A 72089-nucleotide genomic window follows, 5' to 3' on the forward strand; every position below is an offset into this window, starting at 1 on the left:
AACTCTGCTACCAGATTGTAGCAATTCAAAAGTTACATCGAATGAGCCTATCAGCGTATTCCTGGCTATTGTAGTTTAGGAGATATTGTCAGATTTAGCCATTTTGGGGGGTATGAAAATTTATGAAAAGTTCAATTCCACCAAGATTTCTCTATGTTCCCGAGGGCCTACAGTTACAACTCTGCTACCAGATTGTAGCAATTCAAAAGTTACATCGAATGAGCCTATCGGCGTATTCCTGGCTATTGTAGTTTAGGAGATATTGGCAGATTTAGCCATTTTGGGGGGTATGAAAATTTATGAAAAGTTCAATTCCACCAAGATTTCTCTATGTTCCCGAGGGCCTACAGTTACCACTCTGCTACCAGATTGTAGCAATTCAAAAGTTACATCGAATGAGCCTATCGGCGTATTCCTGGCTATTGTAGTTTAGGAGATATTGGCAGATTTAGCCATTTTGGGGAGTATGAAAATTTATGAAAAGTTCAATTCCACCAAGATTTCTCTATGTTCCCGAGGGCCGACAGTTACAACTCTGCTACCGGATTGTAGCAATTCAAAAGTTACATCGAATGAGCCTATCGGCGTATTCCTGGCTATCGTAGTTTAGGAGATATTGGCAGATTTAGCCATTTTGAGGGGTATGAAAATTTATGAAAAGTTCAATTCCACCAAGATTTCTCTATGTTCCCGAGGGCCTACAGTTACAACTCTACTACCAGATTGTAGCAATTTAAAAGTTACATCGAATGAGCCTATCGGCGTATTCCTGGCTATTGTAGTTTAGGAGATATTGGCAGATTTAGCCATTTTCGGGGGTATGAAAATTTATGAAAAGTTCAATTCCACCTAGATTTCTCTATGTTCCCGAGGGCCTACAGTTACAACTCTGCTACCAGATTGTAGCAATTCAAAAGTTACATCGAATGAGCCTATCGGCGTATTCCTGGCTATTGTAGTTTAGGAGATATTGGCAGATTTAGCCATTTTGGGGGGTATGAAAATTTATGAAAAGTTCAATTCCACCAAGATTTCTCTATGTTCCCGAGGGCCTACAGTTACAACTCTGCTACCAGATCGTAGCAATTCAAAAGTTACATCGAATGAGCCTATCGGCGTCTTCCTGGCTATTGTAGTTTAGGAGATATTGGCAGATTTAGCCATTTTGAGGGGTATGAAAATTTATGAAAAGTTCAATTCCACCAAGATTTCTCTATGTTCCCGAGGGCCTACAGTTACAACTCTGCTACCAGATTGTAGCAATTCAAAAGTTACATCGAATGAGCCTATCAGCGTATTTCTGGCTATTGTAGTTTAGTAAATATTGTCAGATTTAGCCATTTTGGGGGGTATGAAAATTTATGAAAAGTTCAATTCCACCAAGACTTCTCTATGTTCCCGAGGGCCTACAGTTACAACTCTGCTACCAGATTGTAGCAATTCAAAAGTTACATCGAATGAGCCTATCGGTGTATTTCTGGCTCTTGTAGTTTAGGAGATATTGGCAGATTTAGCCATTTTGGGGGGTATGAAAATTTATGAAAAGTTCAATTCCACCAAGATTTCTCTATGTTCCCGAGGGCCTACAGTTACAACTCTACTACCAGATTGTAGCAATTTAAAAGTTACATCGAATGAGCCTATCGGCGTATTCCTGGCTATTGTAGTTGAGGAGATATTGGCAGATTTAGCCATTTTGGGGGGTATGAAAATTTATGAAAAGTTCAATTCCACCAAGATTTCTCTATGTTCCCGAGGGCCTACAGTTACAACTCTGCTACCAGATTGTAGCAATTCAAAAGTTACATCGAATGAGCCTATCGGCGTATTCCTGGCTATTGTAGTTTAGGAGATATTGGCAGATTTAGCCATTTTGAGGGGTATGAAAATTTATGAAAAGTTCAATTCCACAAAGATTTCTCTATGTTCCCGAGGGCCTACAGTTACAACTCTGCTACCAGATTGTAGCAATTCAAAAGTTACATCGAATGAGCCTATCGGCGTATTCCTGGCTATCGTAGTTTAGGAGATATTATCAGATTTAACCATTTTGGGGGGTATGAAAATTTATGAAAAGTTCAATTCCACCAAGATTTCTCTATGTTCCCGAGGGCCTACAGTTACAACTCTGCTACCAGATTGTAGCAATTCAAAAGTTACTTCGAATGAGCCTATCGGCGTATTCCTGGCTATTGTAGTTTAGAAGATATTGGCAGATTTAGCCATTTTAGGGGGTATGAAAATTTATGAAAAGTTCAATTCCACCAAGATTTCTCTATGTTCCCGAGGGCCTACAGTTACAACTCTGCTACCAGATTGTAGCAATTCAAAAGTTACATCGAATGAGCCTATCGGCGTATTCCTGGCTATTGTAGTTTAGGAGATATTGGCAGATTTAGCCATTTTGGGGGGTATGAAAATTTATGAAAAGTTCAATTCCACCAAGATTTCTCTATGTTCCCGAGGGCCTACAGTTACAACTCTGCTACCAGATTGTAGCAATTCAAAAGTTACATCGAATGAGCCTATCGGCGTATTCCTGGCTATTGTAGTTTAGGAGATATTGGCAGATTTAGCCATTTTGGGGGGTATGAAAATTTATAAAAAGTTCAATTCCACCAAGATTTCTCTATGTTCCCGAGGGCCTACAGTTACCACTCTGCTACCAGATTGTAGCAATTCAAAAGTTACATCGAATGAGCCTATCGGCGTATTCCTGGCTATTGTAGTTTAGGAGATATTGGCAGATTTAGCCATTTTGGGGGGTATGAAAATTTATGAAAAGTTCAATTCCACCAAGATTTCTCTATGTTCCCGAGGGCCGACAGTTACAACTCTGCTACCGGATTGTAGCAATTCAAAAGTTTCATCGAATGAGCCTATCGGCGTATTCCTGGCTATCGTAGTTTAGGAGATATTGGCAGATTTAGCCATTTTGAGGGGTATGAAAATTTATGAAAAGTTCAATTCCACCAAGATTTCTCTATGTTCCCGAGGGCCTACAGTTACAACTCTGCTACCAGATTGTAGCAATTCAAAAGTTACATCGAATGAGCCTATCGGCGTATTCCTGGCTATTGTAGTTTAGGAGATATTGGCAGATTTAGCCATTTTGGGGGGTATGAAAATTTATGAAAAGTTCAATTCCACCAAGATTTCTCTATGTTCCCGAGGGCCTACAGTTACCACTCTGCTACCAGATTGTAGCAATTCAAAAGCTACATCGAATGAGCCTATCGGCGTATTCCTGGCTATTGTAGTTTAGGAGATATTGGCAGATTTAGCCATTTTGGGGGGTATGAAAATTTATGAAAAGTTCAATTCCACCAAGATTTCTCTATGTTCCCGAGGGCCGACAGTTACAACTCTGCTACCGGATTGTAGCAATTCAAAAGTTACATCGAATGAGCCTATCGGCGTATTCCTGGCTATCGTAGTTTAGGAGATATTGGCAGATTTAGCCATTTTGAGGGGTATGAAAATTTATGAAAAGTTCAATTCCACCAAGATTTCTCTATGTTCCCGAGGGCCTACAGTTACAACTCTACTACCAGATTGTAGCAATTTAAAAGTTACATCGAATGAGCCTATCGGCGTATTCCTGGCTATTGTAGTTTAGGAGATATTGGCAGATTTAGCCATTTTAGGGGGTATGAAAATTTATGAAAAGTTCAATTCCACCAAGATTTCTCTATGTTCCCGAGGGCCGACAGTTACAACTCTGCTACCGGATTGTAGCAATTCAAAAGTTACATCGAATGAGCCTATCGGCGTATTCCTGGCTATTGTAGTTTAGGAGATATTGGCAGATTTAGCCATTTTGGGGGGTATGAAAATTTATGAAAAGTTCAATTCCACCAAGATTTCTCTATGTTCCCGAGGGCCTACAGTTACAACTCTACTACCAGATTGTAGCAATTTAAAAGTTACATCGAATGAGCCTATCGGCGTATTCCTGGCTATTGTAGTTTAGGAGATATTGGCAGATTTAGCCATTTTCGGGGGTATGAAAATTTATGAAAAGTTCAATTCCACCAAGATTTCTCTATGTTCCCGAGGGCCGACAGTTACCACTCTGCTACCAGATTGTAGCAATTCAAAAGTTACATCGAATGAGCCTATCGGCGTATTCCTGGCTATTGTAGTTTAGGAGATATTGGCAGATTTAGCCATTTTGGGGGGTATGAAAATTTATGAAAAGTTCAATTCCACCAAGATTTCTCTATGTTCCCGAGGGCCGACAGTTACAACTCTGCTACCGGATTGTAGCAATTCAAAAGTTACATCGAATGAGCCTATCGGCGTATTCCTGGCTATCGTAGTTTAGGAGATATTGGAAGATTTAGCCATTTTGTGGGTATGAAAATTTATGAAAAGTTCAATTCCACCAAGATTTCTCTATGTTCCCGAGGGCCTACAGTTACAACTCTGCTACCAGATTGTAGCAATTCAAAAGTTACATCGAATGAGCCTATCGGCGTATTCCTGGCTATTGTAGTTTAGGAGATATTGGCAGATTTAGCCATTTTGGGGGGTATGAAAATTTATGAAAAGTTCAATTCCACCAAGATTTCTCTATGTTCCCGAGGGCCTACAGTTACAACTCTGCTAGCAGATTGTAGCAATTCAAAAGTTACATAGAATGAGCCTATCGGCGTATTCCTGGCTATCGTAGTTTAGGAGATATTGGCAGATTTAGCCATTTTGGGGGGTATGAAAATTTATGAAAAGTTCAATTCCACCAAGATTTCTCTATGTTCCCGAGGGCCTACAGTTACAACTCTTCTACCAGATTGTAGCAATTCAAAAGTTACATCGAATGAGCCTATCGGCGTATTCCTGGCTATTGTAGTTTAGGAGATATTGGCAGATTTAGCCATTTTGGGGGGTATGAAAATTTATGAAAAGTTCAATTCCACCAAGATTTCTCTATGTTCCCGAGTGCCTACAGTTACAATTCTGCTACCAGATTGTAGCAATTCAAAAGTTACATCGAATGAGCCTATCGGCGTATTCCTGGCTATTGTAGTTTAGGAGATATTGGCAGATTTAGCCATTTTGGGGGGTATGAAAATTTATGAAAAGTTCAATTCCACCAAGATTTCTCTATGTTCCCGAGGGCCTACAGTTACAACTCTGCTACCAGATTGTAGCAATTCAAAAGTTACATCGAATGAGCCTATCGGCGTATTCCTGGCTATTGTAGTTTAGGAGATATTAGCAGATTTAGCCATTTTGGGGGGTATGAAAATTTATGAATAGTTCAATTCCAACAAGATTTCTCTATGTTTCCGAGGGCCTACAGTTACAACTCTGCTACCAGATTGTAGCAATTCAAAAGTTACATCGAATGAGCCTATCGGCGTATTCCTGGCTATTGTAGTTTAGGAGATATTATCAGATTTAGCCATTTTGGGGGGTATGAAAATTTATGAAAAGTTCAATTCCACCAAGATTTCTCTATGTTCCCGAGGGCCTACAGTTACAACTCTGCTACCAGATTGTAGCAATTCAAAAATTACATCGAATGAGTCTATCGGCGTATTCCTGGCGATTGTAGTTTAGGAGATATTGGCAGATTTAGCCATTTTGGGGGGTATGAAAATTAATGAAAAGTTCAATTCCACCAAGATTTCTCTATGTTCACGAGGGCCTACAGTTACAACTCTGCTACCAGATTGTAGCAATTCAAAAGTTACATCGAATGAGCCTATCGGCGTATTCCTGGCTATTGTAGTTTAGGAGATATTGGCAGATTTAGCCATTTTAGGGGGTATGAAAATTTATGAAAAGTTCAATTCCACCAAGATTTCTCGATGTTCCCGAGGGCCTACAGTTACAACTCTGCTATCAGATTGTAGCAATTCAAAAGTTACATCGAATGAGCCTATCGGCGTATTCCTGGCTATTGTAGTTTAGGAGATATTGGCAGATTTAGCCATTTTGGGGGGTATGAAAATTTATGAAAAGTTCAATTCCACCAAGATTTCTCTATGTTCCCGAGGGCCTACAGTTACAACTCTGCTAGCAGATTGTAGCAATTCAAAAGTTACATCGAATTAGCCTATCGGCGTATTCCTGGCTATTGTAATTTAGGAGATATTGACAGATTTAGCCATTTTGGGGGGTATGAAAATTTATGAAAAGTTCAATTCCACCAAGATTTCTCTATGTTCTGAGGGCCTACAGTTACAACTCTGCTACCAGATTGTAGCAATTCAAAAGTTACATCGAATGAGCCTATCGGCGTATTCCTGGCTATTGTAGTTTAGGAGATATTGGCAGATTTAGCCATTTTGGGGGGTATGAAAATTTATGAAAAGTTCAATTCCACCAAAATTTCTCTATGTTCCCGAGGGCCTACAGTTACAACTCTGCTACCAGATTGTAGCAATTCAAAAGTTACATCGAATGAGCCTATCGGCGTATTCCTGGCTATTGTAGTTTAGGAGATATTGGCAGATTTAGCCATTTTAGGGGGTATGAAAATTTATGAAAAGTTCAATTCCACCAAGATTTCTCTATGTTCCCGAGGGCCTACAGTTACAACTCTGCTACCAGATTGTAGCAATTCAAAAGTTACATCGAATGAGCCTATCGGCGTATTCCTGGCTATTGTAGTTTAGGAGATATTGGCAGATTTAGCCATTTTGGGGGGTATGAAAATTTATGAAAAGTTCAATTCCACCAAGATTTCTCTATGTTTCCGAGGACCTACAGTTACAACTCTGCTACCAGATTGTAGCAATTCAAAAGTTACATCGAATGAGCCTATCGGCGTATTCCTGGCTATTGTAGTTCAGGAGATATTGGCAGATTTAGCCATTTTGGGGGGTATGAAAATTTATGAAAAGTTCAATTCCACCAAGATTTCTCTATGTTCCCGAGGGCCTACAGTTACAACTCTGCTACCAGATTGTAGCGATTCAAAAGTTACATCGAATGAGCCTATCGGCGTATTCCTGGCTATTGTAGTTTAGGAGATATTGGCAGATTTAGCCATTTTGGGGGGTATGAAAATTTATGAAAAGTTCAATTCCACCAAGATTTCTCTATGTTGCCGAGGGCCTACAGTTACAACTCTGCTCCCAGATTGTAGCAATTCAAAAGTTACATCGAATGAGCCTATCGGCGTATTCCTGGCTATTGTAGTTTAGGAGATATTGGCAGATTTAGCCATTTTGGGGGGTATGAAAATTAATGAAAAGTTCAATTTCACCAAGATTTCTCTATGTTCCCGAGGGCCTACAGTTACAACTCTGCTACCAGATTGTAGCAATTCAAAAGTTACATCGAATGAGCCTATCGGCGTATTCCTGGCTATTGTAGTTTAGGAGATATTGGCAGATTTAGCCATTTTGGGGGGTATGAAAATTTATGAAAAGTTCAATTCCACCAAGATTTCTCTATGTTGCCGAGGGCCTACAGTTACAACTCTGCTCCCAGATTGTAGCAATTCAAAAGTTACATCGAATGAGCCTATCGGCGTATTCCTGGCTATTGTAGTTTAGGAGATATTGGCAGATTTAGCCATTTTGGGGGGTATGAAAATTTATGAAAAGTTCAATTCCACCAAGATTTCTCTATGTTCCCGAGGGCCTACAGTTACAACTCTGCTACCAGATTGTAGCAATTCAAAAGTTACATCAAATCAGCCTATCGGCGTATTCCTGGCTATTGTAGTTTAGGAGATATTGGCAGATTTAGCCATTTTGGGCGGTATGAAAATTTATGAAAAGTTCAATTCCACCAAGATTTCTCTATGTTGCCGAGGGCCTACAGTTAAAACTCTGCTACCAGATTGTAGCAATTCAAAAGTTACATCGAATGAGCCTATCGGTGTATTTCTGGCTATTGTAGTTTAGGAGATATTGGCAGATTTAGCCATTTTGGGGGGTATGAAAATTTATGAAAAGTTCAATTCCACCAAGATTTCTCTATGTTCCCGAGGGCCTACAGTTACAACTCTACTACCAGATTGTAGCAATTTAAAAGTTACATCGAATGAGCCTATCGGCGTATTCCTGGCTATTGTAGTTTAGGAGATATTGGCAGATTTAGCCATTTTGGGGGGTATGAAAATTTATGAAAAGTTCAATTCCACCAAGATTTCTCTATGTTCCCGAGGGCCTACAGTTACAACTCTGCTACCAGATTGTAGCAATTCGAAAGTTACATCGAATGAGCCTATCGGCGTATTCCTGGCTATTGTAGTTTAGGAGATATTGGCAGATTTAGCCATTTTGGGGGGTATGAAAATTTATGAAAAGTTCAATTCCACCAAGATTTCTCTATGTTCCCGAGGGCCTACAGTTACAACTCTGCTACCAGATTGTAGCAATTCAAAAGTTACATCGAATGAGCCTATCGGCGTATTCCTGGCTATCGTAGTTTAGGAGATATTATCAGATTTAACCATTTTGGGGGGTATGAAAATTTATGAAAAGTTCAATTCCACCAAGATTTCTCTATGTTCCCGAGGGCCTACAGTTACAACTCTGCTACCAGATTGTAGCAATTCAAAAGTTACATCGAATGAGCCTATCGGCGTATTCCTGGCTATTGTAGTTTGGAAGATATTGGCAGATTTAGCCATTTTAGGGGGTATGAAAATTTATGAAAAGTTCAATTCCACCAAGATTTCTCTATGTTCCCGAGGGCCTACAGTTACAACTCTGCTACCAGATTGTAGCAATTCAAAAGTTACATCGAATGAGCCTATCGGTGTATTTCTGGCTATTGTAGTTTAGGAGATATTGGCAGATTTAGCCATTTTGGGGGGTATGAAAATTTATGAAAAGTTCAATTCCACCAAGATTTCTCTATGTTCCCGAGGGCCTACAGTTACAACTCTGCTACCAGATTGTAGCAATTCAAAAGTTACATCGAATGAGCCTATCGGCGTATTCCTGGCTATCGTAGTTTAGGAGATATTATCAGATTTAACCATTTTGGGGGGTATGAAAATTTATTAAAAGTTCAATTCCACCAAGATTTCTCTATGTTCCCGAGGGCCTACAGTTACAACTCTGCTACCAGATTGTAGCAATTCAAAAGTTACATCGAATGAGCCTATCGGCGTATTCCTGGCTATTGTAGTTTAGAAGATATTGGCAGATTTAGCCATTTTAGGGGGTATGAAAATTTATGAAAAGTTCAATTCCACCAAGATTTCTCTATGTTCCCGAGGGCCTACAGTTACAACTCTACTACCAGATTGTAGCAATTTAAAAGTTACATCGAATGAGCCTATCGGCGTATTCCTGGCTATTGTAGTTTAGGAGATATTGGCAGATTTAGCCATTTTCGGGGGTATGAAAATTTATGAAAAGTTCAATTCCACCAAGATTTCTCTATGTTCCCGAGGGCCTACAGTTACAACTCTGCTACCAGATTGTAGCAATTCAAAAGTTACATCGAATGAGCCTATCGGCGTATTCCTGGCTATTGTAGTTTAGGAGATATTGGCAGATTTAGCCATTTTGGGGGGTATGAAAATTTATGAAAAGTTCAATTCCACCAAGATTTCTCTATGTTCCCGAGGGCCTACAGTTACAACTCTGCTACCAGATTGTAGCAATTCAAAAGTTACATCGAATGAGCCTATCGGCGTCTTCCTGGCTATTGTAGTTTAGGAGATATTGGCAGATTTAGCCATTTTGAGGGGTATGAAAATTTATGAAAAGTTCAATTCCACCAAGATTTCTCTATGTTCCCGAGGGCCTACAGTTACAACTCTGCTACCAGATTGTAGCAATTCAAAAGTTACATCGAATGAGCCTATCAGCGTATTCCTGGCTATTGTAGTTTAGGAGATATTGTCAGATTTAGCCATTTTGGGGGGTATGAAAATTTATGAAAAGTTCAATTCCACCAAGATTTCTCTATGTTCCCGAGGGCCTACAGTTACAACTCTGCTACCAGATTGTAGCAATTCAAAAGTTACATCGAATGAGCCTATCGGCGTATTCCTGGCTATTGTAGTTTAGGAGATATTGGCAGATTTAGCCATTTTGGGGGGTATGAAAATTTATGAAAAGTTCAATTCCACCAAGATTTCTCTATGTTCCCGAGGGCCTACAGTTACCACTCTGCTACCAGATTGTAGCAATTCAAAAGTTACATCGAATGAGCCTATCGGCGTATTCCTGGCTATTGTAGTTTAGGAGATATTGGCAGATTTAGCCATTTTGGGGAGTATGAAAATTTATGAAAAGTTCAATTCCACCAAGATTTCTCTATGTTCCCGAGGGCCGACAGTTACAACTCTGCTACCGGATTGTAGCAATTCAAAAGTTACATCGAATGAGCCTATCGGCGTATTCCTGGCTATCGTAGTTTAGGAGATATTGGCAGATTTAGCCATTTTGAGGGGTATGAAAATTTATGAAAAGTTCAATTCCACCAAGATTTCTCTATGTTCCCGAGGGCCTACAGTTACAACTCTACTACCAGATTGTAGCAATTTAAAAGTTACATCGAATGAGCCTATCGGCGTATTCCTGGCTATTGTAGTTTAGGAGATATTGGCAGATTTAGCCATTTTCGGGGGTATGAAAATTTATGAAAAGTTCAATTCCACCTAGATTTCTCTATGTTCCCGAGGGCCTACAGTTACAACTCTGCTACCAGATTGTAGCAATTCAAAAGTTACATCGAATGAGCCTATCGGCGTATTCCTGGCTATTGTAGTTTAGGAGATATTGGCAGATTTAGCCATTTTGGGGGGTATGAAAATTTATGAAAAGTTCAATTCCACCAAGATTTCTCTATGTTCCCGAGGGCCTACAGTTACAACTCTGCTACCAGATCGTAGCAATTCAAAAGTTACATCGAATGAGCCTATCGGCGTCTTCCTGGCTATTGTAGTTTAGGAGATATTGGCAGATTTAGCCATTTTGAGGGGTATGAAAATTTATGAAAAGTTCAATTCCACCAAGATTTCTCTATGTTCCCGAGGGCCTACAGTTACAACTCTGCTACCAGATTGTAGCAATTCAAAAGTTACATCGAATGAGCCTATCAGCGTATTTCTGGCTATTGTAGTTTAGTAAATATTGTCAGATTTAGCCATTTTGGGGGGTATGAAAATTTATGAAAAGTTCAATTCCACCAAGATTTCTCTATGTTCCCGAGGGCCTACAGTTACAACTCTGCTACCAGATTGTAGCAATTCAAAAGTTACATCGAATGAGCCTATCGGCGTATTCCTGGCTATTGTAGTTTAGGAGATATTGGCAGATTTAGCCATTTTGGGGGGTATGAAAATTTATGAAAAGTTCAATTCCACCAAGACTTCTCTATGTTCCCGAGGGCCTACAGTTACAACTCTGCTACCAGATTGTAGCAATTCAAAAGTTACATCGAATGAGCCTATCGGTGTATTTCTGGCTCTTGTAGTTTAGGAGATATTGGCAGATTTAGCCATTTTGGGGGGTATGAAAATTTATGAAAAGTTCAATTCCACCAAGATTTCTCTATGTTCCCGAGGGCCTACAGTTACAACTCTACTACCAGATTGTAGCAATTTAAAAGTTACATCGAATGAGCCTATCGGCGTATTCCTGGCTATTGTAGTTGAGGAGATATTGGCAGATTTAGCCATTTTGGGGGGTATGAAAATTTATGAAAAGTTCAATTCCACCAAGATTTCTCTATGTTCCCGAGGGCCTACAGTTACAACTCTGCTACCAGATTGTAGCAATTCAAAAGTTACATCGAATGAGCCTATCGGCGTATTCCTGGCTATTGTAGTTTAGGAGATATTGGCAGATTTAGCCATTTTGAGGGGTATGAAAATTTATGAAAAGTTCAATTCCACAAAGATTTCTCTATGTTCCCGAGGGCCTACAGTTACAACTCTGCTACCAGATTGTAGCAATTCAAAAGTTACATCGAATGAGCCTATCGGCGTATTCCTGGCTATCGTAGTTTAGGAGATATTATCAGATTTAACCATTTTGGGGGGTATGAAAATTTATGAAAAGTTCAATTCCACCAAGATTTCTCTATGTTCCCGAGGGCCTACAGTTACAACTCTGCTACCAGATTGTAGCAATTCAAAAGTTACTTCGAATGAGCCTATCGGCGTATTCCTGGCTATTGTAGTTTAGAAGATATTGGCAGATTTAGCCATTTTAGGGGGTATGAAAATTTATGAAAAGTTCAATTCCACCAAGATTTCTCTATGTTCCCGAGGGCCTACAGTTACAACTCTGCTACCAGATTGTAGCAATTCAAAAGTTACATCGAATGAGCCTATCGGCGTATTCCTGGCTATTGTAGTTTAGGAGATATTGGCAGATTTAGCCATTTTGGGGGGTATGAAAATTTATGAAAAGTTCAATTCCACCAAGATTTCTCTATGTTCCCGAGGGCCTACAGTTACAACTCTGCTACCAGATTGTAGCAATTCAAAAGTTACATCGAATGAGCCTATCGGCGTATTCCTGGCTATTGTAGTTTAGGAGATATTGGCAGATTTAGCCATTTTGGGGGGTATGAAAATTTATAAAAAGTTCAATTCCACCAAGATTTCTCTATGTTCCCGAGGGCCCACAGTTACCACTCTGCTACCAGATTGTAGCAATTCAAAAGTTACATCGAATGAGCCTATCGGCGTATTCCTGGCTATTGTAGTTTAGGAGATATTGGCAGATTTAGCCATTTTGGGGGGTATGAAAATTTATGAAAAGTTCAATTCCACCAAGATTTCTCTATGTTCCCGAGGGCCGACAGTTACAACTCTGCTACCGGATTGTAGCAATTCAAAAGTTTCATCGAATGAGCCTATCGGCGTATTCCTGGCTATCGTAGTTTAGGAGATATTGGCAGATTTAGCCATTTTGAGGGGTATGAAAATTTATGAAAAGTTCAATTCCACCAAGATTTCTCTATGTTCCCGAGGGCCTACAGTTACAACTCTGCTACCAGATTGTAGCAATTCAAAAGTTACATCGAATGAGCCTATCGGCGTATTCCTGGCTATTGTAGTTTAGGAGATATTGGCAGATTGAGCCATTTTGGGGGGTATGAAAATTTATGAAAAGTTCAATTCCACCAAGATTTCTCTATGTTCCCGAGGGCCTACAGTTACCACTCTGCTACCAGATTGTAGCAATTCAAAAGCTACATCGAATGAGCCTATCGGCGTATTCCTGGCTATTGTAGTTTAGGAGATATTGGCAGATTTAGCCATTTTGGGGGGTATGAAAATTTATGAAAAGTTCAATTCCACCAAGATTTCTCTATGTTCCCGAGGGCCGACAGTTACAACTCTGCTACCGGATTGTAGCAATTCAAAAGTTACATCGAATGAGCCTATCGGCGTATTCCTGGCTATCGTAGTTTAGGAGATATTGGCAGATTTAGCCATTTTGAGGGGTATGAAAATTTATGAAAAGTTCAATTCCACCAAGATTTCTCTATGTTCCCGAGGGCCTACAGTTACAACTCTACTACCAGATTGTAGCAATTTAAAAGTTACATCGAATGAGCCTATCGGCGTATTCCTGGCTATTGTAGTTTAGGAGATATTGGCAGATTTAGCCATTTTAGGGGGTATGAAAATTTATGAAAAGTTCAATTCCACCAAGATTTCTCTATGTTCCCGAGGGCCGACAGTTACAACTCTGCTACCGGATTGTAGCAATTCAAAAGTTACATCGAATGAGCCTATCGGCGTATTCCTGGCTATTGTAGTTTAGGAGATATTGGCAGATTTAGCCATTTTGGGGGGTATGAAAATTTATGAAAAGTTCAATTCCACCAAGATTTCTCTATGTTCCCGAGGGCCTACAGTTACAACTCTACTACCAGATTGTAGCAATTTAAAAGTTACATCGAATGAGCCTATCGGCGTATTCCTGGCTATTGTAGTTTAGGAGATATTGGCAGATTTAGCCATTTTCGGGGGTATGAAAATTTATGAAAAGTTCAATTCCACCAAGATTTCTCTATGTTCCCGAGGGCCGACAGTTACCACTCTGCTACCAGATTGTAGCAATTCAAAAGTTACATCGAATGAGCCTATCGGCGTATTCCTGGCTATTGTAGTTTAGGAGATATTGGCAGATTTAGCCATTTTGGGGGGTATGAAAATTTATGAAAAGTTCAATTCCACCAAGATTTCTCTATGTTCCCGAGGGCCGACAGTTACAACTCTGCTACCGGATTGTAGCAATTCAAAAGTTACATCGAATGAGCCTATCGGCGTATTCCTGGCTATTGTAGTTTAGGAGATATTGGAAGATTTAGCCATTTTGTGGGTATGAAAATTTATGAAAAGTTCAATTCCACCAAGATTTCTCTATGTTCCCGAGGGCCTACAGTTACAACTCTGCTACCAGATTGTAGCAATTCAAAAGTTACATCGAATGAGCCTATCGGCGTATTCCTGGCTATTGTAGTTTAGGAGATATTGGCAGATTTAGCCATTTTGGGGGGTATGAAAATTTATGAAAAGTTCAATTCCACCAAGATTTCTCTATGTTCCCGAGGGCCTACAGTTACAACTCTGCTAGCAGATTGTAGCAATTCAAAAGTTACATAGAATGAGCCTATCGGCGTATTCCTGGCTATCGTAGTTTAGGAGATATTGGCAGATTTAGCCATTTTGGGGGGTATGAAAATTTATGAAAAGTTCAATTCCACCAAGATTTCTCTATGTTCCCGAGGGCCTACAGTTACAACTCTTCTACCAGATTGTAGCAATTCAAAAGTTACATCGAATGAGCCTATCGGCGTATTCCTGGCTATTGTAGTTTAGGAGATATTGGCAGATTTAGCCATTTTGGGGGGTATGAAAATTTATGAAAAGTTCAATTCCACCAAGATTTCTCTATGTTCCCGAGTGCCTACAGTTACAACTCTGCTACCAGATTGTAGCAATTCAAAAGTTACATCGAATGAGCCTATCGGCGTATTCCTGGCTATTGTAGTTTAGGAGATATTGGCAGATTTAGCCATTTTGGGGGGTATGAAAATTTATGAAAAGTTCAATTCCACCAAGATTTCTCTATGTTCCCGAGGGCCTACAGTTACAACTCTGCTACCAGATTGTAGCAATTCAAAAGTTACATCGAATGAGCCTATCGGCGTATTCCTGGCTATTGTAGTTTAGGAGATATTGGCAGATTTAGCCATTTTGGGGGGTATGAAAATTTATGAAAAGTTCAATTCCACCAAGATTTCTCTATGTTCCCGAGGGCCTACAGTTACAACTCTGCTACCAGATTGTAGCAATTCAAAAGTTACATCGAATGAGCCTATCGGCGTATTCCTGGCTATTGTAGTTTAGGAGATATTGGCAGATTTAGCCATTTTGGGGGGTATGAAAATTTATGAAAAGTTCAATTCCACCAAGATTTCTCTATGTTCCCGAGGGCCGACAGTTACAACTCTGCTACCGGATTGTAGCAATTCAAAAGTTACATCGAATGAGCCTATCGGCGTATTCCTGGCTATCGTAGTTTAGGAGATATTGGCAGATTTAGCCATTTTGAGGGGTATGAAAATTTATGAAAAGTTCAATTCCACCAAGATTTCTCTATGTTCCCGAGGGCCTACAGTTACAACTCTACTACCAGATTGTAGCAATTTAAAAGTTACATCGAATGAGCCTATCGGCGTATTCCTGGCTATTGTAGTTTAGGAGATATTGGCAGATTTAGCCATTTTAGGGGGTATGAAAATTTATGAAAAGTTCAATTCCACCAAGATTTCTCTATGTTCCCGAGGGCCGACAGTTACAACTCTGCTACCGGATTGTAGCAATTCAAAAGTTACATCGAATGAGCCTATCGGCGTATTCCTGGCTATTGTAGTTTAGGAGATATTGGCAGATTTAGCCATTTTGGGGGGTATGAAAATTTATGAAAAGTTCAATTCCACCAAGATTTCTCTATGTTCCCGAGGGCCTACAGTTACAACTCTACTACCAGATTGTAGCAATTTAAAAGTTACATCGAATGAGCCTATCGGCGTATTCCTGGCTATTGTAGTTTAGGAGATATTGGCAGATTTAGCCATTTTCGGGGGTATGAAAATTTATGAAAAGTTCAATTCCACCAAGATTTCTCTATGTTCCCGAGGGCCGACAGTTACCACTCTGCTACCAGATTGTAGCAATTCAAAAGTTACATCGAATGAGCCTATCGGCGTATTCCTGGCTATTGTAGTTTAGGAGATATTGGCAGATTTAGCCATTTTGGGGGGTATGAAAATTTATGAAAAGTTCAATTCCACCAAGATTTCTCTATGTTCCCGAGGGCCGACAGTTACAACTCTGCTACCGGATTGTAGCAATTCAAAAGTTACATCGAATGAGCCTATCGGCGTATTCCTGGCTATTGTAGTTTAGGAGATATTGGAAGATTTAGCCATTTTGTGGGTATGAAAATTTATGAAAAGTTCAATTCCACCAAGATTTCTCTATGTTCCCGAGGGCCTACAGTTACAACTCTGCTACCAGATTGTAGCAATTCAAAAGTTACATCGAATGAGCCTATCGGCGTATTCCTGGCTATTGTAGTTTAGGAGATATTGGCAGATTTAGCCATTTTGGGGGGTATGAAAATTTATGAAAAGTTCAATTCCACCAAGATTTCTCTATGTTCCCGAGGGCCTACAGTTACAACTCTGCTAGCAGATTGTAGCAATTCAAAAGTTACATAGAATGAGCCTATCGGCGTATTCCTGGCTATCGTAGTTTAGGAGATATTGGCAGATTTAGCCATTTTGGGGGGTATGAAAATTTATGAAAAGTTCAATTCCGCCAAGATTTCTCTATGTTCCCGAGGGCCTACAGTTACAACTCTTCTACCAGATTGTAGCAATTCAAAAGTTACATCGAATGAGCCTATCGGCGTATTCCTGGCTATTGTAGTTTAGGAGATATTGGCAGATTTAGCCATTTTGGGGGGTATGAAAATTTATGAAAAGTTCAATTCCACCAAGATTTCTCTATGTTCCCGAGTGCCTACAGTTACAACTCTGCTACCAGATTGTAGCAATTCAAAAGTTACATCGAATGAGCCTATCGGCGTATTCCTGGCTATTGTAGTTTAGGAGATATTGGCAGATTTAGCCATTTTGGGGGGTATGAAAATTTATGAAAAGTTCAATTCCACCAAGATTTCTCTATGTTCCCGAGGGCCTACAGTTACAACTCTGCTACCAGATTGTAGCAATTCAAAAGTTACATCGAATGAGCCTATCGGCGTATTCCTGGCTATTGTAGTTTAGGAGATATTAGCAGATTTAGCCATTTTGGGGGGTATGAAAATTTATGAATAGTTCAATTCCAACAAGATTTCTCTATGTTTCCGAGGGCCTACAGTTACAACTCTGCTACCAGATTGTAGCAATTCAAAAGTTACATCGAATGAGCCTATCGGCGTATTCCTGGCTATTGTAGTTTAGGAGATATTATCAGATTTAGCCATTTTGGGGGGTATGAAAATTTATGAAAAGTTCAATTCCACCAAGATTTCTCTATGTTCCCGAGGGCCTACAGTTACAACTCTGCTACCAGATTGTAGCAATTCAAAAATTACATCGAATGAGTCTATCGGCGTATTCCTGGCGATTGTAGTTTAGGAGATATTGGCAGATTTAGCCATTTTGGGGGGTATGAAAATTAATGAAAAGTTCAATTCCACCAAGATTTCTCTATGTTCACGAGGGCCTACAGTTACAACTCTGCTACCAGATTGTAGCAATTCAAAAGTTACATCGAATGAGCCTATCGGCGTATTCCTGGCTATTGTAGTTTAGGAGATATTGGCAGATTTAGCCATTTTAGGGGGTATGAAAATTTATGAAAAGTTCAATTCCACCAAGATTTCTCGATGTTCCCGAGGGCCTACAGTTACAACTCTGCTATCAGATTGTAGCAATTCAAAAGTTACATCGAATGAGCCTATCGGCGTATTCCTGGCTATTGTAGTTTAGGAGATATTGGCAGATTTAGCCATTTTGGGGGGTATGAAAATTTATGAAAAGTTCAATTCCACCAAGATTTCTCTATGTTCCCGAGGGCCTACAGTTACAACTCTGCTAGCAGATTGTAGCAATTCAAAAGTTACATCGAATTAGCCTATCGGCGTATTCCTGGCTATTGTAATTTAGGAGATATTGACAGATTTAGCCATTTTGGGGGGTATGAAAATTTATGAAAAGTTCAATTCCACCAAGATTTCTCTATGTTCTGAGGGCCTACAGTTACAACTCTGCTACCAGATTGTAGCAATTCAAAAGTTACATCGAATGAGCCTATCGGCGTATTCCTGGCTATTGTAGTTTAGGAGATATTGGCAGATTTAGCCATTTTGGGGGGTATGAAAATTTATGAAAAGTTCAATTCCACCAAAATTTCTCTATGTTCCCGAGGGCCTACAGTTACAACTCTGCTACCAGATTGTAGCAATTCAAAAGTTACATCGAATGAGCCTATCGGCGTATTCCTGGCTATTGTAGTTTAGGAGATATTGGCAGATTTAGCCATTTTAGGGGGTATGAAAATTTATGAAAAGTTCAATTCCACCAAGATTTCTCTATGTTCCCGAGGGCCTACAGTTACAACTCTGCTACCAGATTGTAGCAATTCAAAAGTTACATCGAATGAGCCTATCGGCGTATTCCTGGCTATTGTAGTTTAGGAGATATTGGCAGATTTAGCCATTTTGGGGGGTATGAAAATTTATGAAAAGTTCAATTCCACCAAGATTTCTCTATGTTTCCGAGGACCTACAGTTACAACTCTGCTACCAGATTGTAGCAATTCAAAAGTTACATCGAATGAGCCTATCGGCGTATTCCTGGCTATTGTAGTTCAGGAGATATTGGCAGATTTAGCCATTTTGGGGGGTATGAAAATTTATGAAAAGTTCAATTCCACCAAGATTTCTCTATGTTCCCGAGGGCCTACAGTTACAACTCTGCTACCAGATTGTAGCGATTCAAAAGTTACATCGAATGAGCCTATCGGCGTATTCCTGGCTATTGTAGTTTAGGAGATATTGGCAGATTTAGCCATTTTGGGGGGTATGAAAATTTATGAAAAGTTCAATTCCACCAAGATTTCTCTATGTTGCCGAGGGCCTACAGTTACAACTCTGCTCCCAGATTGTAGCAATTCAAAAGTTACATCGAATGAGCCTATCGGCGTATTCCTGGCTATTGTAGTTTAGGAGATATTGGCAGATTTAGCCATTTTGGGGGGTATGAAAATTAATGAAAAGTTCAATTTCACCAAGATTTCTCTATGTTCCCGAGGGCCTACAGTTACAACTCTGCTACCAGATTGTAGCAATTCAAAAGTTACATCGAATGAGCCTATCGGCGTATTCCTGGCTATTGTAGTTTAGGAGATATTGGCAGATTTAGCCATTTTGGGGGGTATGAAAATTTATGAAAAGTTCAATTCCACCAAGATTTCTCTATGTTCCCGAGGGCCTACAGTTACAACTCTGCTCCCAGATTGTAGCAATTCAAAAGTTACATCGAATGAGCCTATCGGCGTATTCCTGGCTATTGTAGTTTAGGAGATATTGGCAGATTTAGCCATTTTGGGGGGTATGAAAATTTATGAAAAGTTCAATTCCACCAAGATTTCTCTATGTTCCCGAGGGCCTACAGTTACAACTCTGCTACCAGATTGTAGCAATTCAAAAGTTACATCAAATCAGCCTATCGGCGTATTCCTGGCTATTGTAGTTTAGGAGATATTGGCAGATTTAGCCATTTTGGGCGGTATGAAAATTTATGAAAAGTTCAATTCCACCAAGATTTCTCTATGTTGCCGAGGGCCTACAGTTAAAACTCTGCTACCAGATTGTAGCAATTCAAAAGTTACATCGAATGAGCCTATCGGTGATGTGTATCGTGATTGGACATTATTATTACTTGATTACAATTACTGAATTGTGTTGCACTGCGTCGAGTAAACGACGGTAGTCATTCGTTTTCTGTTGCCCTGTACGTCAGGACCTTCTGTTATGTTCGCATGAATAAAGTCTCAAGTTAATACATTACATGGCGTTGTCGGCAGGACCTATCTAAAAGAAAGGCCACACAAATTATCATAGATGGCTACGAGAGGAAAACAAATGGAGGAACTGCTCGAACACTTGATTGGAGAATCAGAGAAACGCGAAAAACAAAGGGAAGTTGAGTTGAAGAGATTGGAAGATCACCACAAAGAGGTGTTGCAGCGCATGGAAGCTGATCACAAAGATGTCATTGCATCTCTTTTGGGGCAACTGAAGCTTAACTCGGAACGTTCGGAGAAAACTTCCAGTCACGTGTCTCCAAATAAACCACCAAGACTTGAGGCAGATATAGACATAAAAGACTTTCGAGGGTGGGAGCAATTATGGGCGGATTATGCAACAGTTATGAGACTAACGAGTTTACCGAACGGCGAACAAGTATCCCACCTTAAAGGATTCTTTTCCCCTAAATTACTGGACACACTTATCCTCGTGATTTATCCACAATACTCCGAGCAAACCGATCTGACGGTCAAAGATATTCTAGAACGAATCTATAAATACTTGAGAGATCAGCGGAATGTTGCTCTTGATAGAGTGGAGTTTGAAGAACGCAAACAACGAGCTGGCGAAAGCTTCGACTCATTTTATATGGATCTGAGGAAGATTGCCAATAATTCCGAACTTTGCAAGCATTGTTTTGAAACGCGTTTGACAACACGCATTATTTCAGGCGTCATATCAGGAGAAGTGAGGAAACGTCTGATGCAAACCAAATCCTTTCCCAGTTTGAAGGAAGCTGTGGACATATGTCGTAGTATGGAATCGGCATCCATAGGTGACCAAGCCTTGGCGACTGCAAGTTCAGAATGGAATGGGCATACTGTGAGCAAAGTCATAAGGAGCAAGAAACCAGCGAGCAAAGAGGCGAACACATGTCGGAATTGTGGGTTACCTCATGCAGAAGCCGCTAGATGCCCAGCAGAAGAGGCAATATGCTTCTCTTGTAGAAAGAGTGGACATTTCTCTCGAATGTGCCAAGCAACAAACTTGCCGAAGAATATGGTGATAACATGCTACAATCTATCGGGGCGTGTCGTTGGAAGAGCACCACCATCGGTATTTATTACTGTGTATGATGTTCGAGATCGTAATTTGGGACGGCATGCCGTGTTGCCTGACAGTGGAGCGGGAATTTCAATCGCGTGCGAAGAGTGGATCATGTCGATCGGATTGAAACGTGCTGATTATTCCAAGCCGCCTTGCGACGCTGTCCTCGCTGCAAATTTACAACCGATGAAATGCGTAGGATATGTTGTTTTGAAGATGGAATACGGCGGTAGAAAGGTGACTCTCGAAGTTCTCATCTGTAATGATTGCGAAGGAGCGATGCTTGCGTGGTATGTTTGCAAGGAGCTGGGAATTCTTCCGGCAAATTATCCGTCTCCATTACCTATTGCGAAACAAGTAGTTACCGATAAACGAGACATGTTACGTGAGGTTATCGGTGATATACCTACAGAACCGGACATGGCTGAGATCTGTCGAATCGAGCAACGTATATTCCAGCATTTTGAAGACGTTTTTTCAAACGATGTCAAGCTGTCGCCTATGACGGGTGCTGATATGAAGATACATGTCAAAGAACATTTTGAAGCCTATGCCATACACGCTGCACGGGCGGTTCCGTTTCCTCAAAGGGAAGATGCGAAAAAACTAATCGACGAGATGATAGTCAAGGGTATTATAGAACCGGTCACCTCGCCCACAGAGTGGTGCCATCCGATGGTACTGGTGCAGAAACCCGGTGGAGGTATACGTTTATGTGTTGACTTGACCAAATTGAATAAGTTCGTGAAACGTCCGGGATACCCTTTGGTGACAGCAAAGGAAGCTGTCGCGCAGATACCGAACAACACGAAGTACATGAGCACGTTTGATGCAACACACGGATACTGGCAGCTCCCGCTAGAGAAGGACTCTCAATTGCTCACTACGTTCATGACTCCTTGGGGAAAATTCAAATTTCTGCGCGCACCAATGGGCTTAGTTTCAACGGGAGATGAATACTGTCGCAGAGGGGACGAAGCACTGAGAGGGCTCCAGGATGTCGCAAAAGTCGTTGACGATATCCTCGTTCATTCCGAAGACTTCAAGTCACACGTCCATCGAGTATGGAGTTTGCTGCAGCGGTGTCGTGAAAATAAAATAACGCTGAACCGTAAAAAGACAAGATTCGCAAAAAGCGAAGTCAAATTTGTTGGATTCATTATATCCAAGGACGGAATATCTGTAGATCCTGATAAAGTGAAGGCGATTACAGAATTTCCTGCTCCGACCAACATCACAGAATTACGTAGCTTCATGGGAATGGTGAATCAATTGGGGGAATTTTCGACGGAGATAAGCACAGTGGCAGAGCCTCTTCGCTGTCTACTCAAAACGAAAAATGAATTCATCTGGTCAAGCATACAGGCCGACGCATTTCGGAAGACGAAAGCAGCATTGACTAATACACCTGTATTAGCAACATTCGATCCGAAGTTGCCCGCGAGTTTGCAAACAGATGCATCCAGGACAAGAGGTCTTGGATACGCTCTATTACAGTTGCATGGTGACACATGGAGACTGGTTCAATGCGGCTCCCGGTTTCTAAGTGAGACAGAATCGCGATATGCAATGGTAGAGCTGGAACTTCTTGCAGTTGTATGGGCAGCACGCAAATGCAAACTATTTCTGACAGGATTGCAGCATTTCGAAGTGGTTGTCGACCATCAGCCGCTAGTTTCCATTCTAAATGCTCAAACGTTGGATTCCATCGAGAACCCACGACTTCAGCGACTGAAAGAGAAGTTATCTGCATTTGTATTTACTACGTCATGGAGGAAAGGAAAACTTCATGCCATTCCTGATGCATTGTCAAGAGCGCCAGTGCAAGACCCAACAAGAGAGGATCAAGCAGCGGAAAGAGACGACGCCGCTTGCATGGCATGCCATCTCACCATCAAGAGCCAAATTTTCAGAAGCGAGCAAGCGGGTGGATCGTTGAACGCACTAGAAGACCCGGTCTTATCGCGCATGAGACAAGTTGCACTCACTGACAATAATTATCAGTCATTAATCGAGATTATTCGAAAGGGGTTCCCTGCTAAATGCGAAAACGCACCTACTACCGTGCAGCCGTATTGGAAGATTCGGAATGATCTAAGTATAGACGATGGGTTGGTTCTATACAATGCACGAATTGTAGTCCCGTGTGGATTTAAAGGAGAAGCGCTGGCACGATTGCATGATGCTCATCAAGGCATAGTCAGAATGAAGAGGAGGGCGAGACAAACTCTGTACTGGCCAGGGATGAGCACTGACATAGAGAATGTGGTACAGTCATGTGGGAGATGCCAGGAATATCTGCCAAGTTTACCAAAAGAGCCAATGGAGATTGAGCTATCTCCTAGCAGAGTTTTCGAAGATGTCTCAACCGATCTCTTTTCATATTGCGGAAAGAAATACCTCGTGTACACCGATAGGTACTCCGGGTGGCCGAGCATCTGTGAATGGGACAAGGATCCAACCTCTCGTCAGGTAATCAGAGTAATTCGCAAATTCTTTTCCGACACAGGTGTTCCAGTGCGTTTACGAAGCGACGGAGGACCGCAATTCTCTTCGAATGACTTCAGAAAATTCATGGACCGATGGGGTGTTAATCATGTTGTATCGACGCCGCATTACGCGCAATCAAATGGTCTTGCGGAGGCTGCCGTTAAGTCCATGAAATATCTTTTGGCTAAAACGTCGCCCAATGGGGATATTTTTTCAGATTCATTTCAGCGAGGTTTGCTAGAGTGGAGAAACACGCCAAGAGTGGACGGACGTTCTCCGGCACAAATTCTTTTTGGACGCCCACTTCGGACCTGTTTACCGGCACATCACAAGCTGTTTGCACCATTGTGGCATAAACTAGCTCGAGATTGTGATTCCAAAGCAGCGGCTATGAGGACGTACAATGAGGATCATTATAACAGAGATGCACATCCGTTGTCGCCATTCAAAATAGGAACTTCCGTTCGAACTCAAAACCCGATCACCAAACGTTGGCATCATCGCGGTATCATTGTTGCCATTGGTAAGTTTCGGGATTACTTGGTTAAACTGAGCAGCGGGCGGATATGGTGGCGAAATCGACGATTTCTGAGAATAGATCACGTTTCGCTAACCACAGAGGAGGGAGAGAAGTGGGAGATGGATGCTAACCACAATCAACCACGTCGAAGTTCGCGCAATCGGCGATGCCCTGAACGTTATATCCCGGGGTGAATGTACAGTACGCTTCGGATGAAAGAGGGGAGATGATGTGTATCGTGATTGGACATTATTATTACTTGATTACAATTACTGAATTGTGTTGCACTGCGTCGAGTAAACGACGGTAGTCATTCGTTTTCTGTTGCCCTGTACGTCAGGACCTTCTGTTATGTTCGCATGAATAAAGTCTCAAGTTAATACATTACAATCGGTGTATTTCTGGCTATTGTAGTTTAGGAGATATTGGCAGATTTAGCCATTTTGGGGGGTATGAAAATTTATGAAAAGTTCAATTCCACCAAGATTTCTCTATGTTCCCGAGGGCCTACAGTTACAACTCTACTACCAGATTGTAGCAATTTAAAAGTTACATCGAATGAGCCTATCGGCGTATTCCTGGCTATTGTAGTTTAGGAGATATTGGCAGATTTAGCCATTTTGGGGGGTATGAAAATTTATGAAAAGTTCAATTCCACCAAGATTTCTCTATGTTCCCGAGGGCCTACAGTTACAACTCTGCTACCAGATTGTAGCAATTCGAAAGTTACATCGAATGAGCCTATCGGCGTATTCCTGGCTATCGTAGTTTAGGAGATATTGGCAGATTTAGCCATTTTGGGGGGTATGAAAATTTATGAAAAGTTCAATTCCACCAAGATTTCTCTATGTTCCCGAGGGCCTACAGTTACAACTCTGCTACCAGATTGTAGCAATTCAAAAGTTACATCGAATGAGCCTATCGGCGTATTCCTGGCTATCGTAGTTTAGGAGATATTATCAGATTTAACCATTTTGGGGGGTATGAAAATTTATGAAAAGTTCAATTCCACCAAGATTTCTCTATGTTCCCGAGGGCCTACAGTTACAACTCTGCTACCAGATTGTAGCAATTCAAAAGTTACATCGAATGAGCCTATCGGCGTATTCCTGGCTATTGTAGTTTGGAAGATATTGGCAGATTTAGCCATTTTAGGGGGTATGAAAATTTATGAAAAGTTCAATTCCACCAAGATTTCTCTATGTTCCCGAGGGCCTACAGTTACAACTCTGCTACCAGATTGTAGCAATTCAAAAGTTACATCGAATGAGCCTATCGGTGTATTTCTGGCTATTGTAGTTTAGGAGATATTGGCAGATTTAGCCATTTTGGGGGGTATGAAAATTTATGAAAAGTTCAATTCCACCAAGATTTCTCTATGTTCCCGAGGGCCTACAGTTACAACTCTACTACCAGATTGTAGCAATTTAAAAGTTACATCGAATGAGCCTATCGGCGTATTCCTGGCTATTGTAGTTTAGGAGATATTGGCAGATTTAGCCATTTTGGGGGGTATGAAAATTTATGAAAAGTTCAATTCCACCAAGATTTCTCTATGTTCCCGAGGGCCTACAGTTACAACTCTGCTACCAGATTGTAGCAATTCAAAAGTTACATCAAATGAGCCTATCGGCGTATTCCTGGCTATTGTAGTTTAGGAGATATTGGCAGATTTAGCCATTTTGGGGGGTATGAAAATTTATGAAAAGTTCAATTCCACAAAGATTTCTCTATGTTCCCGAGGGCCTACAGTTACAACTCTGCTACCAGATTGTAGCAATTCAAAAGTTACATCGAATGAGCCTATCGGCGTATTCCTGGCTATCGTAGTTTAGGAGATATTATCAGATTTAACCATTTTGGGGGGTATGAAAATTTATTAAAAGTTCAATTCCACCAAGATTTCTCTATGTTCCCGAGGGCCTACAGTTACAACTCTGCTACCAGATTGTAGCAATTCAAAAGTTACATCGAATGAGCCTATCGGCGTATTCCTGGCTATTGTAGTTTAGAAGATATTGGCAGATTTAGCCATTTTAGGGGGTATGAAAATTTATGAAAAGTTCAATTCCACCAAGATTTCTCTATGTTCCCGAGGGCCTACAGTTACAACTCTGCTACCAGATTGTAGCAATTCAAAAGTTACATCGAATGAGCCTATCGGCGTATTCCTGGCTATTGTAGTTTAGGAGATATTGGCAGATTTAGCCATTTTGGGGGGTATGAAAATTTATGAAAAGTTCAATTCCACCAAGATTTCTCCATGTTCCCGAGGGCCTACAGTTACAACTCTGCTACCAGATTGTAGCAATTCAAAAGTTACATCGAATGAGCCTATCGGCGTATTCCTGGCTATTGTAGTTTAGGAGATATTGGCAGATTTAGCCATTTTGGGGGGTATGAAAATTTATGAAAAGTTCAATTCCACCAAGATTTCTCTATGTTCCCGAGGGCCTACAGTTACAACTCTGCTACCAGATTGTAGCAATTCAAAAATTACATCGAATGAGTCTATCGGCGTATTCCTGGCGATTGTAGTTTAGGAGATATTGGCAGATTTAGCCATTTTGGGGGGTATGAAAATTAATGAAAAGTTCAATTCCACCAAGATTTCTCTATGTTCACGAGGGCCTACAGTTACAACTCTGCTACCAGATTGTAGCAATTCAAAAGTTACATCGAATGAGCTTATCGGCGTATTCCTGGCTATTGTAGTTTAGGAGATATTGGCAGATTTAGCCATTTTAGGGGGTATGAAAATTTATGAAAAGTTCAATTCCACCAAGATTTCTCGATGTTCCCGAGGGCCTACAGTTACAACTCTGCTATCAGATTGTAGCAATTCAAAAGTTACATCGAATGAGCCTATCGGCGTATTCCTGGCTATTGTAGTTTAGGAGATATTGGCAGATTTAGCCATTTTGGGGGGTATGAAAATTTATGAAAAGTTCAATTCCACCAAGATTTCTCTATGTTCCCGAGGGCCTACAGTTACAACTCTGCTACCAGATTGTAGCAATTCAAAAGTTACATCGAATGAGCCTATCGGCGTATTCCTGGCTATTGTAGTTTAGGAGATATTGGCAGATTTAGCCATTTTGGGGGGTATGAAAATTTATGAAAAGTTCAATTCCACCAAGATTTCTCTATGTTTCCGAGGACCTACAGTTACAACTCTGCTACCAGATTGTAGCAATTCAAAAGTTACATCGAATGAGCCTATCGGCGTATTCCTGGCTATTGTAGTTCAGGAGATATTGGCAGATTTAGCCATTTTGGGGGGTATGAAAATTTATGAAAAGTTCAATTCCACCAAGATTTCTCTATGTTCCCGAGGGCCTACAGTTACAACTCTGCTACCAGATTGTAGCAATTCAAAAGTTACATCGAATGAGCCTATCGGCGTATTCCTGGCTATTGTAGTTTAGGAGATATTGGCAGATTTAGCCATTTTGGGGGGTATGAAAATTTATGAAAAGTTCAATTCCACCAAGATTTCTCTATGTTGCCGAGGGCCTACAGTTACAACTCTGCTCCCAGATTGTAGCAATTCAAAAGTTACATCGAATGAGCCTATCGGCGTATTCCTGGCTATTGTAGTTTAGGAGATATTGGCAGATTTAGCCATTTTGGGGGGTATGAAAATTAATGAAAAGTTCAATTCCACCAAGATTTCTCTATGTTCCCGAGGGCCTACAGTTACAACTCTGCTACCAGATTGTAGCAATTCAAAAGTTACATCGAATGAGCCTATCGGCGTATTCCTGGCTATTGTAGTTTAGGAGATATTGGCAGATTTAGCCATTTTGGGGGGTATGAAAATTTATGAAAAGTTCAATTCCACCAAGATTTCTCTATGTTGCCGAGGGCCTACAGTTACAACTCTGCTCCCAGATTGTAGCAATTCAAAAGTTACATCGAATGAGCCTATCGGCGTATTCCTGGCTATTGTAGTTTAGGAGATATTGGCAGATTTAGCCATTTTGGGGGGTATGAAAATTTATGAAAAGTTCAATTCCACCAAGATTTCTCTATGTTCCCGAGGGCCTACAGTTACAACTCTGCTACCAGATTGTAGCAATTCAAAAGTTACATCGAATCAGCCTATCGGCGTATTCCTGGCTATTGTAGTTTAGGAGATATTGGCAGATTTAGCCATTTTGGGCGGTATGAAAATTTATGAAAAGTTCAATTCCACCAAGATTTCTCTATGTTGCCGAGGGCCTACAGTTAAAACTCTGCTACCAGATTGTAGCAATTCAAAAGTTACATCGAATGAGCCTATCGGTGTATTTCTGGCTATTGTAGTTTAGGAGATATTGGCAGATTTAGCCATTTTGGGGGGTATGAAAATTTATGAAAAGTTCAATTCCACCAAGATTTCTCTATGTTCCCGAGGGCCTACAGTTACAACTCTACTACCAGATTGTAGCAATTTAAAAGTTACATCGAATGAGCCTATCGGCGTATTCCTGGCTATTGTAGTTTAGGAGATATTGGCAGATTTAGCCATTTTGGGGGGTATGAAAATTTATGAAAAGTTCAATTCCACCAAGATTTCTCTATGTTCCCGAGGGCCTACAGTTACAACTCTGCTACCAGATTGTAGCAATTCGAAAGTTACATCGAATGAGCCTATCGGCGTATTCCTGGCTATTGTAGTTTAGGAGATATTGGCAGATTTAGCCATTTTGGGGGGTATGAAAATTTATGAAAAGTTCAATTCCACCAAGATTTCTCTATGTTCCCGAGGGCCTACAGTTACAACTCTACTACCAGATTGTAGCAATTTAAAAGTTACATCGAATGAGCCTATCGGCGTATTCCTGGCTATTGTAGTTTAGGAGATATTGGCAGATTTAGCCATTTTGGGGGGTATGAAAATTTATGAAAAGTTCAATTCCACAAAGATTTCTCTATGTTCCCGAGGGCCTACAGTTACAACTCTGCTACCAGATTGTAGCAATTCAAAAGTTACATCGAATGAGCCTATCGGCGTATTCCTGGCTATCGTAGTTTAGGAGATATTATCAGATTTAACCATTTTGGGGGGTATGAAAATTTATTAAAAGTTCAATTCCACCAAGATTTCTCTATGTTCCCGAGGGCCTACAGTTACAACTCTGCTACCAGATTGTAGCAATTCAAAAGTTACATCGAATGAGCCTATCGGCGTATTCCTGGCTATTGTAGTTTAGAAGATATTGGCAGATTTAGCCATTTTAGGGGGTATGAAAATTTATGAAAAGTTCAATTCCACCAAGATTTCTCTATGTTCCCGAGGGCCTACAGTTACAACTCTGCTACCAGATTGTAGCAATTCAAAAGTTACATCGAATGAGCCTATCGGCGTATTCCTGGCTATTGTAGTTTAGGAGATATTGGCAGATTTAGCCATTTTGGGGGGTATGAAAATTTATGAAAAGTTCAATTCCACCAAGATTTCTCCATGTTCCCGAGGGCCTACAGTTACAACTCTGCTACCAGATTGTAGCAATTCAAAAGTTACATCGAATGAGCCTATCGGCGTATTCCTGGCTATTGTAGTTTAGGAGATATTGGCAGATTTAGCCATTTTGGGGGGTATGAAAATTTATGAAAAGTTCAATTCCACCAAGATTTCTCTATGTTCCCGAGGGCCTACAGTTACAACTCTGCTACCAGATTGTAGCAATTCAAAAATTACATCGAATGAGTCTATCGGCGTATTCCTGGCGATTGTAGTTTAGGAGATATTGGCAGATTTAGCCATTTTGGGGGGTATGAAAATTAATGAAAAGTTCAATTCCACCAAGATTTCTCTATGTTCACGAGGGCCTACAGTTACAACTCTGCTACCAGATTGTAGCAATTCAAAAGTTACATCGAATGAGCTTATCGGCGTATTCCTGGCTATTGTAGTTTAGGAGATATTGGCAGATTTAGCCATTTTAGGGTGTATGAAAATTTATGAAAAGTTCAATTCCACCAAGATTTCTCGATGTTCCCGAGGGCCTACAGTTACAACTCTGCTATCAGATTGTAGCAATTCAAAAGTTACATCGAATGAGCCTATCGGCGTATTCCTGGCTATTGTAGTTTAGGAGATATTGGCAGATTTAGCCATTTTGGGGGGTATGAAAATTTATGAAAAGTTCAATTCCACCAAGATTTCTCTATGTTCCCGAGGGCCTACAGTTACAACTCTGCTAGCAGATTGTAGCAATTCAAAAGTTACATCGAATTAGCCTATCGGCGTATTCCTGGCTATTGTAATTTAGGAGATATTGACAGATTTAGCCATTTTGGGGGGTATGAAAATTTATGAAAAGTTCAATTCCACCAAGATTTCTCTATGTTCCCGAGGGCCTACAGTTACAACTCTGCTACCAGATTGTAGCAATTCAAAAGTTACATCGAATGAGCCTATCGGCGTATTCCTGGCTATTGTAGTTTAGGAGATATTGGCAGATTTAGCCATTTTGGGGGGTATGAAAATTTATGAAAAGTTCAATTCCACCAAAATTTCTCTATGTTCCCGAGGGCCTACAGTTACAACTCTGCTACCAGATTGTAGCAATTCAAAAGTTACATCGAATGAGCCTATCGGCGTATTCCTGGCTATTGTAGTTTAGGAGATATTGGCAGATTTAGCCATTTTAGGGGGTATGAAAATTTATGAAAAGTTCAATTCCACCAAGATTTCTCTATGTTCCCGAGGGCCTACAGTTACAACTCTGCTACCAGATTGTAGCAATTCAAAAGTTACATCGAATGAGCCTATCGGCGTATTCCTGGCTATTGTAGTTTAGGAGATATTGGCAGATTTAGCCATTTTGGGGGGTATGAAAATTTATGAAAAGTTCAATTCCACCAAGATTTCTCTATGTTTCCGAGGACCTACAGTTACAACTCTGCTACCAGATTGTAGCAATTCAAAAGTTACATCGAATGAGCCTATCGGCGTATTCCTGGCTATTGTAGTTCAGGAGATATTGGCAGATTTAGCCATTTTGGGGGGTATGAAAATTTATGAAAAGTTCAATTCCACCAAGATTTCTCTATGTTCCCGAGGGCCTACAGTTACAACTCTGCTACCAGATTGTAGCAATTCAAAAGTTACATCGAATGAGCCTATCGGCGTATTCCTGGCTATTGTAGTTTAGGAGATATTGGCAGATTTAGCCATTTTGGGGGGTATGAAAATTTATGAAAAGTTCAATTCCACCAAGATTTCTCTATGTTGCCGAGGGCCTACAGTTACAACTCTGCTCCCAGATTGTAGCAATTCAAAAGTTACATCGAATGAGCCTATCGGCGTATTCCTGGCTATTGTAGTTTAGGAGATATTGGCAGATTTAGCCATTTTGGGGGGTATGAAAATTAATGAAAAGTTCAATTCCACCAAGATTTCTCTATGTTCCCGAGGGCCTACAGTTACAACTCTGCTACCAGATTGTAGCAATTCAAAAGTTACATCGAATGAGCCTATCGGCGTATTCCTGGCTATTGTAGTTTAGGAGATATTGGCAGATTTAGCCATTTTGGGGGGTATGAAAATTTATGAAAAGTTCAATTCCACCAAGATTTCTCTATGTTGCCGAGGGCCTACAGTTACAACTCTGCTCCCAGATTGTAGCAATTCAAAAGTTACATCGAATGAGCCTATCGGCGTATTCCTGGCTATTGTAGTTTAGGAGATATTGGCAGATTTAGCCATTTTGGGGGGTATGAAAATTTATGAAAAGTTCAATTCCACCAAGATTTCTCTATGTTCCCGAGGGCCTACAGTTACAACTCTGCTACCAGATTGTAGCAATTCAAAAGTTACATCGAATCAGCCTATCGGCGTATTCCTGGCTATTGTAGTTTAGGAGATATTGGCAGATTTAGCCATTTTGGGCGGTATGAAAATTTATGAAAAGTTCAATTCCACCAAGATTTCTCTATGTTGCCGAGGGCCTACAGTTACAACTCTGCTACCAGATTGTAGCAATTCAAAAGTTACATCGAATGAGCCTATCGGTGTATTTCTGGCTATTGTAGTTTAGGAGATATTGGCAGATTTAGCCATTTTGGGGGGTATGAAAATTTATGAAAAGTTCAATTCCACCAAGATTTCTCTATGTTCCCGAGGGCCTACAGTTACAACTCTACTACCAGATTGTAGCAATTTAAAAGTTACATCGAATGAGCCTATCGGCGTATTCCTGGCTATTGTAGTTTAGGAGATATTGGCAGATTTAGCCATTTTGGGGGGTATGAAAATTTATGAAAAGTTCAATTCCACCAAGATTTCTCTATGTTCCCGAGGGCCTACAGTTACAACTCTGCTACCAGATTGTAGCAATTCGAAAGTTACATCGAATGAGCCTATCGGCGTATTCCTGGCTATTGTAGTTTAGGAGATATTGGCAGATTTAGCCATTTTGGGGGGTATGAAAATTTATGAAAAGTTCAATTCCACCAAGATTTCTCTATGTTCCCGAGGGCCTACAGTTACAACTCTGCTACCAGATTGTAGCAATTCAAAAGTTACATCGAATGAGCCTATCGGCGTATTCCTGGCTATCGTAGTTTAGGAGATATTATCAGATTTAACCATTTTGGGGGGTATGAAAATTTATGAAAAGTTCAATTCCACCAAGATTTCTCTATGTTCCCGAGGGCCTACAGTTACAACTCTGCTACCAGATTGTAGCAATTCAAAAGTTACATCGAATGAGCCTATCGGCGTATTCCTGGCTATTGTAGTTTGGAAGATATTGGCAGATTTAGTTATTTTAGGGGGTATGAAAATTTATGAAAAGTTCAATTCCACCAAGATTTCTCTATGTTCCCGAGGGCCTACAGTTACAACTCTGCTACCAGATTGTAGCAATTCAAAAGTTACATCGAATGAGCCTATCGGTGTATTTCTGGCTATTGTAGTTTAGGAGATATTGGCAGATTTAGCCATTTTGGGGGGTATGAAAATTTATGAAAAGTTCAATTCCACCAAGATTTCTCTATGTTCCCGAGGGCCTACAGTTACAACTCTCCTACCAGATTGTAGCAATTTAAAAGTTACATCGAATGAGCCTATCGGCGTATTCCTGGCTATTGTAGTTTAGGAGATATTGGCAGATTTAGCCATTTTGGGGGGTATGAAAATTTATGAAAAGTTCAATTCCACCAAGATTTCTCTATGTTCCCGAGGGCCTACAGTTACAACTCTGCTACCAGATTGTAGCAATTCAAAAGTTACATCGAATGAGCCTATCGGCGTATTCCTGGCTATTGTAGTTTAGGAGATATTGGCAGATTTAGCCATTTTGGGGGGTATGAAAATTTATGAAAAGTTCAATTCCACAAAGATTTCTCTATGTTCCCGAGGGCCTACAGTTACAACTCTGCTACCAGATTGTAGCAATTCAAAAGTTACATCGAATGAGCCTATCGGCGTATTCCTGGCTATCGTAGTTTAGGAGATATTATCAGATTTAACCATTTTGGGGGGTATGAAAATTTATTAAAAGTTCAATTCCACCAAGATTTCTCTATGTTCCCGAGGGCCTACAGTTACAACTCTGCTACCAGATTGTAGCAATTCAAAAGTTACATCGAATGAGCCTATCGGCGTATTCCTGGCTATTGTAGTTTAGAAGATATTGGTAGATTTAGCCATTTTAGGGGGTATGAAAATTTATGAAAAGTTCAATTCCACCAAGATTTCTCTATGTTCCCGAGGGCCTACAGTTACAACTCTGCTACCAGATTGTAGCAATTCAAAAGTTACATCGAATGAGCCTATCGGCGTATTCCTGGCTATTGTAGTTTAGGAGATATTGGCAGATTTAGCCATTTTGGGGGGTATGAAAATTTATGAAAAGTTCAATTCCACCAAGATTTCTCCATGTTCCCGAGGGCCTACAGTTACAACTCTGCTACCAGATTGTAGCAATTCAAAAGTTACATCGAATGAGCCTATCGGCGTATTCCTGGCTATTGTAGTTTAGGAGATATTGGCAGATTTAGCCATTTTGGGGGGTATGAAAATTTATGAAAAGTTCAATTCCACCAAGATTTCTCTATGTTCCCGAGGGCCTACAGTTACCACTCTGCTACCAGATTGTAGCAATTCAAAAGTTACATCGAATGAGCCTATCGGCGTATTCCTGGCTATTGTAGTTTAGGAGATATTGGCAGATTTAGCCATTTTGGGGGGTATGAAAATTTATGAAAAGTTCAATTCCACCAAAATTTCTCTATGTTCCCGAGGGCCGACAGTTACAACTCTGCTACCGGATTGTAGCAATTCAAAAGTTACATCGAATGAGCCTATCGGCGTATTCCTGGCTATCGTAGTTTAGGAGATATTGGCAGATTTAGCCATTTTGAGGGGTATGAAAATTTATGAAAAGTTCAATTCCACCAAGATTTCTCTATGTTCCCGAGGGCCTACAGTTACAACTCTACTACCAGATTGTAGCAATTTAAAAGTTACATCGAATGAGCCTATCGGCGTATTCCTGGCTATTGTAGTTTAGGAGATATTGGCAGATTTAGCCATTTTGGGGGGTATGAAAATTTATGAAAAGTTCAATTCCACCAAGATTTCTCCATGTTCCCGAGGGCCTACAGTTACAACTCTGCTACCAGATTGTAGCAATTCAAAAGTTACATCGAATGAGCCTATCGGCGTATTCCTGGCTATTGTAGTTTAGGAGATATTGGCAGATTTAGCCATTTTGGGGGGTATGAAAATTTATGAAAAGTTCAATTCCACCAAGATTTCTCTATGTTCCCGAGGGCCTACAGTTACCACTCTGCTACCAGATTGTAGCAATTCAAAAGTTACATCGAATGAGCCTATCGGCGTATTCCTGGCTATTGTAGTTTAGGAGATATTGGCAGATTTAGCCATTTTGGGGGGTATGAAAATTTATGAAAAGTTCAATTCCACCAAAATTTCTCCATGTTCCCGAGGGCCGACAGTTACAACTCTGCTACCGGATTGTAGCAATTCAAAAGTTACATCGAATGAGCCTATCGGCGTATTCCTGGCTATCGTAGTTTAGGAGATATTGGCAGATTTAGCCATTTTGAGGGGTATGAAAATTTATGAAAAGTTCAATTCCACCAAGATTTCTCTATGTTCCCGAGGGCCTACAGTTACAACTCTACTACCAGATTGTAGCAATTTAAAAGTTACATCGAATGAGCCTATCGGCGTATTCCTGGCTATTGTAGTTTAGGAGATATTGGCAGATTTAGCCATTTTCGGGGGTATGAAAATTTATGAAAAGTTCAATTCCACCAAGATTTCTCTATGTTCCCGAGGGCCTACAGTTACAACTCTGCTACCAGATTGTAGCAATTCAAAAGTTACATCGAATGAGCCTATCGGCGTATTCCTGGCTATTGTAGTTTAGGAGATATTGGCAGATTTAGCCATTTTGGGGGGTATGAAAATTTATGAAAAGTTCAATTCCACCAAGATTTCTCTATGTTCCCGAGGGCCTACAGTTACAACTCTGCTACCAGATTGTAGCAATTCAAAAGTTACATCGAATGAGCCTATCGGCGTATTCCTGGCTATTGTAGTTTAGGAGATATTGGCAGATTTAGCCATTTTGAGGGGTATGAAAATTTATGAAAAGTTCAATTCCACCAAGATTTCTCTATGTTCCCGAGGGCCTACAGTTACAACTCTGCTACCAGATTGTAGCAATTCAAAAGTTACATCGAATGAGCCTATCGGCGTATTCCTGGCTATCGTAGTTTAGGAGATATTGGCAGATTTAGCCATTTTGGGGGGTATGAAAATTTATGAAAAGTTCAATTCCACCAAGATTTCTCTATGTTCCCGAGGGCCTACAGTTACAACTCTGCTACCAGATTGTAGCAATTCAAAAGTTACATCGAATGAGCCTATCGGCGTATTCCTGGCTATTGTAGTTTAGGAGATATTGGCAGATTTAGCCATTTTGGGGGGTATGAAAATTTATGAAAAGTTCAATTCCACCAAGATTTCTCTATGTTCCCGAGTGCCTACAGTTACAACTCTGCTACCAGATTGTAGCAATTCAAAAGTTACATCGAATGAGCCTATCGGCGTATTCCTGGCTATTGTAGTTTAGGAGATATTGGCAGATTTAGCCATTTTGGGGGGTATGAAAATTTATGAAAAGTTCGATTCCACCAAGATTTCTCTATGTTCCCGAGGGCCTACAGTTACAACTCTGCTACCAGATTGTAGCAATTCAAAAGTTACATCGAATGAGCCTATCGGCGTATTCCTGGCTATTGTAGTTTAGGAGATATTAGCAGATTTAGCCATTTTGGGGGGTATGAAAATTTATGAAAAGTTCAATTCCAACAAGATTTCTCTATGTTTCCGAGGGCCTACAGTTACAACTCTGCTACCAGATTGTAGCAATTCAAAAGTTACATCGAATGAGCCTATCGGCGTATTCCTGGCTATTGTAGTTTGGGAGATATTATCAGATTTAGCCATTTTGGGGGGTATGAAAATTTATGAAAAGTTCAATTCCACCAAGATTTCTCTATGTTCCCGAGGGCCTACAGTTACAACTCATCTACCAGATTGTAGCAATTCAAAAATTACATCGAATGAGTCTATCGGCGTATTCCTGGCGATTGTAGTTTAGGAGATATTGGCAGATTTAGCCACTTTGGGGGGTATGAAAATTAATGAAAAGTTCAATTCCACCAAGATTTCTCTATGTTCACGAGAGCCTACAGTTACAACTCTGCTACCAGATTGTAGCAATTCAAAAGTTACATCGAATGAGCCTATCGGCGTATTCCTGGCTATTGTAGTTTAGGAGATATTGGCAGATTTAGCCATTTTAGGGGGTATGAAAATTTATGAAAAGTTCAATTCCACCAAGATTTCTCGATGTTCCCGAGGGCCTACAGTTACAACTCTGCTATCAGATTGTAGCAATTCAAAAGTTACATCGAATGAGCCTATCGGCGTATTCCTGGCTATTGTAGTTTAGGAGATATTGGCAGATTTAGCCATTTTGGGGGGTATGAAAATTTATGAAAAGTTCAATTCCACCAAGATTTCTCTATGTTCCCGAGGGCCTACAGTTACAACTCTGCTAGCAGATTGTAGCAATTCAAAAGTTACATCGAATTAGCCTATCGGCGTATTCCTGGCTATTGTAATTTAGGAGATATTGACAGATTTAGCCATTTTGGGGGGTATGAACATTTATGAAAAGTTCAATTCCACCAAGATTTCTCTGTGTTCCCGAGGGCCTACAGTCACAACTCTGCTACCAGATTGTAGCAATTCAAAAGTTACATCGAATGAGCCTATCGGCGTATTCCTGGCTATTGTAGTTTAGGAGATATTGGCAGATTTAGCCATTTTGGGGGGTATGAAAATTTATGAAAAGTTCAATTCCACCAAAATTTCTCTATGTTCCCGAGGGCCTACAGTTACAACTCTGCTACCAGATTGTAGCAATTCAAAAGTTACATCGAATGAGCCTATCGGCGTATTCCTGGCTATTGTAGTTTAGGAGATATTGGCAGATTTAGCCATTTTAGGGGGTATGAAAATTTATGAAAAGTTCAATTCCACCAAGATTTCTCTATGTTCCCGAGGGCCTACAGTTACAACTCTGCTACCAGATTGTAGCAATTCAAAAGTTACATCGAATGAGCCTATCGGCGTATTCCTGGCTATTGTAGTTTAGGAGATATTGGCAGATTTAGCCATTTTGGGGGGTATGAAAATTTATGAAAAGTTCAATTCCACCAAGATTTCTCTATGTTTCCGAGGACCTACAGTTACAACTCTGCTACCAGATTGTAGCAATTCAAAAGTTACATCGAATGAGCCTATCGGCGTATTCCTGGCTATTGTAGTTTAGGAGATATTGGCAGATTTAGCCATTTTGGGGGGTATGAAAATTTATGAAAAGTTCAATTCCACCAAGATTTCTCTATGTTCCCGAGGGCCTACAGTTACAACTCTGCTACCAGATTGTAGCAATTCAAAAGTTACATCGAATGAGCCTATCGGCGTATTCCTGGCTATTGTAGTTTAGGAGATATTGGCAGATTTAGCCATTTTGGGGGGTATGAAAATTTATGAAAAGTTCAATTCCACCAAGATTTCTCTATGTTGCCGAGGGCCTACAGTTACAACTCTGCTCCCAGATTGTAGCAATTCAAAAGTTACATCGAATGAGCCTATCGGCGTATTCCTGGCTATTGTAGTTTAGGAGATATTGGCAGATTTAGCCATTTTGGGGGGTATGAAAATTAATGAAAAGTTCAATTCCACCAAGATTTCTCTATGTTCCCGAGGGCCTACAGTTACAACTCTGCTACCAGATTGTAGCAATTCAAAAGTTACATCGAATGAGCCTATCGGCGTATTCCTGGCTATTGTAGTTTAGGAGATATTGGCAGATTTAGCCATTTTGGGGGGTATGAAAATTTATGAAAAGTTCAATTCCACCAAGATTTCTCTATGTTGCCGAGGGCCTACAGTTACAACTCTGCTCCCAGATTGTAGCAATTCAAAAGTTACATCGAATGAGCCTATCGGCGTATTCCTGGCTATTGTAGTTTAGGAGATATTGGCAGATTTAGCCATTTTGGGGGGTATGAAAATTTATGAAAAGTTCAATTCCACCAAGATTTCTCTATGTTCCCGAGGGCCTACAGTTACAACTCTGCTACCAGATTGTAGCAATTCAAAAGTTACATCGAATCAGCCTATCGGCGTATTCCTGGCTATTGTAGTTTAGGAGATATTGGCAGATTTAGCCATTTTAGGCGGTATGAAAATTAATGAAAAGTTCAATTCCACCAAGATTTCTCTATGTTGCCGAGGGCCTACAGTTACAACTCTGCTACCAGATTGTAGCAACTCAAAAGTTACATCGAATGAGCCTATCGGTGTATTTCTGGCTATTGTAGTTTAGGAGATATTGGCAGATTTAGCCAATTTGGGGGGTATGAAAATTTATGAAAAGTTCAATTCCACCAAGATTTCTCCATGTTCCCGAGGGCCTACAGTTACAACTCTGCTACCAGATTGTAGCAATTCAAAAGTTACATCGAATGAGCCTATCGGCGTATTCCTGGCTATTGTAGTTTAGGAGATATTGGCAGATTTAGCCATTTTGGGGGGTATGAAAATTTATGAAAAGTTCAATTCCACCAAGATTTCTCTATGTTCCCGAGGGCCTACAGTTACCACTCTGCTACCAGATTGTAGCAATTCAAAAGTTACATCGAATGAGCCTATCGGCGTATTCCTGGCTATTGTAGTTTAGGAGATATTGGCAGATTTAGCCATTTTAGGCGGTATGAAAATTAATGAAAAGTTCAATTCCACCAAGATTTCTCTATGTTGCCGAGGGCCTACAGTTACAACTCTGCTACCAGATTGTAGCAACTCAAAAGTTACATCGAATGAGCCTATCGGCGTATTCCTGGCTATCGTAGTTTAGGAGATATTATCAGATTTAACCATTTTGGGGGGTATGAAAATTTATTAAAAGTTCAATTCCACCAAGATTTCTCTATGTTCCCGAGGGCCTACAGTTACAACTCTGCTACCAGATTGTAGCAATTCAAAAGTTACATCGAATGAGCCTATCGGCGTATTCCTGGCTATTGTAGTTTAGAAGATATTGGCAGATTTAGCCATTTTAGGGGGTATGAAAATTTATGAAAAGTTCAATTCCACCAAGATTTCTCTATGTTCCCGAGGGCCTACAGTTACAACTCTGCTACCAGATTGTAGCAATTCAAAAGTTACATCGAATGAGCCTATCGGCGTATTCCTGGCTATTGTAGTTTAGGAGATATTGGCAGATTTAGCCATTTTGGGGGGTATGAAAATTTATGAAAAGTTCAATTCCACCAAGATTTCTCCATGTTCCCGAGGGCCTACAGTTACAACTCTGCTACCAGATTGTAGCAATTCAAAAGTTACATCGAATGAGCCTATCGGCGTATTCCTGGCTATTGTAGTTTAGGAGATATTGGCAGATTTAGCCATTTTGGGGGGTATGAAAATTTATGAAAAGTTCAATTCCACCAAGATTTCTCTATGTTCCCGAGGGCCTACAGTTACAACTCTGCTACCAGATTGTAGCAATTCAAAAATTACATCGAATGAGTCTATCGGCGTATTCCTGGCGATTGTAGTTTAGGAGATATTGGCAGATTTAGCCATTTTGGGGGGTATGAAAATTAATGAAAAGTTCAATTCCACCAAGATTTCTCTATGTTCACGAGGGCCTACAGTTACAACTCTGCTACCAGATTGTAGCAATTCAAAAGTTACATCGAATGAGCTTATCGGCGTATTCCTGGCTATTGTAGTTTAGGAGATATTGGCAGATTTAGCCATTTTAGGGTGTATGAAAATTTATGAAAAGTTCAATTCCACCAAGATTTCTCGATGTTCCCGAGGGCCTACAGTTACAACTCTGCTATCAGATTGTAGCAATTCAAAAGTTACATCGAATGAGCCTATCGGCGTATTCCTGGCTATTGTAGTTTAGGAGATATTGGCAGATTTAGCCATTTTGGGGGGTATGAAAATTTATGAAAAGTTCAATTCCACCAAGATTTCTCTATGTTCCCGAGGGCCTACAGTTACAACTCTGCTAGCAGATTGTAGCAATTCAAAAGTTACATCGAATTAGCCTATCGGCGTATTCCTGGCTATTGTAATTTAGGAGATATTGACAGATTTAGCCATTTTGGGGGGTATGAAAATTTATGAAAAGTTCAATTCCACCAAGATTTCTCTATGTTCCCGAGGGCCTACAGTTACAACTCTGCTACCAGATTGTAGCAATTCAAAAGTTACATCGAATGAGCCTATCGGCGTATTCCTGGCTATTGTAGTTTAGGAGATATTGGCAGATTTAGCCATTTTGGGGGGTATGAAAATTTATGAAAAGTTCAATTCCACCAAAATTTCTCTATGTTCCCGAGGGCCTACAGTTACAACTCTGCTACCAGATTGTAGCAATTCAAAAGTTACATCGAATGAGCCTATCGGCGTATTCCTGGCTATTGTAGTTTAGGAGATATTGGCAGATTTAGCCATTTTGGGGGGTATGAAAATTTATGAAAAGTTCAATTCCACCAAGATTTCTCTATGTTCCCGAGGGCCTACAGTTACAACTCTGCTACCAGATTGTAGCAATTCGAAAGTTACATCGAATGAGCCTATCGGCGTATTCCTGGCTATTGTAGTTTAGGAGATATTGGCAGATTTAGCCATTTTGGGGGGTATGAAAATTTATGAAAAGTTCAATTCCACCAAGATTTCTCTATGTTCCCGAGGGCCTACAGTTACAACTCTGCTACCAGATTGTAGCAATTCAAAAGTTACATCGAATGAGCCTATCGGCGTATTCCTGGCTATCGTAGTTTAGGAGATATTATCAGATTTAACCATTTTGGGGGGTATGAAAATTTATGAAAAGTTCAATTCCACCAAGATTTCTCTATGTTCCCGAGGGCCTACAGTTACAACTCTGCTACCAGATTGTAGCAATTCAAAAGTTACATCGAATGAGCCTATCGGCGTATTCCTGGCTATTGTAGTTTGGAAGATATTGGCAGATTTAGTTATTTTAGGGGGTATGAAAATTTATGAAAAGTTCAATTCCACCAAGATTTCTCTATGTTCCCGAGGGCCTACAGTTACAACTCTGCTACCAGATTGTAGCAATTCAAAAGTTACATCGAATGAGCCTATCGGTGTATTTCTGGCTATTGTAGTTTAGGAGATATTGGCAGATTTAGCCATTTTGGGGGGTATGAAAATTTATGAAAAGTTCAATTCCACCAAGATTTCTCTATGTTCCCGAGGGCCTACAGTTACAACTCTCCTACCAGATTGTAGCAATTTAAAAGTTACATCGAATGAGCCTATCGGCGTATTCCTGGCTATTGTAGTTTAGGAGATATTGGCAGATTTAGCCATTTTGGGGGGTATGAAAATTTATGAAAAGTTCAATTCCACCAAGATTTCTCTATGTTCCCGAGGGCCTACAGTTACAACTCTGCTACCAGATTGTAGCAATTCAAAAGTTACATCGAATGAGCCTATCGGCGTATTCCTGGCTATTGTAGTTTAGGAGATATTGGCAGATTTAGCCATTTTGGGGGGTATGAAAATTTATGAAAAGTTCAATTCCACAAAGATTTCTCTATGTTCCCGAGGGCCTACAGTTACAACTCTGCTACCAGATTGTAGCAATTCAAAAGTTACATCGAATGAGCCTATCGGCGTATTCCTGGCTATCGTAGTTTAGGAGATATTATCAGATTTAACCATTTTGGGGGGTATGAAAATTTATTAAAAGTTCAATTCCACCAAGATTTCTCTATGTTCCCGAGGGCCTACAGTTACAACTCTGCTACCAGATTGTAGCAATTCAAAAGTTACATCGAATGAGCCTATCGGCGTATTCCTGGCTATTGTAGTTTAGAAGATATTGGTAGATTTAGCCATTTTAGGGGGTATGAAAATTTATGAAAAGTTCAATTCCACCAAGATTTCTCTATGTTCCCGAGGGCCTACAGTTACAACTCTGCTACCAGATTGTAGCAATTCAAAAGTTACATCGAATGAGCCTATCGGCGTATTCCTGGCTATTGTAGTTTAGGAGATATTGGCAGATTTAGCCATTTTGGGGGGTATGAAAATTTATGAAAAGTTCAATTCCACCAAGATTTCTCCATGTTCCCGAGGGCCTACAGTTACAACTCTGCTACCAGATTGTAGCAATTCAAAAGTTACATCGAATGAGCCTATCGGCGTATTCCTGGCTATTGTAGTTTAGGAGATATTGGCAGATTTAGCCATTTTGGGGGGTATGAAAATTTATGAAAAGTTCAATTCCACCAAGATTTCTCTATGTTCCCGAGGGCCTACAGTTACCACTCTGCTACCAGATTGTAGCAATTCAAAAGTTACATCGAATGAGCCTATCGGCGTATTCCTGGCTATTGTAGTTTAGGAGATATTGGCAGATTTAGCCATTTTGGGGGGTATGAAAATTTATGAAAAGTTCAATTCCACCAAAATTTCTCTATGTTCCCGAGGGCCGACAGTTACAACTCTGCTACCGGATTGTAGCAATTCAAAAGTTACATCGAATGAGCCTATCGGCGTATTCCTGGCTATCGTAGTTTAGGAGATATTGGCAGATTTAGCCATTTTGAGGGGTATGAAAATTTATGAAAAGTTCAATTCCACCAAGATTTCTCTATGTTCCCGAGGGCCTACAGTTACAACTCTACTACCAGATTGTAGCAATTTAAAAGTTACATCGAATGAGCCTATCGGCGTATTCCTGGCTATTGTAGTTTAGGAGATATTGGCAGATTTAGCCATTTTGGGGGGTATGAAAATTTATGAAAAGTTCAATTCCACCAAGATTTCTCCATGTTCCCGAGGGCCTACAGTTACAACTCTGCTACCAGATTGTAGCAATTCAAAAGTTACATCGAATGAGCCTATCGGCGTATTCCTGGCTATTGTAGTTTAGGAGATATTGGCAGATTTAGCCATTTTGGGGGGTATGAAAATTTATGAAAAGTTCAATTCCACCAAGATTTCTCTATGTTCCCGAGGGCCTACAGTTACCACTCTGCTACCAGATTGTAGCAATTCAAAAGTTACATCGAATGAGCCTATCGGCGTATTCCTGGCTATTGTAGTTTAGGAGATATTGGCAGATTTAGCCATTTTGGGGGGTATGAAAATTTATGAAAAGTTCAATTCCACCAAAATTTCTCTATGTTCCCGAGGGCCGACAGTTACAACTCTGCTACCGGATTGTAGCAATTCAAAAGTTACATCGAATGAGCCTATCGGCGTATTCCTGGCTATCGTAGTTTAGGAGATATTGGCAGATTTAGCCATTTTGAGGGGTATGAAAATTTATGAAAAGTTCAATTCCACCAAGATTTCTCTATGTTCCCGAGGGCCTACAGTTACAACTCTACTACCAGATTGTAGCAATTTAAAAGTTACATCGAATGAGCCTATCGGCGTATTCCTGGCTATTGTAGTTTAGGAGATATTGGCAGATTTAGCCATTTTCGGGGGTATGAAAATTTATGAAAAGTTCAATTCCACCAAGATTTCTCTATGTTCCCGAGGGCCTACAGTTACAACTCTGCTACCAGATTGTAGCAATTCAAAAGTTACATCGAATGAGCCTATCGGCGTATTCCTGGCTATTGTAGTTTAGGAGATATTGGCAGATTTAGCCATTTTGGGGGGTATGAAAATTTATGAAAAGTTCAATTCCACCAAGATTTCTCTATGTTCCCGAGGGCCTACAGTTACAACTCTGCTACCAGATTGTAGCAATTCAAAAGTTACATCGAATGAGCCTATCGGCGTATTCCTGGCTATTGTAGTTTAGGAGATATTGGCAGATTTAGCCATTTTGAGGGGTATGAAAATTTATGAAAAGTTCAATTCCACCAAGATTTCTCTATGTTCCCGAGGGCCTACAGTTACAACTCTGCTACCAGATTGTAGCAATTCAAAAGTTACATCGAATGAGCCTATCGGCGTATTCCTGGCTATCGTAGTTTAGGAGATATTGGCAGATTTAGCCATTTTGGGGGGTATGAAAATTTATGAAAAGTTCAATTCCACCAAGATTTCTCTATGTTCCCGAGGGCCTACAGTTACAACTCTGCTACCAGATTGTAGCAATTCAAAAGTTACATCGAATGAGCCTATCGGCGTATTCCTGGCTATTGTAGTTTAGGAGATATTGGCAGATTTAGCCATTTTGGGGGGTATGAAAATTTATGAAAAGTTCAATTCCACCAAGATTTCTCTATGTTCCCGAGTGCCTACAGTTACAACTCTGCTACCAGATTGTAGCAATTCAAAAGTTACATCGAATGAGCCTATCGGCGTATTCCTGGCTATTGTAGTTTAGGAGATATTGGCAGATTTAGCCATTTTGGGGGGTATGAAAATTTATGAAAAGTTCAATTCCACCAAGATTTCTCTATGTTCCCGAGGGCCTACAGTTACAACTCTGCTACCAGATTGTAGCAATTCAAAAGTTACATCGAATGAGCCTATCGGCGTATTCCTGGCTATTGTAGTTTAGGAGATATTAGCAGATTTAGCCATTTTGGGGGGTATGAAAATTTATGAAAAGTTCAATTCCAACAAGATTTCTCTATGTTTCCGAGGGCCTACAGTTACAACTCTGCTACCAGATTGTAGCAATTCAAAAGTTACATCGAATGAGCCTATCGGCGTATTCCTGGCTATTGTAGTTTGGGAGATATTATCAGATTTAGCCATTTTGGGGGGTATGAAAATTTATGAAAAGTTCAATTCCACCAAGATTTCTCTATGTTCCCGAGGGCCTACAGTTACAACTCATCTACCAGATTGTAGCAATTCAAAAATTACATCGAATGAGTCTATCGGCGTATTCCTGGCGATTGTAGTTTAGGAGATATTGGCAGATTTAGCCACTTTGGGGGGTATGAAAATTAATGAAAAGTTCAATTCCACCAAGATTTCTCTATGTTCACGAGAGCCTACAGTTACAACTCTGCTACCAGATTGTAGCAATTCAAAAGTTACATCGAATGAGCCTATCGGCGTATTCCTGGCTATTGTAGTTTAGGAGATATTGGCAGATTTAGCCATTTTAGGGGGTATGAAAATTTATGAAAAGTTCAATTCCACCAAGATTTCTCGATGTTCCCGAGGGCCTACAGTTACAACTCTGCTATCAGATTGTAGCAATTCAAAAGTTACATCGAATGAGCCTATCGGCGTATTCCTGGCTATTGTAGTTTAGGAGATATTGGCAGATTTAGCCATTTTGGGGGGTATGAAAATTTATGAAAAGTTCAATTCCACCAAGATTTCTCTATGTTCCCGAGGGCCTACAGTTACAACTCTGCTAGCAGATTGTAGCAATTCAAAAGTTACATCGAATTAGCCTATCGGCGTATTCCTGGCTATTGTAATTTAGGAGATATTGACAGATTTAGCCATTTTGGGGGGTATGAACATTTATGAAAAGTTCAATTCCACCAAGATTTCTCTGTGTTCCCGAGGGCCTACAGTCACAACTCTGCTACCAGATTGTAGCAATTCAAAAGTTACATCGAATGAGCCTATCGGCGTATTCCTGGCTATTGTAGTTTAGGAGATATTGGCAGATTTAGCCATTTTGGGGGGTATGAAAATTTATGAAAAGTTCAATTCCACCAAAATTTCTCTATGTTCCCGAGGGCCTACAGTTACAACTCTGCTACCAGATTGTAGCAATTCAAAAGTTACATCGAATGAGCCTATCGGCGTATTCCTGGCTATTGTAGTTTAGGAGATATTGGCAGATTTAGCCATTTTAGGGGGTATGAAAATTTATGAAAAGTTCAATTCCACCAAGATTTCTCTATGTTCCCGAGGGCCTACAGTTACAACTCTGCTACCAGATTGTAGCAATTCAAAAGTTACATCGAATGAGCCTATCGGCGTATTCCTGGCTATTGTAGTTTAGGAGATATTGGCAGATTTAGCCATTTTGGGGGGTATGAAAATTTATGAAAAGTTCAATTCCACCAAGATTTCTCTATGTTTCCGAGGACCTACAGTTACAACTCTGCTACCAGATTGTAGCAATTCAAAAGTTACATCGAATGAGCCTATCGGCGTATTCCTGGCTATTGTAGTTTAGGAGATATTGGCAGATTTAGCCATTTTGGGGGGTATGAAAATTTATGAAAAGTTCAATTCCACCAAGATTTCTCTATGTTCCCGAGGGCCTACAGTTACAACTCTGCTACCAGATTGTAGCAATTCAAAAGTTACATCGAATGAGCCTATCGGCGTATTCCTGGCTATTGTAGTTTAGGAGATATTGGCAGATTTAGCCATTTTGGGGGGTATGAAAATTTATGAAAAGTTCAATTCCACCAAGATTTCTCTATGTTGCCGAGGGCCTACAGTTACAACTCTGCTCCCAGATTGTAGCAATTCAAAAGTTACATCGAATGAGCCTATCGGCGTATTCCTGGCTATTGTAGTTTAGGAGATATTGGCAGATTTAGCCATTTTGGGGGGTATGAAAATTAATGAAAAGTTCAATTCCACCAAGATTTCTCTATGTTCCCGAGGGCCTACAGTTACAACTCTGCTACCAGATTGTAGCAATTCAAAAGTTACATCGAATGAGCCTATCGGCGTATTCCTGGCTATTGTAGTTTAGGAGATATTGGCAGATTTAGCCATTTTGGGGGGTATGAAAATTTATGAAAAGTTCAATTCCACCAAGATTTCTCTATGTTGCCGAGGGCCTACAGTTACAACTCTGCTCCCAGATTGTAGCAATTCAAAAGTTACATCGAATGAGCCTATCGGCGTATTCCTGGCTATTGTAGTTTAGGAGATATTGGCAGATTTAGCCATTTTGGGGGGTATGAAAATTTATGAAAAGTTCAATTCCACCAAGATTTCTCTATGTTCCCGAGGGCCTACAGTTACAACTCTGCTACCAGATTGTAGCAATTCAAAAGTTACATCGAATCAGCCTATCGGCGTATTCCTGGCTATTGTAGTTTAGGAGATATTGGCAGATTTAGCCATTTTAGGCGGTATGAAAATTAATGAAAAGTTCAATTCCACCAAGATTTCTCTATGTTGCCGAGGGCCTACAGTTACAACTCTGCTACCAGATTGTAGCAACTCAAAAGTTACATCGAATGAGCCTATCGGTGTATTTCTGGCTATTGTAGTTTAGGAGATATTGGCAGATTTAGCCAATTTGGGGGGTATGAAAATTTATGAAAAGTTCAATTCCACCAAGATTTCTCCATGTTCCCGAGGGCCTACAGTTACAACTCTGCTACCAGATTGTAGCAATTCAAAAGTTACATCGAATGAGCCTATCGGCGTATTCCTGGCTATTGTAGTTTAGGAGATATTGGCAGATTTAGCCATTTTGGGGGGTATGAAAATTTATGAAAAGTTCAATTCCACCAAGATTTCTCTATGTTCCCGAGGGCCTACAGTTACCACTCTGCTACCAGATTGTAGCAATTCAAAAGTTACATCGAATGAGCCTATCGGCGTATTCCTGGCTATTGTAGTTTAGGAGATATTGGCAGATTTAGCCATTTTAGGGGGTATGAAAATTTATGAAAAGTTCAATTCCACCAAAATTTCTCTATGTTCCCGAGGGCCGACAGTTACAACTCTGCTACCGGATTGTAGCAATTCAAAAGTTACATCGAATGAGCCTATCGGCGTATTCCTGGCTATCGTAGTTTAGGAGATATTGGCAGATTTAGCCATTTTGAGGGGTATGAAAATTTATGAAAAGTTCAATTCCACCAAGATTTCTCTATGTTCCCGAGGGCCTACAGTTACAACTCTACTACCAGATTGTAGCAATTTAAAAGTTACATCGAATGAGCCTATCGGCGTATTCCTGGCTATTGTAGTTTAGGAGATATTGGCAGATTTAGCCATTTTCGGGGGTATGAAAATTTATGAAAAGTTCAATTCCACCAAGATTTCTCTATGTTCCCGAGGGCCTACAGTTACAACTCTGCTACCAGATTGTAGCAATTCAAAAGTTACATCGAATGAGCCTATCGGCGTATTCCTGGCTATTGTAGTTTAGGAGATATTGGCAGATTTAGCATTTTGGGGGGTATGAAAATTTATGAAAAGTTCAATTCCACCAAGATTTCTCTATGTTCCCGAGGGCCTACAGTTACAACTCTGCTACCAGATTGTAGCAATTCAAAAGTTACATCGAATGAGCCTATCGGCGTATTCCTGGCTATTGTAGTTTAGGAGATATTGGCAGATTTAGCCATTTTGAGGGGTATGAAAATTTATGAAAAGTTCAATTCCACCAAGATTTCTCTATGTTCCCGAGGGCCTACAGTTACAACTCTGCTACCAGATTGTAGCAATTCAAAAGTTACATCGAATGAGCCTATCGGCGTATTCCTGGCTATTGTAGTTTAGGAGATATTGGCAGATTTAGCCATTTTGGGGGGTATGAAAATTTATGAAAAGTTCAATTCCACCAAGATTTCTCTATGTTCCCGAGAGCCTACAGTTACAACTCTGCTACCAGATTGTAGCAATTCAAAAGTTACATCGAATGAGCCTATCGGCGTATTCCTGGCTATTGTAGTTTAGGAGATATTGGCAGATTTAGCCATTTTCGGGGGTATGAAAATTTATGAAAAGTTCAATTCCACCAAGATTTCTCTATGTTTCCGAGGACCTACAGTTACAACTCTGCTACCAGATTGTAGCAATTCAAAAGTTACATCGAATGAGCCTATCGGCGTATTCCTGGCTATTGTAGTTTAGGAGATATTGGCAGATTTAGCCATTTTGGGGGGTATGAAAATTTATGAAAAGTTCAATTCCACCAAGATTTCTCTATGTTCCCGAGGGCCTACAGTTACAACTCTGCTACCAGATTGTAGCAATTCAAAAGTTACATCGAATGAGCCTATCGGCGTATTCCTGGCTATTGTAGTTTAGGAGATATTGGCAGATTTAGCCATTTTGGGGGGTATGAAAATTTATGAAAAGTTCAATTCCACCAAGATTTCTCTATGTTCCCGAGGGCCTACAGTTACAACTCTGCTACCAGATTGTAGCAATTCAAAAGTTACATCGAATGAGCCTATCGGCGTATTCCTGGCTATTGTAGTTTAGGAGATATTGGCAGATTTAGCCATTTTGGGGGGTATGAAAATTTATGAAAAGTTCAATTCCACCAAGATTTCTCTATGTTGCCGAGGGCCTACAGTTACAACTCTGCTCCCAGATTGTAGCAATTCAAAAGTTACATCGAATGAGCCTATCGGCGTATTCCTGGCTATTGTAGTTTAGGAGATATTGGCAGATTTAGCCATTTTGGGGGGTATGAAAATTAATGAAAAGTTCAATTCCACCAAGATTTCTCTATGTTCCCGAGGGCCTACAGTTACAACTCTGCTACCAGATTGTAGCAATTCAAAAGTTACATCGAATGAGCCTATCGGCGTATTCCTGGCTATTGTAGTTTAGGAGATATTGGCAGATTTAGCCATTTTGGGGGGTATGAAAATTTATGAAAAGTTCAATTCCACCAAGATTTCTCTATGTTGCCGAGGGCCTACAGTTACAACTCTGCTCCCAGATTGTAGCAATTCAAAAGTTACATCGAATGAGCCTATCGGCGTATTCCTGGCTATTGTAGTTTAGGAGATATTGGCAGATTTAGCCATTTTGGGGGGTATGAAAATTTATGAAAAGTTCAATTCCACCAAGATTTCTCTATGTTCCCGAGGGCCTACAGTTACAACTCTGCTACCAGATTGTAGCAATTCAAAAGTTACATCGAATCAGCCTATCGGCGTATTCCTGGCTATTGTAGTTTAGGAGATATTGGCAGATTTAGCCATTTTAGGCGGTATGAAAATTAATGAAAAGTTCAATTCCACCAAGATTTCTCTATGTTGCCGAGGGCCTACAGTTACAACTCTGCTACCAGATTGTAGCAACTCAAAAGTTACATCGAATGAGCCTATCGGTGTATTTCTGGCTATTGTAGTTTAGGAGATATTGGCAGATTTAGCCAATTTGGGGGGTATGAAAATTTATGAAAAGTTCAATTCCACCAAGATTTCTCCATGTTCCCGAGGGCCTACAGTTACAAATCTGCTACCAGATTGTAGCAATTCAAAAGTTACATCGAATGAGCCTATCGGCGTATTCCTGGCTATTGTAGTTTAGGAGATATTGGCAGATTTAGCCATTTTGGGGGGTATGAAAATTTATGAAAAGTTCAATTCCACCAAGATTTCTCTATGTTCCCGAGGGCCTACAGTTACCACTCTGCTACCAGATTGTAGCAATTCAAAAGTTACATCGAATGAGCCTATCGGCGTATTCCTGGCTATTGTAGTTTAGGAGATATTGGCAGATTTAGCCATTTTAGGGGGTATGAAAATTTATGAAAAGTTCAATTCCACCAAAATTTCTCTATGTTCCCGAGGGCCGACAGTTACAACTCTGCTACCGGATTGTAGCAATTCAAAAGTTACATCGAATGAGCCTATCGGCGTATTCCTGGCTATCGTAGTTTAGGAGATATTGGCAGATTTAGCCATTTTGAGGGGTATGAAAATTTATGAAAAGTTCAATTCCACCAAGATTTCTCTATGTTCCCGAGGGCCTACAGTTACAACTCTACTACCAGATTGTAGCAATTTAAAAGTTACATCGAATGAGCCTATCGGCGTATTCCTGGCTATTGTAGTTTAGGAGATATTGGCAGATTTAGCCATTTTCGGGGGTATGAAAATTTATGAAAAGTTCAATTCCACCAAGATTTCTCTATGTTCCCGAGGGCCTACAGTTACAACTCTGCTACCAGATTGTAGCAATTCAAAAGTTACATCGAATGAGCCTATCGGCGTATTCCTGGCTATTGTAGTTTAGGAGATATTGGCAGATTTAGCATTTTGGGGGGTATGAAAATTTATGAAAAGTTCAATTCCACCAAGATTTCTCTATGTTCCCGAGGGCCTACAGTTACAACTCTGCTACCAGATTGTAGCAATTCAAAAGTTACATCGAATGAGCCTATCGGCGTATTCCTGGCTATTGTAGTTTAGGAGATATTGGCAGATTTAGCCATTTTGAGGGGTATGAAAATTTATGAAAAGTTCAATTCCACCAAGATTTCTCTATGTTCCCGAGGGCCTACAGTTACAACTCTGCTACCAGATTGTAGCAATTCAAAAGTTACATCGAATGAGCCTATCGGCGTATTCCTGGCTATTGTAGTTTAGGAGATATTGGCAGATTTAGCCATTTTGGGGGGTATGAAAATTTATGAAAAGTTCAATTCCACCAAGATTTCTCTATGTTCCCGAGAGCCTACAGTTACAACTCTGCTACCAGATTGTAGCAATTCAAAAGTTACATCGAATGAGCCTATCGGCGTATTCCTGGCTATTGTAGTTTAGGAGATATTAGCAGATTTAGCCATTTTGGGGGGTATGAAAATTTATGAAAAGTTCAATTCCAACAAGATTTCTCTATGTTTCCGAGGGCCTACAGTTACAACTCTGCTACCAGATTGTAGCAATTCAAAAGTTACATCGAATGAGCCTATCGGCGTATTCCTGGCTATTGTAGTTTGGGAGATATTATCAGATTTAGCCATTTTGGGGGGTATGAAAATTTATGAAAAGTTCAATTCCACCAAGATTTCTCTATGTTCCCGAGGGCCTACAGTTACAACTCATCTACCAGATTGTAGCAATTCAAAAATTACATCGAATGAGTCTATCGGCGTATTCCTGGCGATTGTAGTTTAGGAGATATTGGCAGATTTAGCCACTTTGGGGGGTATGAAAATTAATGAAAAGTTCAATTCCACCAAGATTTCTCTATGTTCACGAGAGCCTACAGTTACAACTCTGCTACCAGATTGTAGCAATTCAAAAGTTACATCGAATGAGCCTATCGGCGTATTCCTGGCTATTGTAGTTTAGGAGATATTGGCAGATTTAGCCATTTTAGGGGGTATGAAAATTTATGAAAAGTTCAATTCCACCAAGATTTCTCGATGTTCCCGAGGGCCTACAGTTACAACTCTGCTATCAGATTGTAGCAATTCAAAAGTTACATCGAATGAGCCTATCGGCGTATTCCTGGCTATTGTAGTTTAGGAGATATTGGCAGATTTAGCCATTTTGGGGGGTATGAAAATTTATGAAAAGTTCAATTCCACCAAGATTTCTCTATGTTCCCGAGGGCCTACAGTTACAACTCTGCTAGCAGATTGTAGCAATTCAAAAGTTACATCGAATTAGCCTATCGGCGTATTCCTGGCTATTGTAATTTAGGAGATATTGACAGATTTAGCCATTTTGGGGGGTATGAACATTTATGAAAAGTTCAATTCCACCAAGATTTCTCTGTGTTCCCGAGGGCCTACAGTCACAACTCTGCTACCAGATTGTAGCAATTCAAAAGTTACATCGAATGAGCCTATCGGCGTATTCCTGGCTATTGTAGTTTAGGAGATATTGGCAGATTTAGCCATTTTGGGGGGTATGAAAATTTATGAAAAGTTCAATTCCACCAAAATTTCTCTATGTTCCCGAGGGCCTACAGTTACAACTCTGCTACCAGATTGTAGCAATTCAAAAGTTACATCGAATGAGCCTATCGGCGTATTCCTGGCTATTGTAGTTTAGGAGATATTGGCAGATTTAGCCATTTTAGGGGGTATGAAAATTTATGAAAAGTTCAATTCCACCAAGATTTCTCTATGTTCCCGAGGGCCTACAGTTACAACTCTGCTACCAGATTGTAGCAATTCAAAAGTTACATCGAATGAGCCTATCGGCGTATTCCTGGCTATTGTAGTTTAGGAGATATTGGCAGATTTAGCCATTTTGGGGGGTATGAAAATTTATGAAAAGTTCAATTCCACCAAGATTTCTCTATGTTTCCGAGGACCTACAGTTACAACTCTGCTACCAGATTGTAGCAATTCAAAAGTTACATCGAATGAGCCTATCGGCGTATTCCTGGCTATTGTAGTTTAGGAGATATTGGCAGATTTAGCCATTTTGGGGGGTATGAAAATTTATGAAAAGTTCAATTCCACCAAGATTTCTCTATGTTCCCGAGGGCCTACAGTTACAACTCTGCTACCAGATTGTAGCAATTCAAAAGTTACATCGAATGAGCCTATCGGCGTATTCCTGGCTATTGTAGTTTAGGAGATATTGGCAGATTTAGCCATTTTGGGGGGTATGAAAATTTATGAAAAGTTCAATTCCACCAAGATTTCTCTATGTTGCCGAGGGCCTACAGTTACAACTCTGCTCCCAGATTGTAGCAATTCAAAAGTTACATCGAATGAGCCTATCGGCGTATTCCTGGCTATTGTAGTTTAGGAGATATTGGCAGATTTAGCCATTTTGGGGGGTATGAAAATTAATGAAAAGTTCAATTCCACCAAGATTTCTCTATGTTCCCGAGGGCCTACAGTTACAACTCTGCTACCAGATTGTAGCAATTCAAAAGTTACATCGAATGAGCCTATCGGCGTATTCCTGGCTATTGTAGTTTAGGAGATATTGGCAGATTTAGCCATTTTGGGGGGTATGAAAATTTATGAAAAGTTCAATTCCACCAAGATTTCTCTATGTTGCCGAGGGCCTACAGTTACAACTCTGCTCCCAGATTGTAGCAATTCAAAAGTTACATCGAATGAGCCTATCGGCGTATTCCTGGCTATTGTAGTTTAGGAGATATTGGCAGATTTAGCCATTTTGGGGGGTATGAAAATTTATGAAAAGTTCAATTCCACCAAGATTTCTCTATGTTCCCGAGGGCCTACAGTTACAACTCTGCTACCAGATTGTAGCAATTCAAAAGTTACATCGAATCAGCCTATCGGCGTATTCCTGGCTATTGTAGTTTAGGAGATATTGGCAGATTTAGCCATTTTAGGCGGTATGAAAATTTATGAAAAGTTCAATTCCACCAAGATTTCTCTATGTTGCCGAGGGCCTACAGTTACAACTCTGCTACCAGATTGTAGCAATTCAAAAGTTACATCGAATGAGCCTATCGGTGTATTTCTGGCTATTGTAGTTTAGGAGATATTGGCAGATTTAGCCATTTTGGGGGGTATGAAAATTTATGAAAAGTTCAATTCCACCAAGATTTCTCTATGTTCCCGAGGGCCTACAGTTACAACTCTACTACCAGATTGTAGCAATTTAAAAGTTACATCGAATGAGCCTATCGGCGTATTCCTGGCTATTGTAGTTTAGGAGATATTGGCAGATTTAGCCATTTGGGGGGGTATGAAAATTTATGAAAAGTTCAATTCCACCAAGATTTCTCTATGTTCCCGAGGGCCTACAGTTACAACTCTGCTACCAGATTGTAGCAATTCGAAAGTTACATCGAATGAGCCTATCGGCGTATTCCTGGCTATTGTAGTTTAGGAGATATTGGCAGATTTAGCCATTTTGGGGGGTATGAAAATTTATGAAAAGTTCAATTCCACGAAGATTTCTCTATGTTCCCGAGGGCCTACAGTTACAACTCTGCTACCAGATTGTAGCAATTCAAAAGTTACATCGAATGAGCCTATCGGCGTATTCCTGGCTATCGTAGTTTAGGAGATATTATCAGATTTAACCATTTTGGGGGGTATGAAAATTTATGAAAAGTTCAATTCCACCAAGATTTCTCTATGTTCCCGAGGGCCTACAGTTACAACTCTGCTACCAGATTGTAGCAATTCAAAAGTTACATCAAATGAGCCTATCGGCGTATTCCTGGCTATTGTAGTTTCGAAGATATTGGCAGATTTAGCCATTTTAGGGGGTATGAAAATTTATGAAAAGTTCAATTCCACCAAGATTTCTCTATGTTCCCGAGGGCCTACAGTTACAACTCTGCTACCAGATTGTAGCAATTCAAAAGTTACATCGAATGAGCCTATCGGTGTATTTCTGGCTATTGTAGTTTAGGAGATATTGGGAGATTTAGCCATTTTGGGGGGTATGAAAATTTATGAAAAGTTCAATTCCACCAAGATTTCTCTATGTTCCCGAGGGCCTACAGTTACAACTCTACTACCAGATTGTAGCAATTTAAAAGTTACATCGAATGAGCCTATCGGCGTATTCCTGGCTATTGTAGTTTAGGAGATATTGGCAGATTTAGCCATTTTGGGGGGTATGAAAATTTATGAAAAGTTCAATTCCACCAAGATTTCTCTATGTTCCCGAGGGCCTACAGTTACAACTCTGCTACCAGATTGTAGCAATTCAAAAGTTACATCGAATGAGCCTATCGGCGTATTCCTGGCTATTGTAGTTTAGGAGATATTGGCAGATTTAGCCATTTTGGGGGGTATGAAAATTTATGAAAAGTTCAATTCCACAAAGATTTCTCTATGTTCCCGAGGGCCTACAGTTACAACTCTGCTACCAGATTGTAGCAATTCAAAAGTTACATCGAATGAGCCTATCGGCGTATTCCTGGCTATCGTAGTTTAGGAGATATTATCAGATTTAACCATTTTGGGGGGTATGAAAATTTATGAAAAGTTCAATTCCACCAAGATTTCTCTATGTTCCCGAGGGCCTACAGTTACAACTCTGCTACCAGATTGTAGCAATTTAAAAGTTACATCGAATGAGCCTATCGGCGTATTCCTGGCTATTGTAGTTTAGGAGATATTGGCAGATTTAGCCATTTGGGGGGGTATGAAAATTTATGAAAAGTTCAATTCCACCAAGATTTCTCTATGTTCCCGAGGGCCTACAGTTACAACTCTGCTACCAGATTGTAGCAATTCGAAAGTTACATCGAATGAGCCTATCGGCGTATTCCTGGCTATTGTAGTTTAGGAGATATTGGCAGATTTAGCCATTTTGGGGGGTATGAAAATTTATGAAAAGTTCAATTCCACGAAGATTTCTCTATGTTCCCGAGGGCCTACAGTTACAACTCTGCTACCAGATTGTAGCAATTCAAAAGTTACATCGAATGAGCCTATCGGCGTATTCCTGGCTATCGTAGTTTAGGAGATATTATCAGATTTAACCATTTTGGGGGGTATGAAAATTTATGAAAAGTTCAATTCCACCAAGATTTCTCTATGTTCCCGAGGGCCTACAGTTACAACTCTGCTACCAGATTGTAGCAATTCAAAAGTTACATCGAATGAGCCTATCGGCGTATTCCTGGCTATTGTAGTTTGGAAGATATTGGCAGATTTAGCCATTTTAGGGGGTATGAAAATTTATGAAAAGTTCAATTCCACCAAGATTTCTCTATGTTCCCGAGGGCCTACAGTTACAACTCTGCTACCAGATTGTAGCAATTCAAAAGTTACATCGAATGAGCCTATCGGTGTATTTCTGGCTATTGTAGTTTAGGAGATATTGGGAGATTTAGCCATTTTGGGGGGTATGAAAATTTATGAAAAGTTCAATTCCACCAAGATTTCTCTATGTTCCCGAGGGCCTACAGTTACAACTCTACTACCAGATTGTAGCAATTTAAAAGTTACATCGAATGAGCCTATCGGCGTATTCCTGGCTATTGTAGTTTAGGAGATATTGGCAGATTTAGCCATTTTGGGGGGTATGAAAATTTATGAAAAGTTCAATTCCACCAAGATTTCTCTATGTTCCCGAGGGCCTACAGTTACAACTCTGCTACCAGATTGTAGCAATTCAAAAGTTACATCGAATGAGCCTATCGGCGTATTCCTGGCTATTGTAGTTTAGGAGATATTGGCAGATTTAGCCATTTTGGGGGGTATGAAAATTTATGAAAAGTTCAATTCCACAAAGATTTCTCTATGTTCCCGAGGGCCTACAGTTACAACTCTGCTACCAGATTGTAGCAATTCAAAAGTTACATCGAATGAGCCTATCGGCGTATTCCTGGCTATCGTAGTTTAGGAGATATTATCAGATTTAACCATTTTGGGGGGTATGAAAATTTATGAAAAGTTCAATTCCACCAAGATTTCTCTATGTTCCCGAGGGCCTACAGTTACAACTCTGCTACCAGATTGTAGCAATTCAAAAGTTACATCGAATGAGCCTATCGGCGTATTCCTGGCTATTGTAGTTTAGAAGATATTGGCAGATTTAGCCATTTTAGGGGGTATGAAAATTTATGAAAAGTTCAATTCCACCAAGATTTCTCTATGTTCCCGAGGGCCTACAGTTACAACTCTGCTACCAGATTGTAGCAATTCAAAAGTATACATCGAATGAGCCTATCGGCGTATTCCTGGCTATTGTAGTTTAGGAGATATTGGCAGATTTAGCCATTTTGGGGGGTATGAAAATTTATGAAAAGTTCAATTCCACCAAGATTTCTCTATGTTCCCGAGGGCCTACAGTTACAACTCTGCTACCAGATTGTAGCAATTCAAAAGTTACATCGAATGAGCCTATCGGCGTATTCCTGGCTATTGTAGTTTAGGAGATATTGGCAGATTTAGCCATTTTGGGGGGTATGAAAATTTATGAAAAGTTCAATTCCACCAAGATTTCTCTATGTTGCCGAGGGCCTACAGTTACAACTCTGCTCCCAGATTGTAGCAATTCAAAAGTTACATCGAATGAGCCTATCGGCGTATTCCTGGCTATCGTAGTTTAGGAGATATTATCAGATTTAACCATTTTGGGGGGTATGAAAATTTATGAAAAGTTCAATTCCACCAAGATTTCTCTATGTTCCCGAGGGCCTACAGTTACAACTCTGCTACCAGATTGTAGCAATTCAAAAGTTACATCGAATGAGCCTATCGGCGTATTCCTGGCTATTGTAGTTTAGAAGATATTGGCAGATTTAGCCATTTTAGGGGGTATGAAAATTTATGAAAAGTTCAATTCCACCAAGATTTCTCTATGTTCCCGAGGGCCTACAGTTACAACTCTGCTACCAGATTGTAGCAATTCAAAAGTATACATCGAATGAGCCTATCGGCGTATTCCTGGCTATTGTAGTTTAGGAGATATTGGCAGATTTAGCCATTTTGGGGGGTATGAAAATTTATGAAAAGTTCAATTCCACCAAGATTTCTCTATGTTCCCGAGGGCCTACAGTTACAACTCTGCTACCAGATTGTAGCAATTCAAAAGTTACATCGAATGAGCCTATCGGCGTATTCCTGGCTATTGTAGTTTAGGAGATATTGGCAGATTTAGCCATTTTGGGGGGTATGAAAATTTATGAAAAGTTCAATTCCACCAAGATTTCTCTATGTTCCCGAGGGCCTACAGTTACCACTCTGCTACCAGATTGTAGCAATTCAAAAGTTACATCGAATGAGCCTATCGGCGTATTCCTGGCTATTGTAGTTTAGGAGATATTGGCAGATTTGGCCATTTTGGGGGGTATGAAAATTTATGAAAAGTTCAATTCCACCAAAATTTCTCTATGTTCCCGAGGGCCGACAGTTACAACTCTGCTACCGGATTGTAGCAATTCAAAAGTTACATCGAATGAGCCTATCGGCGTATTCCTGGCTATCGTAGTTTAGGAGATATTGGCAGATTTAGCCATTTTGAGGGGTATGAAAATTTATGAAAAGTTCAATTCCACCAAGATTTCTCTATGTTCCCGAGGGCCTACAGTTACATCTCTACTACCAGATTGTAGCAATTTAAAAGTTACATCGAATGAGCCTATCGGCGTATTCCTGGCTATTGTAGTTTAGGAGATATTGGCAGATTTAGCCATTTTCGGGGGTATGAAAATTTATGAAAAGTTCAATTCCACCAAGATTTCTCTATGTTCCCGAGGGCCTACAGTTACAACTCTGCTACCAGATTGTAGCAATTCAAAAGTTACATCGAATGAGCCTATCGGCGTATTCCTGGCTATTGTAGTTTAGGAGATATTGGCAGATTTAGCCATTTTGGGGGGTATGAAAATTTATGAAAAGTTCAATTCCACCAAGATTTCTCTATGTTCCCGAGGGCCTACAGTTACAACTCTGCTACCAGATTGTAGCAATTCAAAAGTTACGTCGAATGAGCCTATCGGCGTATTCCTGGCTATTGTAGTTTAGGAGATATTGGCAGATTTAGCCATTTTGAGGGGTATGAAAATTTATGAAAAGTTCAATTCCACCAAGATTTCTCTATGTTCCCGAGGGCCTACAGTTACAACTCTGCTACCAGATTGTAGCAATTCAAAAGTTACATCGAATGAGCCTATCAGCGTATTCCTGGCTATTGTAGTTTAGGAGATATTGTCAGATTTAGCCATTTTGGGGGGTATGAAAATTTATGAAATGTTCAATTCCACCAAGATTTCTCTATGTTCCCGAGGGCCTACAGTTACAACTCTGCTACCAGATTGTAGCAATTTAAAAGTTACATCGAATGAGCCTATCGGCGTATTCCTGGCTATTGTAGTTTAGGAGATATTGGCAGATTTAGCCATTTTGGGGGGTATGAAAATTTATGAAAAGTTCAATTCCACCAAGACTTCTCTATGTTCCCGAGGGCCTACAGTTACAACTCTGCTACCAGATTGTAGCAATTCAAAAGTTACATCGAATGAGCCTATCGGTGTATTTCTGGCTATTGTAGTTTAGGAGATATTGGCAGATTTAGCCATTTTGGGGGGTATGAAAATTTATGAAAAGTTCAATTCCACCAAGATTTCTCTATGTTCCCGAGGGCCTACAGTTACAACTCTACTACCAGATTGTAGCAATTTAAAAGTTACATCGAATGAGCCTATCGGCGTATTCCTGGCTATTGTAGTTTAGGAGATATTGGCAGATTTAGCCATTTTGGGGGGTATGAAAATTTGTGAAAAGTTCAATTCTACCAAGATTTCTCTATGTTCCCGAGGGCTTACAGTTACAACTCTGCTACCAGATTATAGCAATTCAAAAGTTACATCGAATGAGCCTATCGGCGTATTCCTGGCTATCGTAGTTTAGGAGATATTATCAGATTTAACCATTTTGGGGGGTATGAAAATTTATGAAAAGTTCAATTCCACCAAGATTTCTCTATGTTCCCGAGGGCCTACAGTTACAACTCTGCTACCAGATTGTAGCAATTCAAAAGTATACATCGAATGAGCCTATCGGCGTATTCCTGGCTATTGTAGTTTAGGAGATATTGGCAGATTTAGCCATTTTGGGGGGTATGAAAATTTATGAAAAGTTCAATTCCACCAAGATTTCTCTATGTTCCCGAGGGCCTACAGTTACAACTCTGCTACCAGATTGTAGCAATTCAAAAGTTACATCGAATGAGCCTATCGGCGTATTCCTGGCTATTGTAGTTAAGGAGATATTGGCAGATTTAGCCATTTTGGGGGGTATGAAAATTTATGAAAAGTTCAATTCCACCAAGATTTCTCTATGTTGCCGAGGGCCTACAGTTACAACTCTGCTCCCAGATTGTAGCAATTCAAAAGTTACATCGAATGAGCCTATCGGCGTATTCCTGGCTATTGTAGTTTAGGAGATATTGGCAGATTTAGCCATTTTGGGGGGTATGAAAATTAATGAAAAGTTCAATTCCACCAAGATTTCTCTATGTTCCCGAGGGCCTACAGTTACAACTCTGCTACCAGATTGTAGCAATTCAAAAGTTACATCGAATGAGCCTATCGGCGTATTCCTGGCTATTGTAGTTTAGGAGATATTGGCAGATTTAGCCATTTTGGGGGGTATGAAAATTTATGAAAAGTTCAATTCCACCAAGACTTCTCTATGTTCCCGAGGGCCTACAGTTACAACTCTGCTACCAGATTGTAGCAATTCAAAAGTTACATCGAATGAGCCTATCGGTGTATTTCTGGCTATTGTAGTTTAGGAGATATTGGCAGATTTAGCCATTTTGGGGGGTATGAAAATTTATGAAAAGTTCAATTCCACCAAGATTTCTCTATGTTCCCGAGGGCCTACAGTTACAACTCTACTACCAGATTGTAGCAATTTAAAAGTTACATCGAATGAGCCTATCGGCGTATTCCTGGCTATTGTAGTTTAGGAGATATTGGCAGATTTAGCCATTTTGGGGGGTATGAAAATTTGTGAAAAGTTCAATTCTACCAAGATTTCTCTATGTTCCCGAGGGCTTACAGTTACAACTCTGCTACCAGATTATAGCAATTCAAAAGTTACATCGAATGAGCCTATCGGCGTATTCCTGGCTATCGTAGTTTAGGAGATATTATCAGATTTAACCATTTTGGGGGGTATGAAAATTTATGAAAAGTTCAATTCCACCAAGATTTCTCTATGTTCCCGAGGGCCTACAGTTACAACTCTGCTACCAGATTGTAGCAATTCAAAAGTATACATCGAATGAGCCTATCGGCGTATTCCTGGCTATTGTAGTTTAGGAGATATTGGCAGATTTAGCCATTTTGGGGGGTATGAAAATTTATGAAAAGTTCAATTCCACCAAGATTTCTCTATGTTCCCGAGGGCCTACAGTTACAACTCTGCTACCAGATTGTAGCAATTCAAAAGTTACATCGAATGAGCCTATCGGCGTATTCCTGGCTATTGTAGTTTAGGAGATATTGGCAGATTTAGCCATTTTGGGGGGTATGAAAATTTATGAAAAGTTCAATTCCACCAAGATTTCTCTATGTTGCCGAGGGCCTACAGTTACAACTCTGCTCCCAGATTGTAGCAATTCAAAAGTTACATCGAATGAGCCTATCGGCGTATTCCTGGCTATTGTAGTTTAGGAGATATTGGCAGATTTAGCCATTTTGGGGGGTATGAAAATTAATGAAAAGTTCAATTCCACCAAGATTTCTCTATGTTCCCGAGGGCCTACAGTTACAACTCTGCTACCAGATTGTAGCAATTCAAAAGTTACATCGAATGAGCCTATCGGCGTATTCCTGGCTATTGTAGTTTAGGAGATATTGGCAGATTTAGCCATTTTGGGGGGTATGAAAATTTATGAAAAGTTCAATTCCACCAAGATTTCTCTATGTTGCCGAGGGCCTACAGTTACAACTCTGCTCCCAGATTGTAGCAATTCAAAAGTTACATCGAATGAGCCTATCGGCGTATTCCTGGCTATTGTAGTTTAGGAGATATTGGCAGATTTAGCCATTTTGGGGGGTATGAAAATTTATGAAAAGTTCAATTCCACCAAGATTTCTCTATGTTCCCGAGGGCCTACAGTTACAACTCTGCTACCAGATTGTAGCAATTCAAAAGTTACATCGAATCAGCCTATCGGCGTATTCCTGGCTATTGTAGTTTAGGAGATATTGGCAGATTTAGCCATTTTAGGCGGTATGAAAATTTATGAAAAGTTCAATTCCACCAAGATTTCTCTATGTTGCCGAGGGCCTACAGTTACAACTCTGCTACCAGATTGTAGCAATTCAAAAGTTACATCGAATGAGCCTATCGGTGTATTTCTGGCTATTGTAGTTTAGGAGATATTGGCAGATTTAGCCATTTTGGGGGGTATGAAAATTTATGAAAAGTTCAATTCCACCAAGATTTCTCTATGTTCCCGAGGGCCTACAGTTACAACTCTACTACCAGATTGTAGCAATTTAAAAGTTACATCGAATGAGCCTATCGGCGTATTCCTGGCTATTGTAGTTTAGGAGATATTGGCAGATTTAGCCATTTGGGGGGGTATGAAAATTTATGAAAAGTTCAATTCCACCAAGATTTCTCTATGTTCCCGAGGGCCTACAGTTACAACTCTGCTACCAGATTGTAGCAATTCGAAAGTTACATCGAATGAGCCTATCGGCGTATTCCTGGCTATTGTAGTTTAGGAGATATTGGCAGATTTAGCCATTTTGGGGGGTATGAAAATTTATGAAAAGTTCAATTCCACGAAGATTTCTCTATGTTCCCGAGGGCCTACAGTTACAACTCTGCTACCAGATTGTAGCAATTCAAAAGTTACATCGAATGAGCCTATCGGCGTATTCCTGGCTATCGTAGTTTAGGAGATATTATCAGATTTAACCATTTTGGGGGGTATGAAAATTTATGAAAAGTTCAATTCCACCAAGATTTCTCTATGTTCCCGAGGGCCTACAGTTACAACTTTGCTACCAGATTGTAGCAATTCAAAAGTTACATCGAATGAGCCTATCGGCGTATTCCTGGCTATTGTAGTTTGGAAGATATTGGCAGATTTAGCCATTTTAGGGGGTATGAAAATTTATGAAAAGTTCAATTCCACCAAGATTTCTCTATGTTCCCGAGGGCCTACAGTTACAACTCTGCTACCAGATTGTAGCAATTCAAAAGTTACATCGAATGAGCCTATCGGTGTATTTCTGGCTATTGTAGTTTAGGAGATATTGGGAGATTTAGCCATTTTGGGGGGTATGAAAATTTATGAAAAGTTCAATTCCACCAAGATTTCTCTATGTTCCCGAGGGCCTACAGTTACAACTCTACTACCAGATTGTAGCAATTTAAAAGTTACATCGAATGAGCCTATCGGCGTATTCCTGGCTATTGTAGTTTAGGAGATATTGGCAGATTTAGCCATTTTGGGGGGTATGAAAATTTATGAAAAGTTCAATTCCACCAAGATTTCTCTATGTTCCCGAGGGCCTACAGTTACAACTCTGCTACCAGATTGTAGCAATTCAAAAGTTACATCGAATGAGCCTATCGGCGTATTCCTGGCTATTGTAGTTTAGGAGATATTGGCAGATTTAGCCATTTTGGGGGGTATGAAAATTTATGAAAAGTTCAATTCCACAAAGATTTCTCTATGTTCCCGAGGGCCTACAGTTACAACTCTGCTACCAGATTGTAGCAATTCAAAAGTTACATCGAATGAGCCTATCGGCGTATTCCTGGCTATCGTAGTTTAGGAGATATTATCAGATTTAACCATTTTGGGGGGTATGAAAATTTATGAAAAGTTCAATTCCACCAAGATTTCTCTATGTTCCCGAGGGCCTACAGTTACAACTCTGCTACCAGATTGTAGCAATTTAAAAGTTACATCGAATGAGCCTATCGGCGTATTCCTGGCTATTGTAGTTTAGGAGATATTGGCAGATTTAGCCATTTGGGGGGGTATGAAAATTTATGAAAAGTTCAATTCCACCAAGATTTCTCTATGTTCCCGAGGGCCTACAGTTACAACTCTGCTACCAGATTGTAGCAATTCGAAAGTTACATCGAATGAGCCTATCGGCGTATTCCTGGCTATTGTAGTTTAGGAGATATTGGCAGATTTAGCCATTTTGGGGGGTATGAAAATTTATGAAAAGTTCAATTCCACGAAGATTTCTCTATGTTCCCGAGGGCCTACAGTTACAACTCTGCTACCAGATTGTAGCAATTCAAAAGTAACATCGAATGAGCCTATCGGCGTATTCCTGGCTATCGTAGTTTAGGAGATATTATCAGATTTAACCATTTTGGGGGGTATGAAAATTTATGAAAAGTTCAATTCCACCAAGATTTCTCTATGTTCCCGAGGGCCTACAGTTACAACTCTGCTACCAGATTGTAGCAATTCAAAAGTTACATCGAATGAGCCTATCGGCGTATTCCTGGCTATTGTAGTTTGGAAGATATTGGCAGATTTAGCCATTTTAGGGGGTATGAAAATTTATGAAAAGTTCAATTCCACCAAGATTTCTCTATGTTCCCGAGGGCCTACAGTTACAACTCTGCTACCAGATTGTAGCAATTCAAAAGTTACATCGAATGAGCCTATCGGTGTATTTCTGGCTATTGTAGTTTAGGAGATATTGGGAGATTTAGCCATTTTGGGGGGTATGAAAATTTATGAAAAGTTCAATTCCACCAAGATTTCTCTATGTTCCCGAGGGCCTACAGTTACAACTCTACTACCAGATTGTAGCAATTTAAAAGTTACATCGAATGAGCCTATCGGCGTATTCCTGGCTATTGTAGTTTAGGAGATATTGACAGATTTAGCCATTTTGGGGGGTATGAAAATTTATGAAAAGTTCAATTCCACCAAGATTTCTCCATGTTCCCGAGGGCCTACAGTTACAACTCTGCTACCAGATTGTAGCAATTCAAAAGTTACATCGAATGAGCCTATCGGCGTATTCCTGGCTATTGTAGTTTAGGAGATATTGGCAGATTTAGCCATTTTGGGGGGTATGAAAATTTATGAAAAGTTCAATTCCACAAAGATTTCTCTATGTTCCCGAGGGCCTACAGTTACAACTCTGCTACCAGATTGTAGCAATTCAAAAGTTACATCGAATGAGCCTATCGGCGTATTCCTGGCTATCGTAGTTTAGGAGATATTATCAGATTTAACCATTTTGGGGGGTATGAAAATTTATGAAAAGTTCAATTCCACCAAGATTTCTCTATGTTCCCGAGGGCCTACAGTTACAACTCTGCTACCAGATTGTAGCAATTCAAAAGTTACATCGAATGAGCCTATCGGCGTATTCCTGGCTATTGTAGTTTAGAAGATATTGGCAGATTTAGCCATTTTAGGGGGTATGAAAATTTATGAAAAGTTCAATTCCACCAAGATTTCTCTATGTTCCCGAGGGCCTACAGTTACAACTCTGCTACCAGATTGTAGCAATTCAAAAGTATACATCGAATGAGCCTATCGGCGTATTCCTGGCTATTGTAGTTTAGGAGATATTGGCAGATTTAGCCATTTTGGGGGGTATGAAAATTTATGAAAAGTTCAATTCCACCAAGATTTCTCTATGTTCCCGAGGGCCTACAGTTACAACTCTGCTACCAGATTGTAGCAATTCAAAAGTTACATCGAATGAGCCTATCGGCGTATTCCTGGCTATTGTAGTTTAGGAGATATTGGCAGATTTAGCCATTTTGGGGGGTATGAAAATTTATGAAAAGTTCAATTCCACCAAGATTTCTCTATGTTCCCGAGGGCCTACAGTTACCACTCTGCTACCAGATTGTAGCAATTCAAAAGTTACATCGAATGAGCCTATCGGCGTATTCCTGGCTATTGTAGTTTAGGAGATATTGGCAGATTTGGCCATTTTGGGGGGTATGAAAATTTATGAAAAGTTCAATTCCACCAAAATTTCTCTATGTTCCCGAGGGCCGACAGTTACAACTCTGCTACCGGATTGTAGCAATTCAAAAGTTACATCGAATGAGCCTATCGGCGTATTCCTGGCTATCGTAGTTTAGGAGATATTGGCAGATTTAGCCATTTTGAGGGGTATGAAAATTTATGAAAAGTTCAATTCCACCAAGATTTCTCTATGTTCCCGAGGGCCTACAGTTACATCTCTACTACCAGATTGTAGCAATTTAAAAGTTACATCGAATGAGCCTATCGGCGTATTCCTGGCTATTGTAGTTTAGGAGATATTGGCAGATTTAGCCATTTTCGGGGGTATGAAAATTTATGAAAAGTTCAATTCCACCAAGATTTCTCTATGTTCCCGAGGGCCTACAGTTACAACTCTGCTACCAGATTGTAGCAATTCAAAAGTTACATCGAATGAGCCTATCGGCGTATTCCTGGCTATTGTAGTTTAGGAGATATTGGCAGATTTAGCCATTTTGGGGGGTATGAAAATTTATGAAAAGTTCAATTCCACCAAGATTTCTCTATGTTCCCGAGGGCCTACAGTTACAACTCTGCTACCAGATTGTAGCAATTCAAAAGTTACATCGAATGAGCCTATCGGCGTATTCCTGGCTATTGTAGTTTAGGAGATATTGGCAGATTTAGCCATTTTGAGGGGTATGAAAATTTATGAAAAGTTCAATTCCACCAAGATTTCTCTATGTTCCCGAGGGCCTACAGTTACAACTCTGCTACCAGATTGTAGCAATTCAAAAGTTACATCGAATGAGCCTATCAGCGTATTCCTGGCTATTGTAGTTTAGGAGATATTGTCAGATTTAGCCATTTTGGGGGGTATGAAAATTTATGAAATGTTCAATTCCACCAAGATTTCTCTATGTTCCCGAGGGCCTACAGTTACAACTCTGCTACCAGATTGTAGCAATTCAAAAGTTACATCGAATGAGCCTATCGGCGTATTCCTGGCTATTGTAGTTTAGGAGATATTGGCAGATTTAGCCATTTTGGGGGGTATGAAAATTTATGAAAAGTTCAATTCCACCAAGACTTCTCTATGTTCCCGAGGGCCTACAGTTACAACTCTGCTACCAGATTGTAGCAATTCAAAAGTTACATCGAATGAGCCTATCGGTGTATTTCTGGCTATTGTAGTTTAGGAGATATTGGCAGATTTAGCCATTTTGGGGGGTATGAAAATTTATGAAAAGTTCAATTCCACCAAGATTTCTCTATGTTCCCGAGGGCCTACAGTTACAACTCTACTACCAGATTGTAGCAATTTAAAAGTTACATCGAATGAGCCTATCGGCGTATTCCTGGCTATTGTAGTTTAGGAGATATTGGCAGATTTAGCCATTTTGGGGGGTATGAAAATTTGTGAAAAGTTCAATTCTACCAAGATTTCTCTATGTTCCCGAGGGCTTACAGTTACAACTCTGCTACCAGATTATAGCAATTCAAAAGTTACATCGAATGAGCCTATCGGCGTATTCCTGGCTATCGTAGTTTAGGAGATATTATCAGATTTAACCATTTTGGGGGGTATGAAAATTTATGAAAAGTTCAATTCCACCAAGATTTCTCTATGTTCCCGAGGGCCTACAGTTACAACTCTGCTACCAGATTGTAGCAATTCAAAAGTTACATCGAATGAGCCTATCGGCGTATTCCTGGCTATTGTAGTTTAGAAGATATTGGCAGATTTAGCCATTTTAGGGGGTATGAAAATTTATGAAAAGTTCAATTCCACCAAGATTTCTCTATGTTCCCGAGGGCCTACAGTTACAACTCTGCTACCAGATTGTAGCAATTCAAAAGTTACATCGAATGAGCCTATCGGCGTATTCCTGGCTATTGTAGTTTAGGAGATATTGGCAGATTTAGCCATTTTGGGGGGTATGAAAATTTATGAAAAGTTCAATTCCACCAAGATTTCTCTATGTTCCCGAGGGCCTACAGTTACAACTCTGCTACCAGATTGTAGCAATTCAAAAGTTACATCGAATGAGCCTATCGGCGTATTCCTGGCTATTGTAGTTTAGGAGATATTGGCAGATTTAGCCATTTTGGGGGGTATGAAAATTTATGAAAAGTTCAATTCCACCAAGATTTCTCTATGTTCCCGAGGGCCTACAGTTACAACTCTGCTACCAGATTGTAGCAATTCAAAAGTTACATCGAATGAGCCTATCAGCGTATTCCTGGCTATTGTAGTTTAGGAGATATTGGCAGATTTAGCCATTTTGGGGGGTATGAAAATTTATGAAAAGTTCAATTCCACCAAGATTTCTCTATGTTCCCGAGGGCCGACAGTTACAACTCTGCTACCGGATTGTAGCAATTCAAAAGTTACATCGAATGAGCCTATCGGCGTATTCCTGGCTATTGTAGTTTAGGAGATATCGGCAGATTTAGCCATTTTGGGGGGTATGAAAATTTATGAAAAGTTCAATTCCACCAAGATTTCTCTATGTTCCCGAGGGCCTACAGTTACAACTCTGCTACCAGATTGTAGCAATTCAAAAGTTACATCGAATGAGCCTATCGGCGTATTCCTGGCTATTGTAGTTTAGGAGATATTGGCAGATTTAGCCATTTTGGGGGGTATGAAAATTTATGAAAAGTTCAATTCCACCAAAATTTCTCTATGTTCCCGAGGGCCGACAGTTACAACTCTGCTACCGGATTGTAGCAATTCAAAAGTTACATCGAATGAGCCTATCGGCGTATTCCTGGCTATCGTAGTTTAGGAGATATTGGCAGATTTAGCCATTTTGAGGGGTATGAAAATTTATGAAAAGTTCAATTCCACCAAGATTTCTCTATGTTCCCGAGGGCCTACAGTTACAACTCTACTACCAGATTGTAGCAATTTAAAAGTTACATCGAATGAGCCTATCGGCGTATTCCTGGCTATTGTAGTTTAGGAGATATTGGCAGATTTAGCCATTTTCGGGGGTATGAAAATTTATGAAAAGTTCAATTCCACCAAGATTTCTCTATGTTCCCGAGGGCCTACAGTTACAACTCTGCTACCAGATTGTAGCAATTCAAAAGTTACATCGAATGAGCCTATCGGCGTATTCCTGGCTATTGTAGTTTAGGAGATATTGGCAGATTTAGCCATTTTGGGGGGTATGAAAATTTATGAAAAGTTCAATTCCACCAAGATTTCTCTATGTTCCCGAGGGCCTACAGTTACAACTCTGCTACCAGATTGTAGCAATTCAAAAGTTACATCGAATGAGCCTATCGGCGTATTCCTGGCTATTGTAGTTTAGGAGATATTGGCAGATTTAGCCATTTTGGGGGGTATGAAAATTTATGAAAAGTTCAATTCCACCAAGATTTCTCTATGTTCCCGAGGGCCTACAGTTACAACTCTGCTACCAGATTGTAGCAATTCAAAAGTTACATCGAATGAGCCTATCAGCGTATTCCTGGCTATTGTAGTTTAGGAGATATTGGCAGATTTAGCCATTTTGGGGGGTATGAAAATTTATGAAAAGTTCAATTCCACCAAGATTTCTCTATGTTCCCGAGGGCCGACAGTTACAACTCTGCTACCGGATTGTAGCAATTCAAAAGTTACATCGAATGAGCCTATCGGCGTATTCCTGGCTATCGTAGTTTAGGAGATATTATCAGATTTAACCATTTTGGGGGGTATGAAAATTTATGAAAAGTTCAATTCCACCAAGATTTCTCTATGTTCCCGAGGGCCTACAGTTACAACTCTGCTACCAGATTGTAGCAATTCAAAAGTTACATCGAATGAGCCTATCGGCGTATTCCTGGCTATTGTAGTTTAGAAGATATTGGCAGATTTAGCCATTTTAGGGGGTATGAAAATTTATGAAAAGTTCAATTCCACCAAGATTTCTCTATGTTCCCGAGGGCCTACAGTTACAACTCTGCTACCAGATCGTAGCAATTCAAAAGTTACATCGAATGAGCCTATCGGCGTATTCCTGGCTATTGTAGTTTAGGAGATATTGGCAGATTTAGCCATTTTGGGGGGTATGAAAATTTATGAAAAGTTCAATTCCACCAAGATTTCTCTATGTTCCCGAGGGCCTACAGTTACAACTCTGCTACCAGATTGTAGCAATTCAAAAGTTACATCGAATGAGCCCATCGGCGTATTCCTGGCTATTGTAGTTTAGGAGATATTGGCAGATTTAGCCATTTTGGGGGGTATGAAAATTTATAAAAAGTTCAATTCCACCAAGATTTCTCTATGTTCCCGAGGGCCTACAGTTACAACTCTGCTACCAGATTGTAGCAATTCAAAAGTTACATCGAATGAGCCTATCAGCGTATTCCTGGCTATTGTAGTTTAGGAGATATTGGCAGATTTAGCCATTTTGGGGGGTATGAAAATTTATGAAAAGTTCAATTCCACCAAGATTTCTCTATGTTCCCGAGGGCCGACAGTTACAACTCTGCTACCGGATTGTAGCAATTCAAAAGTTACATCGAATGAGCCTATCGGCGTATTCCTGGCTATTGTAGTTTAGGAGATATTGGCAGATTTAGCCATTTTGGGGGGTATGAAAATTTATGAAAAGTTCAATTCCACCAAGATTTCTCTATGTTCCCGAGGGCCTACAGTTACAACTCTGCTACCAGATTGTAGCAATTTAAAAGTTACATCGAATGAGCCTATCGGCGTATTCCTGGCTACTGTAGTTTAGGAGATATTGGCAGATTTAGCCATTTTGGGGGGTATGAAAATTTATGAAAAGTTCAATTCCACCAAAATTTCTCTATGTTCCCGAGGGCCGACAGTTACAACTCTGCTACCGGATTGTAGCAATTCAAAAGTTACATCGAATGAGCCTATCGGCGTATTCCTGGCTATCGTAGTTTAGGAGATATTGGCAGATTTAGCCATTTTGAGGGGTATGAAAATTTATGAAAAGTTCAATTCCACCAAGATTTCTCTATGTTCCCGAGGGCCTACAGTTACAACTCTACTACCAGATTGTAGCAATTTAAAAGTTACATCGAATGAGCCTATCGGCGTATTCCTGGCTATTGTAGTTTAGGAGATATTGGCAGATTTAGCCATTTTCGGGGGTATGAAAATTTATGAAAAGTTCAATTCCACCAAGATTTCTCTATGTTCCCGAGGGCCTACAGTTACAACTCTGCTACCAGATTGTAGCAATTCAAAAGTTACATCGAATGAGCCTATCGGCGTATTCCTGGCTATTGTAGTTTAGGAGATATTGGCAGATTTAGCCATTTTCGGGGGTATGAAAATTTATGAAAAGTTCAATTCCACCAAGATTTCTCTATGTTCCCGAGGGCCTACAGTTACAACTCTGCTACCAGATTGTAGC

This window comes from Botryllus schlosseri, chromosome 15 (assembly GCF_051294905.1).
Source record: "Botryllus schlosseri isolate E-star chromosome 15, Bs_hap1, whole genome shotgun sequence".
Lineage (NCBI taxonomy): Eukaryota > Metazoa > Chordata > Ascidiacea > Stolidobranchia > Styelidae > Botryllus > Botryllus schlosseri.